The following is a 72,089-nucleotide window of genomic DNA, read 5'->3' on the forward strand; positions in this document are numbered from 1 at the left end:
AGGACTTTTGAAGTCCGAAATAAACAGAGCTTGGCGGGATTTCACAGTGTTGCAACGTTTTCTGTGTAAAACAGAAAATAGTCATTATTAGCATTTAAAAGGATTACAAAGGCTCGAAGACCCATTCCATCACATAACAAAGGCCGGAAGTGGAAAGGCAACAGCACGACGTAGCCAAGACCAATAGAAGTGATCATGGAGCATCGCTGGCACGATCAAGCTCCCTGAAAACACAACAAACTACTAGAATGCAGTTACTCTGTTGTTAGAAGAAGAAACCTCTGAGATCATGCGTGCCTAGTCATGGCATCAAACAGTTAAAAAGACAGAGGGGATAGATTAAGACCTCTCAAGCCTCACAAGGATCGGGAGCATTGTAAAGGCCTATAAATATTTGAAAGTTCAAAGTAACAAGGGTTCAACTTTTGGAGACTGTGGAGACTCTACTCCTCTAAGCGTCTCATATTCATTCTAGTAATATAAGCTTCTTTTGTTGTTACATGTTCAATTCTCATTTTCTCCTCTATTTTAAGCTTGCACTTGAATAGGTTATTCACATTTTCTTATGTATCTAATGCCAGATAACTGTCATCTTATCTCTATGTTTATAAATTAGATTTTGCAAGATTCTTTTACTTCCTGTAGCTAGCCATTCATATGTGTTTATGTATGCATCTACTAGTACAGTCAGTATTCTCCATCTATCCATTGAATCTATAAACTATTGAGCATTAGTGGTCTAAATCATTGTAAATATGAGGGTTTTCATGCATGTCTTGAGTGAAAAAAAATTTGAAACAATCATCTGACTTGATCCAAACCATCATCCATTCCAATAGTTCAGAGAACAATATTAAAGATTTATATGTTACTAGGCATCTCCGAGCTACAACCTAGGAGAGTTTCCTGGAGTGATAACAAGACCTACACCCCATCAAGCATAAATAATTTTAACATATACCTACTTTTGAAGTAACATAAATAATCCTATGGCTATCCTCAAAAGAATTATCACCCATAGACCTAGTCATAGTGTAAGGTTCATGTCAATGTGGTATGAGCTTTTAATAGGAGTTTGTCAACTTCCCTTTATGCAAGTCCAACCATAACTCGTCACCAACTTGAAACTTATGTCGAACCCAATGGGTTGTATATCTACTTGTACTTGGAGTTGGCAATTTTCTACAAAATATCATGAATTCATTGTTTAATCTATCAGATAAGTTCCTCAAAATTGTTTTCTTTACTTATCTCATTCTAAGTATAAGAGGTATCTTCATGTGTTATACCATGAATATAGCTACATAGATTTGTGCCAATTGTTGGGACCCCAAGTACACTTGAAAAGGCTTGTGGCAATAGAAATATGAAGAGTTATTTCGAATTTATTTTGAAAATATGGAAGGCTTTCAACACATGTATGTGGATGCTCGGAATTATATACTCTAAAGACATATATAATAATCCTATTGACTACTACTTTCTATTTATCAATCTAGGGATGGAATGTAGTGGATTTGGTCAAGCTAGATGTCCGTCATGGACCAAAGGTTAAACCAAAAAATACTAAGGAACTTATTATACCTATCAAGAAATATGGTATTTGGAAACCCAAAGTGAACCAAAATATGCTCGAAGAAGAACTTATGAGTGGATTTTGTTGTGAAAATCTTCTTACGAGGTGCCAAAAATCCCATACTAAGGAAGCAATCAACAACAACAAAAACACATTTATTACCATGCTCGGTTGAGGGAAACCATGACATAAAATCTAGGGGAACTAACTCCCGGGGATTATCTAGATTAGGCAAAGGCCTAAAATTGGTGTGGATGGTCATTTACTTTGGTAGAATATAATTCTTCCACTACTTATAGGCTTTGGCAATAGAATGTAGCTTGTTGTCATAGGTTGGGTATCTTTGAAACCCATCATAGAGTGTTTGGCTATGATAGACCATTAAATGTTTGTGTCGTGTGGGCACTACATCGACAACATGAATGATTGGCTCATAGGGTCCCTGTTGTGTAACCATTCATCGAATAATGACGTTGGAGATAATATTGTTTCCATAAATAAGAGAACTAGAAATAGGCTCATGAACGCCATCAATATCTATTGGAGGGGTTGCAATTAAATAAATAATGAATACAAAATTTGTGTTCAATAGGATACGAATCATCAAGATGTTGAGCCATCCAATGTAAAGATGGTTTTTAGTGCTAGTGATCTAGTCACATAAAAGACCCCGTAAATTTGTGCTTTGGGATACCCCCAAGATTCAATAAGTAATCCAAAGTGAGAGGATTCGTTGATAATGTGACAATGCCAACAACCCTGAGTTGACCCAAAGTGACACCTTGTGAGTCTTTCACAATTAGGGTGCCAATTTGAGCATCAAAAGGAGGCACAATTTCACAGGTGGAAACATCTCACATTTAGGGAAATTGGCCACAAATCCTTATGTGTTTTTCCATTGAGAGTACCTTTAACATTTCCTAAGGCACAAATCACATATTTGGAGGAATTTTGGATGACTTTTTGCATTCCACTAGATTCATGCATGAAGAGGTGCTCCAATCCTTTAAGAATATTTTGGATAATTTCATGGCATAGTCAAGGGTCACATGTATAAAAGAAGAACTCCATAATCAAGAATATGAAAATTGGCATTTGTATCACATGGCGTAAAGGATAAGAACATAGGTGAAGAGTACTCCATTTATAAACATATAAAAGCTTATTTATGTCCTCTTTCCAAAGAAGAGAAGATACCTGGTGACAAAAGGTCCAAATTGCCAACGGGGGAAGACTAGTGTAAGGGTTACTTTTTCTTTCATATGTTGAGAGACATTATGTATTTTAAGGAGTGTTTTCTTGTTGAGTTCAAATATTTGGAAGCACAATTGCACAAGTGGAAACATATCACATTTAGGGTACTTGGCTACAAATTTGTATGCATGTTTTCTATTAAGGGTATCTTTTACATTCCCTAAGGCACAAAATCAAATATTTCACTGGCTTCACACATGAAGACGAGTTCCCATCATTTAAGAATGTTTTGAGGGGTGTGTCTAGTCAATTTAATGTCTTAAATTGCTCTACATAAATTATCAATCCGGATATCGTAAACTGATGAAGTGTGGTGCACCATATGTGCTTAGTTAACCTTTCTCTTACTTCGTTGTTTTATAGTTTATGTTGTTTTTGGGGTTTTGTTCTTGTTGGTTTTAAGTGTTTAATGCAAATGGAAATCCTATTCTAAGGTCTTAAGAATACTTTTAAAGGACAAGTATGGATAAAGATTTCAAGACAAGGCCTATGTCCCTAATAGTAATTTCCAAAACTTAGCACTTCAAAAGAACTTAAAACATGTTATTGATGGAGTTAGTATTTAAACAAAAGTGTAAATATACAACTAGTTCAATCAAAATAAAATGCAGTAACCAAATAATGAGCTAATGACTATGAGACCCAGTATCCTTGTTGCTTCAGCAAAAGGACAAGATGATTCTATCACGTCATTAGTTCATTAAAAGGCTATGTGCATCACTAATCTACAATCAACTTGAAAGCAATTTATGTACAGCTAATATACATGAGAAAAATGTAAAACAACAGTAATCAAAACAACTTGTTATGTACAGCTAATATACATGGTGAAATAAAATGCAAAATTAAATGACAACTATACAAGGCAGGGGCCCTCTGCCACCTATGAAATCAAAGCAAAATTGAACACTCTTGCATGAATTAAAATTGCATGAATGAAAAATCTAATCTATCAAACTTGAAAGCAATTAAATAACATAATGAAATCAAAGCAATATTTACAAAATGAAATCTACTCTACCTTACATTCTAATATGCTCCATGACATCTACTTCACATCTCCTTCCATGTTGAGAACATCAAAGCTTTATTCAATTTCTTCAAAAGTACAAAGTACAGCAAAGTTCTCCAAAGCTTTCAAAAGCCATCAAGGAAGAACTACAAACTTAAGAACTAGGGACAAAAAGACTAACAAATGAAGGAGAGAGATCTCCTATTTATACAAAAAGATGAGAGCCATCTCATTAATGATAGTCCATGAATCTCTCCCTCTACCTCTAGAGTCCTAATCAAAATAGGAACTGATAAGACACATGTCTTTTTAGAGTTACAATACAATTAGGAGATGTGACACATATCCTCATGATCCCATGATTCTTTCCAACCAAATTCGAATTTGGCCTTAGAGTGCCACATAAGGGTCTTCTAGAAGTCTCCTTTCAACCTACACATGTCAACAACCTCAACCCATTTGTTAGGTATAAGCATATGCACATTATTTTCTAATTTTTAACCACAAATTCACTTAAAAGGCTTAGAATTAATAAAGATTGGAAAAACATAATTGTGGCCCAATGATAATGAAAGTGGGATGAATGTGGTGACATAGTAGTAAAATGGAGGTGAAATGGAGGTAATATAATGGACATAATAGTGAAAGTGTAATGGAAATGAATGACATTTTCAAGACTCAACAGGGTGTTCATGGCATAGTCAAGGGTCACATTTACAAAAGAAGAACTCCCAAGTTGAGAAGATGTAAACTATGTTTCCAAGGGATTGTTAGACGTGGCAGGTGTTATGGCATGTCAAGATGTAAACTATGTTTCTTAGTTGTTTTATGGCCATGGTTAGATGTGAGCCTTGACTTGGTAACTTGTAGCTTGTTAAGTGGGATAAGTTGAAGTTGTACATGAGTAGCCTAAGATGATTTATATTTAGTTATTAGATGAACAAGGCACAATATAGTTATAGTAACTGTAATTTGGTAAAGTTGTTGTAGTCGAGGAAAGACTTGGTTGGGTTCCCAAGTCCCAAAAAAAGTAAGGGCATTTGTGTGGGCACGATAATTAAGGACTTTCAGGGCATGCCAAGGAATGAAAAGCATGCTAACGCATGCCAGACAGCTTCAATGCATGTTGAGGAGTGTTAGGGAGTGAAAAAACATCAGAAGGGAGAACCAAGTCAAAATGCATGGAAATGGACAAATATGAGCATGTGCCAAGGAATGTCAATTGATTCCAAGTGTCTCAAGGATAAAGTGTTTTAGGAGAAGGTCATAATAATACTTGTAGGAGGAAATCCTATGGTTATAATAAGGGGTTGGACAAATAAGCTTTCGACAAAGGGAGACTTTGGGTTGGGCACAACATTTTTTTTTCCAATGACTTGGTTGGGTTCCCAAGTCACAAAAAAAGTAAGGCTATCTATGAGTGAATGGAAGTTAGGGAGTACAAAGGTGTGTCGAGGAATATCAGGAAGTAATAGCACATGCTAGAGGGTTCCAAGGTATTATAGGCATGCCAAGATGTGTCAGGTGCTAGGGTGTGGCGTGAACATGTGTTAGGGAGTGTGAGGACAAAGCGCTAGGGAAACACAAGGGAGCACCAATTTCACATGCATGGAAATGAATTGTTAGTGAGTTCCCAGTGTGCTAAGGAGGGAGTGAAAATGTATGATAGGTAGTTCTAATGCATGCTATAATGCCAGGTAAGCATACCAAGATGTGTTAAGTGCCAAGGTGTGCCAATGCGTGCTAAGGAGTCTTAGGGAGTACCAGGGAAACACAAGGGATCACTTGGTAAAAATGCATGGAAATGAATAAATAAGAGTGTGTGATAGAGAGTGTCAGCGAGTTCCAGGTGTGTTAAGGAGGGAGTGACATGGTATGATAGGCAGCAGTAAGTCATGCTAAACATGCGTCCAAGATGTGCCAGGTGTCAGGGTGTGCAAAATGGGTATTGGCACCAACACTGGGTGCCAATAGGTGCCAAGTGCCAAATATTCCTCTGTTTCTTCTCATCTAGCTTCCAATAATTTATCTCAAACAACTTTAATATTAAACCATGCCAAAACATACCGAGTCATCTCAACACATGCCCAACATGCTAAGACTTTCCAAGTGCCAACACGTGCCAAGTACGAATGTGCATCAGGGAGTGTGATGCATGCTAATAAGTGGAAGAACATATCGAAGAGTGCTAAGGTGTGCTAGAGAGTGCCAATGCATGCTGAGGAGTGTTAGGGAGTACTAGGACAACACAAGGGAGCACTATGTCAAAATGCATGGAATTGAATGAATATGAGGGTGTGTTGGGGAGTGTCAATGAGTGCTAGATGTCATGCGAAGGAGGGAGTGACAAGGTATGATAAGCATTGGTAAGGCATCCCAAGGAATATCATGGAATTTAAAGAAGTGCTAGAGCGTGATAGGTAGTTTCGGGGTGTGCTAACATGTGCCAAATAGTGCCAAGGCATTCCAGGTGCTAAGACATGCTAGGATGTGCAGGGTGCCATAGTATGCCAATATGTGTCGAGTTTCAGGGCAACAAAAGGAATAACCAAGCTAAAATGCAAGGAAATGAATGCATAAGAGGGTTAATAAGTTGGGACTTTATCTTTTTTAAAAAGGGTATGCTAGGCACACTAATAATATGTTCCAATACATGCCAAGTGCCAAGGTGTGCCAAGGTGTGCCAAGTTCTAATGTTTGTCAATGCATTATTATGCCAAGGTGTTCCAAGACATGCCAACACATGATAGGGGAGTGCTATGCTATGCTAGGGCATGCCAACATGTGCCTTGGGATCCTACTCATGGCAAGATGTTATAGGTACAAAGATGTTCCAGGTAAGAGGATGTTCCAAGACATGCGAGGTGTCAAGGAACGTTAGTGTACTATTCCAAAGCATGTTAAGATGTTCCATGAGTTTTGAGGAGTGTCAGGTCTCTCTCATTAATAGAATTGACAGAGCTTGATTATGTATTAAATAATATAGTTCCTACACACACTAGTGGAACTTTATTTATAGGAAATTTGCTAGATAAAAAACCTAATAGAGATGATTCATGTGTTGACTCATAAGAAAACTATATTCTTATGACTTGAGGGAAATGATACACACTAATTACCTCTTAAAAATTTGATCTTGGGCACATAATGAAAAATACTCCACAACAATGGTGTTAAATCGTTATATTTTGACAAAAAATATAGTAACAGGTACATAGCGTCATCAAAAACTCATTGGAATGATCAATGATGACAAACATTTCTTGACTCTCACCAAAAGTAACTAAAAATAGCATTGGTGAAGGTCAATAAAAGATCGTCACTAGAAGTGTCACCAAAGAGAGAATTAGTGATGGGCCTTTAACGACCCTCAACAAAAGTGTCACCAAAGAGAGAATTAGTGACGGGCCTTTAACGACCCTCACCAAAAGTTTCATTGAAAATGGCTTTGGTGACAAACCTTAAAGGTCCATCACTATATACAGTTACAACAATGATTTTTTAAATACTGTCACCATATGTGAAATTGGTGATGGACCTTAAAGGTTCGTCACAAGCATGAAGCGTCTTCAAAAACTCATTGGAATGATCAATGATGATGAACATTTATTGACTATCACCAAAAGTAACCAAAATATCATTGGTGACAGTCAATAAAAGATCATCACTAGAAGTGTCACCAAAGAGAGAATCACTGATGGGCCTTTAACGACCCTCACCAAAAGTGTCACCAAAGAGAGAATTAGTGATGGGCCTTTAACGACCTTCACTAAAAGTGTCATTGAAAATGGCTTTGGTGACAAACCTTAAAGGACCATCACTATATACACTTACAACAACGCTTTTTTAAAGACCGTCACCATATGCGACATTGGTGACGGACCTTAAAGGTCTGTCACAGGCATGACCCTCACCAATGACTTTTTTTCTTATAGTGATATGAGTACCAAACCATATACAGCTCATTCTAGCTAGAGTCCAGTCATCAATGCATGGCCATATCGACTTCACAAACCATAACCTTATGCATGAAAACAAAAACCATTACGTCATTGTACACATTTCCACATGAAACCATCAACATGCATAATCAACTACACATACGCATGAATGCATGTAGTTGAGCATAAGCGATCAATTCTTGTAACCAACCTACAATATTGATACATGTAATGAAGCATACAAGAATGCAACCTACCATACAAGGATGTAAACAAGCGACGTATAACAATATGTAACTAGTCATATACTCATGACAATGCATTCCACAAAATTAATCATGAAGTTCCTCATGACAACCTTACTACCATTACGATCAACATCAAGCAAATGCAACAAGCACATGAAATGCAAGTGTAAGAGACACACATGAAACTGACATGCATACATGACCAACACACACCACCCATTTAGTCTGAGGGGTGAACCATGCTCTGATACCAATATTTGGTATCATATATGACCCAAAGAGAGCACAGCCCACTCCGATACTAATCTATAACACACCCTCCTCCCAGATCTACCCAGGAAACCGACTAGCCGGGGTAAACATGCAACGAGAGAGGTCACTATAAGAGATTCAACTTTCTTGGAGACCTTAAGGAAATGGAATCGACGAAACATATTAAACAACTCATCCACATCAACAACAACACCCTCAGGAGACATGTCAGTCACCCATACATCATGTCCTTGAATCCCACTGATGTTTTAATCCTTTTAACCCTTGGCCGCTCTCATGCTATAGGCATGACAGCATCCAAAACTCAAAGTCACTCTCACATGCCTATGTGCTAGTACCCTTGGACTCTTTTCAGTAGACCTATGCTAGCATCCCTGAGATTTGAGCCACTTTTCTAGCCCAGAATCCTAGCCTCTGCCCAAAAATTATTACAACCTCTATAATCCATCAAATACATTATGACAAGTTAAAAAAATCAAAAATCAACCTTAGGACTAGGTCGGAGCATCCCCAGCTGGGATTGACATTATTTCAAACACTTGGCATCAATGCAACACATAGGTCTAGGATACAAGACAGAGCATGAATGATTGAAAGGACTATGGAACATAATCAAAAGGATCACCACCTTCTCCATTGAACTGTTATAGCATCAACTAGGTCTTGCATCCATCCATTTAACAATTACAAGTAAATACATGAAATAACCATGACATGAACCAGTCATATAACCATGCTTATAACCAACATAAAACCATATAAATATCAGAGATATGACAACCATTAAATCCACATATAAACAACTTCAAAATTAAGAGAACTTATCTTTTATTAATCATAGCCAAATCCGACCAGTTCGGGACTTCCACGTACCACCCAACCGTAGACATGGCTAAACCAAATCTTTCTTTCATCCATTCACCCCCATACCATATTCCAAGCATGAATGTGGGATCTCATATAACAACTAATCCAATAAGAACCAAGTAAATCCATAGGTTAAACCACCTCCACCCTCATCAAACCATGATCACACCAAAACTGGTGCTTCGATCAAAACAAATCGAACTTAGAAATCCATCCAGAATCCATCACTATCCTTGAGGAATTTTATGTCTCCTTGTCTCTCAAGCTTTATCATAATCCAATCTTGGATCCCTGGGCCCTAAACCAAGACCAGTCTCTTAGGCTTGACCGCAATCCAAACTCGGATAACTAGGCCCTAAACCGAGACTCCTCCCTCAGGCTTTATTGTGTATCCCACCAAAACCGGTCAAGGGATTCTTAAGCCTTTGGGAATGAAAATTGAGACCACCTCCACCTTAGATTTTGAAATCCATCCAGCAAACCAGAGCTCAAAATTGAGATAAACATCCCAACATACCATGGAATCCAGAAAAAGGCAAGGCTAGGCTGAAAACCATTGTCATAACTTGGCAAAACCATGCCACCGATAGCAAGAGAACCATACACCAACATGCAAAGCCATGAATGTCCAAACCAGCTAGGAAATCACACATGCAAAAGGTTACCTGCAAGTGTTCCTACTGAACCTGCTTGATCCTACTTTCCTTCCTTTTCTTTTGCTTGCTTTTCCTTCCTTGCTCCAGAACTAGAGTTCTCCAAGGAAACTCTAAGTTACCAAGAGTGAGAGAGAGAGAGAGAGAGAGAACAATGAGAGAGTTCCAAACTTGAACTGGCTAAGAGTTTAACATTGACTAAGATTGAGCCAAGAGCTTACACTGACAAAGAGCTTTCCAACTGATCCTCAAAATCCTTTTTATTAATGAGGCCTCTATTTTCTTCATTTTCCATTATTTTCCTTCAATTTCCTCCTCACATGCAACATGTGACCTTTCACCTTCCTTTTCTCCTATTTTCCTTTATTTTCATAAATAAATATGCCAAAAATTCATTTTGCCTCTTAATGCCTTTGCCTTAGCCTTTGCCAATTTTCCTTAGCCAAAAAACACATCCAATGATGCCCACTAGGATATCTTTTCCCAACATTCATATTGGAATTAAGTGTCCCGTACCCGTGGTCTTATTTTTTCCTTTATTTACACTATTACATATAATTTTCACCAAGGCTATTACATAAACGAAAAATAAAATTCAAAATTGTAAAAGCAATTTTAATTCATTGTAAGCCTAGTTGAGACTTAGACTAGTGGGCATGTTTGAGTGATGATTGAATCAATTTCTATTGTAATCCTAGCAAACATAGTTGGGTCATGTTGAGTCATGATTGAGTTATGTTGAGTCATACGATCGTAATCAAGGGAGAGCGTTGGAAATTGTAATTACTCGTGCGCATGTGATGCATGAAGTGGGCGGTTGAGTTGAGTTGAGTTAAGTTGAGTCCAATATTAGAGGTTCAAGTTCATTCTATATTTGGAAAGGTTAAATTTAGTGAGTGTTTGCATGTTGAAGTTAGCATTAGTTGATCCATGAGTATTTAGCTATCTATGTGAGGTGTGGGTATTTAGATAGCATACACATATCTCGTACGTATACTAACAATACTTATTGGAATCAAGCACAAAAATTCAATCACTTAGTCGGTAGGCTAATAAGATAACATAAGATAATAGGGTCAAGTAGGGCATTACACTAACCAACCCCTCGAATCTCACTAGGGTGGGTGATATAGTGGGACAAATTTTCACTAAGTTTTATGCCCTTAGTGGTGACTGTATTTAAAAGAATTTACAAATTTGCAGTGACTTGGGAAGATTATATTAAAAAAATTAAAACAAAAAATCAAAATCAATATATACAAACTAATGCCTAGATATTTTATAAGAATTTTGAAATATAAATGTGCACATTCAAAATTAGAAAAATTAAATCGAAAACAAGACATCCTGAGCAACAAACTAATGAGTGTTCTAATGTCTTTTTTTTGCCTTAAAGAGTTATAGATCCTTAGTTGTGTTAAACTTACAAATTAAAGAAAATAAACTACTAATAAGGTATGAAATTTTGCGAGAAGTATACACATAAAATATAGAGAAAAAATGTTGATTTTATTAATAAAAAATATGTGAGCATAACAAAATAAAAAGGGAATCTTCTTGCAAAGAAACATTGACTCAATCATATTCTAGACATATGAAATGTAAAAAGTCATATACAGAAGTCCAGGAAAGAAAAATAAATGATGAGACACCCTTTAAAACACCTTCAAATGCTCTGATATAATGGTATACAATCTGTTTCTCTGCAAAATGACGCTTGTTAGCATTAGTTAAATAAAAACTAAACCTTCAAACAACAAATAAAATGATAGAAAATCAAGTTACCTAAAATAATGTGTCCAAAGATGAGTGAAGTTTCTCATTTAACAGTACCTTCCCTATGAAAAATATTTGTTGTCACATTTTTATTCAACTTCTTATAACTCACAGAATATCGAAATTAGAAGGAACGAATGACAACTTAAATGTAGTGCATACCTCTCATTGAAGTATTATCTCTTCCTTCATAGCTTTCTCTCCCTTTTATGCCCCCAAATTGATTAGGCAGTTGAACCACTTAGGTAATTAATTAAAATATATTCTCTAATCACGTTCTTATTAGAGGTTGAGGGTGGGGGTTCTAAAGGGAAAACTAAAAAACAACTATAATTTTATAAATTATTACATTTAAGTTTCCTGGTAGATGGGACCCCTCTATTCCATAATTCATTCAATATGACTCTTTGACATAAATTTTTTAACTCATATGATGGCCGTAAAATACATGTGCCATACAACTCAAAAATAAATTAACTAATGCTATCATAAAATATGCACGAACAAACATAATATTTTGTTTTTCTACAAAAAAAATCATCATCTCGGTGGATGTGTGCCGAAATAAATATTATCACACAATAAACAATACTTTCATTGTGACTCCCAAAATACCCTTTTTTCCCCACTATCATGATGATTATTGTATAAATGAATCCTCCAAAATGTATATGCATCTTCATAAATATCAATAACAGATACATCATCAAAAACCTCAAAAATTCCATCCATAAATAAGTATTCTGCACCGTCCAAATAAATATATAAAATTGAAGTAAGCTTGTGTAAACTAGTGTTGATAAAGTAAATTAATCATTAAAAGAAAATAAATATAATCCATTATATACAAAACTCAATCTAAAAATTCCCATAAATAATCATTTTGGCCTGTGAGAGGGAGCACTTTCAGCCCACTGCTCCTGCTAGTGAGGATTGGATGTGATAGATTGAGAAGAATTGTGGGAGGAATCTTATCTAGTAACCTGACCCCTTTGTCTTCTATATCTAGAAACAGGTTGAGATGACTTAGTGTCATGCTTAGGGCACTAATTAGCATGTTGAGCAAAGATGGTAGTATGTCTAGAAAGTCAGGGAGTAGATATAGGAGGTTGATCATCAAGCCTAGAGGATTGGGCCAACCATTGAGGCATGGAGACAATGCAGGAAGAAGTTGATTGCAATTGGTGTGAAATATGAGGTTCACGAGGAGGAGGAGGTGGTGGTAGTGAAGTTGTTGGACATTAATGAACTAAATGTAAATGTTGTGGTTGGATTATGTTTATCCAACCATCATTAGCAAGTACTACAAGTGGTGTAGAGGTGTGAGTTGGCACAAGGATACCAATGCTTGGCCTATTATGGATGGGAGGTTGTTGAGGCTAAGTAATGGGCTGAGTAACATGCTGACCAGTTACATTTACAATTTCAATTTGGAGTAGCTACCTTAGTTCCTCTGAATCTCTATCAAAATGAACAAAAAACCTAGGCTTCTTTCTCTCCTTATTCCCAAATTTATATCCCTATTATTTATTCCTCTACCTCTGCTTCAGTTATAAAAACTCATAATATAATATAAACATTAAGTTACTTACCAATAATGACAAAATTAGGCATTCAAATATCAGTAAATTTAATATTATATGAGCCTTGTGAATAACAAACAATCAAGAAAATAATTTGCAGGTAAAAAGATAGTTTCTTGACATATCAACAAAACTTATCTAGCATCAAAAATATGCATAATGTTATAAAGAGAAGACACATGAAAACAATTGAGGAATTCATATTTCCAGAGGAGATATATATATATATATATATATATATATATATATATATATATATATATATATATATATATATATATATATAACAATAGATTGTGAGGGTACAAAGGCTCAAAAGAATAGATCTTTTCATTTAACAAATAATTGTACATGATTATGCAAATATGAGATAATGAAACACTTTGACATAAGTAACAGGGTTTCATACATTTTTTTAGCAAGTAGATATGAGGAATTACCTATGTGGATAATTGAATTCTTTCCCTATAGTGGAAGAAAACAATGGTAACTTGAGGCCCGAAAGTAATACACATACTTACATGAATATGAAAGGCAATCAATTTTTTTTTCCAAGGGTGGAAAATTTTAATTTTATATTAATTTTTGGATAACATTCTTTATACAAGGGTCATTCCCTTGGAAAATTTATAATTTTGAATGGTTTATAAAGGGATGAGTTGATTGGTTTGTCAAAAGATCAGATCGAAGGAAATTATTCCCCCCCATTTTTTTATTGAATAGGCAAAAACATGAGACTTGATAGAATTTGTCATTCAATAGACATGTTCAAGAAGATTTGTATGTTCAAATGAACGAGAGTTATAAAAATATTGTTATTTCCCCAATCATATAGAATGAATAGAAATTTTGCACACTAGTAATGTTGCCATGGTTGTGTGCCAAAGACCTTAGAGTCTCAAGGGATCCCATTGACATGTGGCCTGTATATAAGAAAGATAACCAAATTCCTTGTATGTTTAAATGAATGGTATGTTAAGATTAAACTAATATGTTATTTTACCACAACCATTAAATTATGAGTTAAAATAATGACCATAGCTACATGTCAAAACTTTCAAATGATTTCCATAGAAAGGGCATGATCTACACTCTTTGTTGCAATAAATGTATATTTAATTTTTCTTTTGAAATGAATTTCCAAAAAATATAAGACATATTAAATATGATACAACTCAACACTTTGAATAAGAAAAAATAGACATAGAGGACACATTCGATTTGATAAAAGATCACATAAAGCAAGCCAGGTATTCTATAGCTTATTGAAATGCTAAAGAATAGGTGAATCTCGAAATATGGAAAAATAGAAAAAAAAATACCAAGTGCTTTTGTGCCCAAGGTATCAGCCTCAAGGGCTCACACTATGTAATGCAAGAAAGACGAAATAGAGAGACCATGGGCAAAAAGAAAATTTACAAAATCTCATGGGGACCCTTTTCATCTTTCATGTAAGTAGACCTTGGCTTTGTCTAGGCATGCATGGTGAGAGATTTAAAAAATAATAATGACCCTAATGAACTTGTGAATGTTTTCAAATAACAAGGAGGAGATATGATTGCAAAGGAGCTTTGTGACACTTTCAAGCAACTAGTAAACAAACACGAGGATAAACCAATATAGGGCATAAAGAACTCAGTGTAACCATAGATCTATTAATAAATGGAGTAGATTAATCATCCTTGATAGACTTGATAACTTAGCATGCTAGGGAAACAATCCCAATGTATACCAATTATCATATTCCCCCCTTGGCCTCCAATAGAAATTCCACAAAATTTGCAAAATGATAACTGAAAAATACAGAGCCAAACATTACGAATACCCCCTCAAAACCCACAAACAAGTGAAAATGGGTACGTTGTGATCGAGATTAGGAGCATAGTAGTGAGTAAATGTCATAATAAAGGCAATTGTAAGGATTAATGAGTTGGATGATTATGTAGTGAGAGAGAGATCAAAATATAGGAATTATGTAAGGATTCATATCAATGTCGGTCCCCATTATCGCAAATGTGAATGCACCACAAAAACTAAGTTTGAGTGACTAGGATGACGAGTTAGCATCGTTCTTGGATGGAGGGTGATAGGAAATTAATTGAGTTTCATGTTGCATTGGAAAAGGGTGAGAGACAAGATACAATATTAATGAACAAAGATTACAGTATTAGTGAACAAAGATTATGGTGAGTTTCAAGACAGTTAGACATCACATATGGAATGTTTCTGCAATGAGTTCATTCAATGAGAAACATAGCTTCTTGTGAGTGATTTCATTGCCAATGTGCAATAGATATCACATTAAAATGCCACCTCATATGAAGAATTTAAACATAGCCATATAATGATAACTTATTTGGTCATGTTATCTAGTACCATTCTCACAAGTTGCAAATATTTTTAATCCAAACTTCTAAAACATAATCATTAACAAAATAATATTTTAACCACTGAATAGTTGAAAACGTCAACCTCATACTTAAGAATTACACTAATAAAACATTGTTATCCTCACATACATATGTAATATAAATTCATAATTATAAATATAAAACACTCCAACCTTTTAGTAAAAACCATACATTATAAAAATCACACTAATAAAACATTGTTATCCTCATATGCCTATGTAATATGAATTCATAATTATAAACATAAAACACTCAAGCCTTTGAGAAAAGACCATATATATGAATTCATAATTATAAACATAGAACACTCAAGCCTTTGAGCAAAGACCATATATTATAATATGTGTTGTGCATTGAGGAAACTTTGTTCCATAGTTTGAAAATATAAACTATATTTTTTACTTTATAAACATAAATAATGCTAATAACAATTTGAGCAAAGACATATATTATAATATGTGTTACGCATGGTGAAAACTTTGTTCCATAATTTGAAAATATAAACCATATTTTTTACTTTATAAGCATAAATATCACATAGATGTTTCCAACTTTTCTCTCCATAGGAGGCACCCACAGATATATATATAACCCACATTTTGTATCCATCCAAAACCTCCCGAGCCACCTTTTAAATATACTATACTTTGTCCATAGCGAGGATACAACATAGTATAGTTTGTAAATTAGTAATGTGATTTCAACCTTAACATTGAGACTTTAGTGTTTTGAGTATAAATGTGTACTCACATTTTTTATCACTTGCACTTTTACTTGTCATAAGAAGAAGTCTCACCTTAATCCAAAGCATAATTGAAAAACTTAGGGCTGTCTCCCCAAAAGGACTCAGCCATTATGAGATCTCTCCCCGAGAAGCACACGTCCACAAAACAATCCTCTCACACAGCACAACACAACAATGAAGCTTGTTTTACAACTTGTCAAACATTACAAATTTATAACATCTATGTTTATAAAGATTCCATGAATGTTATAAACTAGACTGAAGACCAAACACTTCTATTGGTATATCAAATCATTTTGAACAGAATGAGGAATTTTTGTATATATCTTTCTAACATGTATATAGGGAACAAAACCAGGTAACTGATGACCTTTCGAAAAGAGGAGGATTGATGTTAATTCAAGATCATTGGAAAACCTAAGAGGAGAAAGAAGGTGTGCTCAACCTTATCCAATTAAGCCCATGGCAATAACTAAGAAACATACGGTTTGCATTTTCATGATGAAAATCAATACTTATTTTTTGAGACTCTTTGAAACAGAATAGACCTATACATTACATCAACAAAGCCTGCTTGTCCAAAAAAGCCACAGATTATACAAAAACTAGAAGGGATTACCCTTCCCAGATTACCTAACAGATATACACATAGGAAAAAAAGGAGCAGATCGCTCTGCCATGAAACAGAGATCCAAAGGACTGGTACCAGCATGCCGGAGCAGGACAAAAATACCCAAAATCATGTAGCAAGGACATTAGGCGAAGAGGCGTTTTGATGAAGAGATTCATGACAAGCCAGGATTCGCTGAATAATGGCATGAAGGGGTTCCTTTGAACCCTGGAAAATTTGAGCATTTCGCCAGGTCCACAAGAACCAACAGGAGATGATAAACAGCGACCTCCAAGATGAGGATTGCCTACTCCACCATATAAATGCATCCTGTACAGAAGAAAAGTTGATGTAAGGAAAACCAAAATGTAAGGACAGATCATACCAGATATTAAGGGACGAGGCACATTGAAAGAACATGTGCAGATTTGATTCCGCTTCATTGAGGCACATGGCGCATCTACTCGGCCCCTGCCATTTCTTCCTTTGAAGGACCTCCCATGTAAGGTTTTTGTTCCAGAATAATAGCCAGGAGAAAATAATCATTTTGAGAGGAAATGCAGACTTCTAGAGACGGGGAGGGAACAGCGGTTGAGGACTCCTTCCCATATCAGAGATCATATCAGCATAAATAAGCTTAACGCTCACAGAGAGATTTGATCTTTTGAGAGCCCAAACCAGAAGATCTTTTGTACCCGATCGAACGATTCCCATGCAACCAAGGCTCGCTTTTACCGAATTCCAGAGAGAGAACATCGAATGGGGCAGGTGCAAATCCTCTCCTTCTTTCCAGACCGGGGAGGAACCAGACCAATCTTTTATCAGCTTATCCCAAGTGAAGCATCCCTGCCTGTGTAAAAAGAGGACCAACGGCAAAGGAAAAGAGAACTCCCGGGCGCAAGAAATATGATCATAACCAATGAGCATGCAGGAACCCGAGCAGAGATTCCAGCAAAAACACTGCATGAAGACATGATGAACTTTCCTGAGACTCTGCCAAATCGACGATCCACTCTTGATACCAATGGACTGCCTCCTGTACCAATATTCAATACTCTTGCCTCTTAGATATTTTGCCTTAATAATCTTACTCCATGGTCCATCACCAAAAATACCTCGATGGAGAGATTTACAGAGGAGGGCATTTCCAAAAGTGCGCAAATCTAAAAGGCCCCATCCACCAGCGCTTTTTGGTTTTGAAATAGAAGCCAACTTGACAAGATGAATTTTGTTTTGGAATGCAAATCCTCCCCAAAGGAAATTTGCAATCAATCTGTTCATATGGGTTATAGTGCTAGCTGGGAGATAAAAAATATGAGCCCAATAGACTGAAAGTTGAGAGAGGACGGCCTGTACAAGGATGAATCTGCCAGCCAGTGAAAGGAATTTAAACTCCCATCCTGAAATCTTCTTATAAAACCGTTCCAGAAGCCATTGCCAGTCCCTTTTTGAGTTTCCTTTTGCCTTTAAGGTAAAACCCAGGTATTTGAAACCTTGCTTAATTGAAAAAGGAGCAATACTCAGCAGATCAGATATCCAGAGAACAATTTCCATATTTGAATCATTGTGAAACAAAGAAGATTTTTCCTTATTGATAACCAGACCGGTAGCTTTCTGAAATTTAGAAAGAATATCATTTATGCATATCCATGAGACCTTACAAAGCATAGCAAAGATAAGGACATCGTCCACAAAGAGATTATGAGAGAGGGAGACGTCCTTACAAATCTTTACTGGCCGACATCTCTTTTCTTCGACTGCTTTGTTTATCTGCAAACTGAGGGAATTCATTACCAGAATGAAGAGCAGAGGGGAAAGGGGACATCCCTGTCGGAGTCCCCTCTCCGCTTGGAAGAAAGGCGACGAAGATCCATTAACAATCACTGAATATCTGACATTCTCAACATAGCACATGACCCAGTTGATACTATGAGACTTCAGTCCAATTTTTGCCAGCGGGATTCTTAAAAAACCCCAATCCACACAATCATAAGCTTTTTGTAAATCGATATTTAGGATGGCCGCATCCATATTATTTGACAGCATTGTGTACAGACTTTCCTGAGTCATGGCCACCGCATCCAAGATAAAACGGCCTGTTGGTCCCCAGTAATAAAGGAATTTAGAATAGGCTTCATTCTTTCCGCGATGATTTTAGAGGATAGTTTGAACATGATGTTGCAAAGCGAAATAGGCCTAAAGTCGTGGAAAGACTCAGACCTGCGCTTTTTTGGAATTAGAGCAATAAAAGTAGAAGAGGTGGCCCAATGAATGCTTCCAGACATCCGAGATGCGTCAACCATCCACAACAAGTCTGTTTTAAGAAGGTCAAAAAAATGGGAGAAAAATTCAATAGGCCAACCGTCTAGTCTCGGACTTTTATCCTTTTTAAAAGATTTGATAGCACTGAGGAGTTCATCTTCCGAAATTGGCTTAAAGAACTCTTCATTTGCAGCATCATCGAACATTTCCAGAACCAGCTATATGCCCCACATAGCATCTTGAAAGAGAACCTCCCTTCTTTTATATTGGTTTTGAAAAAAATTCACGGCCTCCATCATGATCTCCTGTTGAGATGTGAGGACATTCCCCTTTTCATCTTTTATGCTCCAGATAGAGTTCCTCTCCCTCCTTGCGTTTGCGTGCTTATGGAAGAATCTCGTATTTCTGTCTCCCTCCTTGAGCCAAATGGCAATATACAATACGGAAATATGAGTTTTCTTTTTTCTGGTTTGTATGACTATCACATAATGTGAAACCACAATTTCTGAATTGGACACCACTACAAATATTCAGTGTTTTTTACAGCACAATTAAAGAACTTTTTAGCGATATATTCAGATTTTTTTATAGTTATGCTTCAGTGATCGCTTCATATTTAGATTTTTACAGCAAAACGATGAACTATTATATATATACTGGCCAAAATCTTTGGAAACTATAAAGTAACTAAATGCTACACACAACTCAGAATATATTTTATTTTAAATAAAAATGAAATAACATCTTTTTCCTGATTAAAAAAATATATATTTATCATAATTTATATTATAATTTATTATTAAATATTTACAAATATATAAAATAAAATCTTAATGTTAAATTTTTTTAATAATATAACCCTAAATTATTATATATTAAAAAAAAATACAAATCTACTCAACAAGTTAATAAATGATAAACTAATTGATGTTTTATTTTATCATAAATATATATTATTTAAAAGGAATTTAATAATTTTTAAAATTTATTTTAAAGAAATAGCGCTTATTAATAAAATATATAATAAAGTTGTAGTTTAATTTAGAGATGAAATAGTTTTTTGCAGGAAGTCATCAAAATCTAGCAATACAATTTTAAAAAATTTTGTTATTTAAAATACATTTTTGAATGCATAAATAAATTCAAATTTTCAACACATGGAAAGTCTTTTAAGACACCCAAATTATAAAGATTAAACAATTTAAATTCAAATTTTTAAAAATCGTAATAAAAATATATATATATATATATATATATATATATATATATATATATATATATATATATTAATTTATAAATTATTCTAAACCTATAAATCTATTTTAAAAAATATTTATCACACTTAATATAGAAATCTTTACCTTTTCTTAATTTAAAAAACGATATATACACATTCCCTTTTCAAGCTTAATAAATTCTAATTTAAAAATGTTACCCTAGAAAACTATAAAATAATATAAATTTGAATATGGCTATCGAACTTCAATGTGAAAATGATAACACACAATATCACAAACATTTACACTTTTTATAAAAAAAAAAAAAATACTATTAAGAATGTCTTTAAATAAAACTTGCACTCAAAATACGGTTAAACGTAAACCACGGGAACACCTAAGGAACAGGGTTCTCTCTCATGAGAGTTATGGTCGGAATGCCATGGATATACTCCTCCTCATTATTATTATGTAATATTCACTACAACTCTTCACCATCCTTCCCCTTGATTATGAAGGGAAAAAAATTAATGAAATTATTAGTAAAAAATAAATTTGTAGAAATTATTATTTATATTATTTATATATTATTATTTAATGAAAGATTTATTTTATAGTTCAATATAATGTATAATTTAAAGATTCATTTTATAGCTCAATATGATGTGTAATTTTGTCTTTCAGTAAAGTTGAATTTTATACCAATTTTTTTTTTTTTTTTTTTTTAAATTAAATAATTATACAAATTATTTAAATAATAACCAATGATAATTTTTTTAATATAAAAATAAAATAAATAACTATACTCTCCATTTAAATAATGTCTAATCATAGAAAAAAAATTGCTAAAAAAAAAAATTAAATCCTTCTAAGCTCATATTAAATATGTATTTAAAATAAATCTATACTAATATAAGCCCCAAGAGTTAGCTCAATCGGTCAAATCAAGTGCCTTGCCAATGGGAGGTCACAGAGTCGAATCCCGAAAGCTCTTGGGATCAGGGCAGTGAATAAGTTGAGGGGTGTTGATTCCCTTTGGTGTGGCGTCTTCTCAGTGTTAAACAACCCAGGTATCACTGAACCAAAAAGTGAAAAAAAAAAAAAAAAAAAAATTATATATATATATATATATATATATATATATATATATATATATATATATATATATATATATATATATTAAAATGCTCTATACAGTCTGCCAATCCATTCTACAAGCTCATGGATCTTGGATGGAGAGTGTATCAGCGCCTAACGTCCTGAATGACGTCAGGTATAAGTTGCCCCCATTAACAGAAGCACATACAAATTTAATACACATTCGATTTTCCATTCTTACGTAATCTTCAAACGTAGGGACAGTTCGAGCCGCCATCCATTCTGCCTCTTCATATAAGCTTCAATGTCTAGTTCCCACTGAGCATCCAATCAATTAAATACGAATAAAATAAGAATATTACAAATGGTTTAAGAATATTAACCAAGATTTCTCTGCAAAACGTTTTAGTTGTTTTTTATATATTCTTAAACACGTACGCATGTTTTCCTTATGTACGCTATCATATCCCGTAGATTTCTAGAAACTAATTGCAGTAATTTCTGAAAACCAACTGTAGTTATTTCCTTAAATTATAGAAATCAACTACAGTTAAATTAATTTCTTGTTGGGAGCTCTTGGAGTGGTCCATTACGCCCTCTGCAGTTCTCTACCATGATCTGTGGAACACTTGACACATAGCCAAAAGAAGTTTGATGGAAGCTTGGCTATAAATACTTATGTTTGGTCCCCAAGCTTACTAACTCAATCCCCTTCCGCCTTACACCATTAAATGAAAGTGAGCAAAGCTTGGAAGTGCCAAATATATGTCATCACTGCATTAATCTCCACAAGGCATTTTGATCCAGGTGGATATTGGTGGCCACCTGCCAAGTCCACCTGGATCCCCACCATTGTTTTTCTCAGCATTTTCAGTTTCCTTAATTGTAGCACAACTTACTATTTTTAGCAGTTTTTCGGGTCCTGAACTTCCGGAGCCGTTTTGAGGCCCTAAACGACGTTTTTTGGGGAATCCGAGGGCAACAGGGATCCATGGAATGGACCCATGTTGCCTGTTCCAACAATGGTAGTGCTCGGATAGATCTTTCTAACGAGCTATTGTATGCGTCAAACGGAGATCATATGCCAAAGTTACGACCCCGGGAAGTTGATGTACCAATTTACCCCAAAACTGGGCCCACAGTTTGGCGTTTCATCTCCTAGGGTTAGGTTTTGGAATGTTAAGGGTTTTCCATTGTTTCTCAACAATAAATAGACCTTCGAGCCTCATTGTAACACAGTTCAGAGGCATGTAGCCATCACATCTCTTCTCAGAGATAAGCTACCATCGCCCTAGCTGGTTTATTTCCATTTCTGGTTGTAAGCATATTTCAGTATTTTCCATTAATGAAATGAATTATTATTTCCGCTGCATCTTTGTGTATATGGTTATCTCTGTAATTTGTTGCGTTCCTGTTTAAATCCGGATCAATGGTATCAGAGGGGTCTGCTTTTTCTCTATTTTTCTTTGCATGTCCCCAACAAGGTCGGGATATAAGGAGTTAGGGCTTGCACTAGTTGAACCTTTGCAAGACCAGCCTCGCAAATCCCGACGGCCTTCCATGGCGGATGAGAAGAAAGACGAGGGGGCAGGAGATCCCATCAAAATCTTGCTCGAAGAAGCCCTCGAGCGACAACGGAACGCGATGATGGACAGCTTTGCCCAGATCCTTCAGCGGCTACCCAGAAGCGACGCATCGGCTTCCAGCAGCTACTCTGGAAACGCCACACCCTTTAAGGTACAAGTTAATTTTGAAATCCCCATATTCGAGGGTCAGATAGACGCAGATGTCGTAAATAAATGGTTAAATCTGCTAAAGGGTTATTTTTCTATTCATGAATTTTCGAGTCGGGAAAAGATTGTTTTTGCTCTTCTCAAAGCAGCCCCCCACGTCAAGGACTGGTGGGAAACCTACTGCGAGCCGAAGGATGAAAGTACTGGCTCACTATTTTCAGCCGCACCCACCTGGGATTCGTTCCGGGATGCCATCAAGGAGCAGTACTACCCTGTTGGAAGCTATGAGGATGAATACATAAAGTGGACCACGCTGCGGCAGGGAAGGGACCAAGACGTGCCAGAGTTCACCAATCTTTTCCATACCCTTCGCACAAAGTTGGGAATCAAGGATTCAGAGCAACATTTGATACTCAAATACCGTGGTTGCCTGCACAAGTACATCCAGGAAGAAATACAATTCCTAAACATCTCCTCGCTCGGCACAGCATACCGATATGCCGTCAAGGTCGAGCAGAAGTTTAAACAAAAGAAGCGAGACTTTGGATCTGCAAATCCAAAGCAGGGGAAAGGTGCCCCTAAACCACAGAACAAAGGACAAAGCCAAGGCGGGACAGCCCAAGACAACCAGCTGAAGCTGCAAGCAAAGAACAGCGCCGCGAAGCCGAGAAAGGACACTGGAAAATGGTGCGAGTTCCATAAGAGCTCCACACACAACACAAGTGAGTGTCGGGCCAAGCAGTCACTGGTGGCTGAGCTAAAGGTTTCAGAATCAGATGCATGTTCCGACTCTGAGTCAGAACCCGATAAGGGGAATGAAAAAGGGAAGCAGATCATTGATGCGGATCCCAGCGCCACTGTTGCTACCGCAAAGATCCAGAAAAATGAACCCGAAGATCCAGAGGAGGAGGAGCGTCTCTTCCACTCCCAGATGTGGGTAAAGGGCTCCCCGATACAGTTCGTTGTTGATAGCGGGAGTCAAAAGAACCTCATCTCGGCAGAGGTCGTGAAGTGGTTGGGCTTACCGACCACAGCACATCCACAACCATACACCATTGGGTGGCTTCACCAAGGACGAGATCTTCGCGTGAGCCGGCAGTGTCGCCTTCCATACAACATCAAGCCCTTCACGGATGAGGTATTGTGTGACATTGCTCCCCTTGAAGTTTGTGATGTATTACTAGGACAACCATACTTGTGGAAGCGACATGCTGTGTATGAATCAAGGCCCCGTGCTATTATTATTACATTGGGAAATAAGTTGTACAGGATACCAGAGGTAGCACCACCTACCGCCATCTCTTTGATTACTGCAAAACAATGCAGTAAGATCATTTCCAAAACCAGGAAATTTGTTTTCTTGATGATACGCCCTCAAGGAAAGAAGAAGAAAGTGGCTGCGGCCTCCAGACGGGGTCCCTCTGCACGACAACTACAGATGGACAAGGTTGTGGAGGAGTACGAGGACATCTTCACCTCCCCGGCAGGGGTTCCTCTACACTGTCAAGTCAAGCACTCCATCGATCTGACCCCAGGTGCGCCGCTACCCAATGGACCAATTTATTGACGCTCCGTTCTGGAGAACAATGAAATCAAGAGGCAGATTTAGGAGCTCCTGCAGAAAGGTCACATCCGTCCGAGTTCATCGCCCTGTGGGAGCCCGATCGTGTTGGTACAGAAGAAGGATGGGACGTGGAGACTCTGATTGACTATCGGGCGCTGAACAAGATCACTGTCCGTAATAGGTACCCGATCCCGCGGATTGATGACCTCCTAGACCAACTAAAGGGGGCGAAATATTTCAGCAAGATCGATCTGAAGTCAGGATATCACCAGGTACCAATCGAACCCTCTGATGTGTGGAAGACTGCCTTCAAATCCAAGGAGGGCCTCTTCGAATGGTTGGTTATGCCTTTCGGATTGACGAATGCTCCTGCAACCTTCATGAGGCTAATGGATGACATCTTGCGGCCATTCACCAACTCCTCTATAGTAGTATACTTGGATGACATTCTGATCTTCAGCCAGAGTTGGGAAGAGCACCTCCACCACATCCGACAGGTTCTCCAAACACTGCGGCAACATAAGCTATGTGCCAATTTGGAGAAATGCACTTTTGGCATGACCCAGGTTCAGTATCTGGGATACATCATTGATGAACAGGGGGTGCATGTCGATCCAGCCAAGATCCAAGTCATTCGGGATTGGCCCTCTCCAACCACTCTAACAGAGCTCCGCAGCTTTCTAGGTCTTGCCAACTTCTACCGCAGGTTTGTGTTGGGGTTTTCTCATATTTCTTGGCCCTTGAGTCAAGTCACCAAGGGAGGGGTGAAAGAAAAATTCTTTTGGTCTGAATCTCAACAGAAGGCATTCATGGAGTTGAAGGATCGCCTCTGCACGGCACCAGTGCTCGCGTTACCAGATTTACAACAACCATTTGAGGTCGAGACAGATGCCTCTGACTATGCTATTGGGGCAGTCCTTACTCAACATGGACATCCAGTGGCATATCACAGTGAAACACTTTCAGACACAGTCCGGAAGTACCCCACTTATGATAAAGAGATGTATTCCATTGTACAGGCCTGCCGACAATGGAAGCATTACATTTTGGGGAAGGAAACGGTCATCCACACAGACCACCGACCCTGCAGTTCATACAGACCCAAGGGAAATTGCAGAATGATCGCCATCAGAAGTGGTCTACATACCTGCAACAATTCCACTTGAATATCAAGTATAAGAAGGGCAGCACCAATAATGTTGCAAATTGCCTCAGTCGACCACCGATCATGGCGTTAACCACCGTGCTCAACTCTTGTGGGCACGAGACTTCTGATTGGCCACTTCTCTACAAAAGCGACCCAGAATTCGGCCACACATACCAGACACTCTTGGAGGGTCGGCATGTTCCAGATTTTCACCTCCAGGATGCCCTATTATGCCACCTCGGTCACCTTTGTGTTCCTTCAAGCGAGCGTGCCAAGATGATTTTGGAAGCACACTACAGTCGGGCTGCTGGGCATTTTGGGGTTGAGAAAACAGTGGCAGTACTCCAACATTATTTCTATTGGCTGAATCTTCAACAGGATGTTGGGAAGTACATCAGATCATGTACTGCCTGTGCCATTGCCAAACCGACCATTAGAAAGCACGGCCTCTATACCCCGTTGCCTACCCCTAGTCGACCTTGGGAATCCATCTCCATGGATTACATGTCAGGCCTTCCTTCCACTAAGCATGGAAATGACTGTGTTTTTGTGGTTGTCGATAGGTTCTCGAAGATGGCCATTATGGTGGCCTGCAAGAAGAATATCACAGCAGAAGCCACTGCTAAACTCTTCTTTGAACGAGTGTGGGTGCACTTTGGGATCCCACAGTCTATCATCTCAGATCGGGACAGTCGGTTTCTCAGCACATTTTGGTCGAGTCTCTGGTCAATGCTGGACACCAAACTCACGAAGTCCACAGCCTTCCATCCTCAAACTGATGGCCAGACAGAGGTTGTCAATAGGATGATTGTGCACATTCTGCGCATGTATAACTCAAAGCATCCACGCACATGGGACGAGAGCCTCCCCTATGTTCAGCACAACTACAACCGAGCGCTTCACAGCTCCACTGGCCATAGCCCTTTTCAGGTGGGTTTGGGATTCCAGCCACTATGCCCCATTGATGTGGCCATGCCACTTGCAGCTACTCACATAAATCCAGGTCATGTCCAGTCCGAAACAGATAAGGCCACCAGCTTCATTGAGCGCATCCAACATATTCGCCAGCAGGTCCATGACATTCTTGAGAAATCAAATGCCAAGTACAAGTAGCGACATGATCAACATCGGGTGCCACACAAGTTTCAGGTGGGCGACAAAGTCTGGTTGCATTTGCAAAAGGAACGCCTTACTGGAGCCTATCAGAAATTGAGACCACTCCGATATGGTCCTTACACCATTACTAAGGCTATGGGAGACAATGCATTTGAGCTCAGCATTCCCCCATTCCTTGGCCTGCACCCAGTGTTCAATGTGGACCGCCTTCGGCCATACTTTCCACCATTGCTAGACACATCCGACATTGCAGAACAGCTCAAACCCACAGAATTAAATCCAGATTGCATGGGACAAGCTGCAACTGATCGGATCATGGACACACAGATCAAGAACACTCGCCAACAGAATATCCAACTGTATCGAGTTGTCAAAGCAGGCCAACTACTTCAGCAGGGCAAGTGGCTCACCAGGGAACAAGTTCAGCAAAAGTTTTCTCATCTCATGGAGGAGCTCAACGCAATGGGGACCATTGCTTCCTAAGGAGGGAGGAATGATCCAGGTGGATATTGGTGGCCACCTACCAAGTCCACCTAGATCCCCACCATTGTTTTTCTCAGCATTTTCAGTTTCCTTAATTGTAGCACAACTTACTATTTTTAGCAGTTTTTCGGGTCCTGAACTTCCGGAGCCGTTTTGAGGCCCTAAACGACGTTTTTTGGGGAATCTGAGGGCAACATGGGTCCATGGAATGGACCCACCCGTTCCAACAATGGTAGTGCTCGGATAGATCTTTCTAACGAGCTATTGTATGCATCAAACGGAGATCATATGCCAAAGTTACGACCCCGGGAAGTTGATGTACCAATTTACCCCAAAATGGGGCCCACAGTTTGGCGTTTCATCTCCTAGGGTTAGGTTTTGGAATGTTAAGGGTTTTCCATTGTTTCTCAACAATAAATAGGCCTTCGAGCCTCATTGTAACACAGTTCTGAGGCATGTAGCCATCACATCTCTTCTCAGAGATAAGCTACCATCGCCCTAGCTGGTTTATTTCCATTTCTGGTTGTAAGCATATTTCAGTATTTTCCATTAATGAAATGAAGTATTATTTCCGCTGCATCTTTGTGTATATGGTTATCTCTGTAATTTGTTGCGTTCCTGTTTAAATCCAGATCACATTTCTAATTATGGAGTTCGATTCGTGGGCAATTTCCCTTCCAAATATATCTTCTTCCTAATGGCCACTACGATCGCAGTTGAAAATTTTATTTACAGATTTTCCATTCAAACCATTCTCTTGACTCAAATATCTCTCGGTCTTAGCACAAAAGAACAAGTTGTTTGCTTTTAGACTTTCCACTGGTGTTCTCCCGTCCTCTACGACATCAGATGAAACGCTGAAGTACTCCCAAGATCCTTGCCATTAGTGAAAGTCGTCGAAAGATATTAGAGGCCTCTCACAGAGTCGGCGCTGTTAACAACAAATATCTAGTTATGGCAATTGCAGCAATTTCTTTTCTTTCATAAAACAAATAAGGGAAGTGGACTGCCTCAAGCATAGCAGAAAGATTTGGTATTGGAGTGTGAGTAGCATCAATGGCCAGAGATATGATCTATTTTAGGTATCAAAGTTTTCGCTTCTTTTAAGTATTTATTCCGCATTAAAGAATCGTTATTATGCTTTCATTTGGTATCAGAGCTATTTTTTATCTCTGCCTTGGTGTTTATAGACATGCTCTATTATGCTAATGTTATATTTTGAGAATTTTTTGAATTAAGGCATTTATGTGGAAATATGTCTAATTTTTGCTCAATTTTTATGCTTATAATATTTATTTAATTATATTCATTTTGGATAATTGTTCTGCAAAATTTATTAACTATGCTTGTATTTAATTTGCATGAATTGATTATTTCTATTTTTAAATTAACACATTCTATTTTGGATGAGTATACGAGACCCATCGTTGAAAGTTATGCATGAATACTATAATTTTATTTATGCAAATTATCATTAAATAATGTCTAGTGATCCATATAATTGTAATTGATTAGAGAATAGCCACAACATCTCTAATTAAATACTAGCAATTGTCCCAAAAGGTACAAAGAGAGGCCGATAGGATTATTAAATTGGAATTGTTGAATTTTTCTAGAAGAGTTAATTCGTTTGTGGAAAACCTTGTTTTCTTGGACTGGGTCATTGTGCAATTACTTTTCTTTAGATGTTTTGTTTATATCTATATTACAAGGAACACATTGAATGTCTTATTTCATTTTAGAGTAAGTTAATTACCCAAAATCAAGAGGTTAAGTTAATTACCAAAAATCAAGAAACCTCTATAGATGGCCAAGCATATACGAAGAATACATCTCATTCATATGCAATACCAAATCCATTTTTTCTTTTCTCTGAATAAAATTTCAAAAGCATGAACACATGCCATTTCATATGCACAATAAACCCAAACCCAACTTCTGAAATTAAAATGCTTGGATGCATCCCATTCATATGCTACACTAAACCCATATTTTCCTTAAATTTCAATCCATAAACACATCCATTCATGAGCCATAACAGAACCACAAAAAACAAAACCCCCTGACTCGTTAATACATTATCTACTCAGAGAGAGGTAAGACGAAAGGACAACACTGTCTATGGATCCTCCATGTCTCCGAAGGAGATGAGGACTGTGACCCATTAATGCATTGTTTTCTCAAGAGTGCGAGGTAAGACTAAAGAAAATCACTAGCTACGGATGTTTCATGTCTCCATAAGGCCTTGATAAATCTTCGTTTATTTTGTAAATACATTAATTTGATTGCATTTTAACACTGTAAATACTAAAAATGAGCCCATAAAGAGCAGATAATCAAGAAGGAAACGCTTCAATCACAGATTGGAAATCAAGAATGGTGATTTCCAAAAGCTGATAGGATTATTAAATTAGCATAAACAAAAACGAGAAACTTGCATGATGATTTGATGTCTGAAACATCAAACAAGGCCGCACAGCCTTGTGATTTTAAATATGACAAAAAAAAATTAAGTTTGGTTGAAAAACCCAAGATCCCTGGCATGTTTGATTTTCACCATCCTTTTAAATTGCAAATTTATAATTATATTTAAACTAAATATCAATTACTAACTACTATTTAACACTTATTTCCTCTCATCTTTTATATCCATACTCAAATCTTCTACTCATAATTTTCTCAATGTTATAGTTAAACTAATTTTTTATTTTTTCATGGTTTTTGTATTAAATAAATAATATGTTTGTAATACCTATTTATCACCGATAATAAAAAGATAAAAGCTAACAATGCAAAGATAGAACTCAAAGAAATGCTGGTAACGCATACCAGTTTAGATGTTAAATGCGGAAAGGTGCAAAGTGTTTAATTCACAATTAAAGTCAACAACTCTAAGCTTAGATTATTGCCATTTCATATTTACCTCGTGTTTTATTTATTTAATTTAAAATCATTTAAGCCAGGCTTTTCGGAAGATATAGTAGAAATTCATTACAATTGCTGATAGTAACTTAATAGCAATATTTGCATTTAAGCAAATAACGAGAATATCTTATGCGGACTAAAAAGCAGGAAGGAGTTCTGGTTACACATATATTATCATAGAAATCTCAAGTTGTTTAAGTGTTCATGTATGAGTTTACCATGCCCTGTTCTTAATAAATTGAATCAGATATCCACCCTTTCTGAGTAAATGCGAGATATATGAAACTGCATTTAGGCTTTTCAGTTGTATTAAATACTATGGAAACATATTAATTAATTTAACAGTTTCCACTGTGTGATGGTATATGAACGACAAGGTAATTCCATCATAGAATATAAGACATAGGATCTTCCAAACAAATTTAAAAAGGTCAGTAATACCATTTATGAACCAGTTGATAACTTGTGTTTTTTACAATTACCTTAACCAATGGTCTGTCAATGGTCACAATTACAAAATATTCAAGTTAGTATCATTCCCTTTGTTAAGATCACTTTCTTTCTCAGATAGTACTCCCTTTGTGAGGATACAGTCTCCATCTTCATTCTAAACCATTACTAATTTTCTGTAAGTAAGATAGGTATCAGATTCAGTTGCAAATCAAAAACTTTCTGGGTAGATTACATGATGCTCACAATTTTAGGAGTATGGGAGTAAAATATATACAGGATGGATGAAAGATAGATTTTGGAATGATAGGGCTTGGAATAAGTGAGAAGGAATCCTTCCAAGGGCTTCATCGCGATGATGGGAAGACGGTTTATAAACGTACATTTCCCTTTTCTTGACATAACATCTGTAAAGGATGTGACAGGAAACTTCTCCCTCATTCCCCTATGTCAACATAGTTGCAAGCAGCGAAATATGTCAACTCTGTTATGATGTTAACAAACATAGAGTAGTGCTACAAAAACTCAGCGGTTACAATGAATTCTTACACTAATGCCACTGCATAGCAATTTGCAGTACAACTGTTTTTCATGCCACATAGGCAGTGCTAAGGCAACCTTACAAGTGGTAAAGAGGGATACATGAATCTGAACATTTGAGAATATCAAAGATGAGATCTACATGAACTTGCAGAAGGACCTCCCCTGGTCTGCCGGGTGTTATAAGAGTTGCAACTTTGACACTTGTGTGCAACAATGTGAAAATTTACTTTAGAAGTTACTCCACAGTCATTGCATAAGATCCAAACCTGCTCAAATGACCGACGAGAAAGTGGTGAGGTATTTTCTCTCACGCTACCATCAGACAACTTACCATTTTGTTCTTGTAAGCTTCAGGCATTGGAGTCAAAGCAACCTACATGACAAAAAAAAATATCAGAATCCACTCAAGAAACTTAAAAAATCAATTGCCATTGGATGAAAGAAAATTTCAAATATGAGAAATCAAAATTAGCAAAAACACATATAATAAGCTACTCTTTATACAACCCATTGCAAGTTGACTTCAAGATGTTCATCTTGTCGAAAATATCTACCTCTCGGTCAAGTTTCTCCCACAATTTAGACATATCACAGACAGATTTGGAGCACACTGGACAAGCAAATCTGCAAAGGACAAACAAACATGTTAGAATGGCAAGACATTTGAAATAAAATTAAAGCTGCTACAAGCTGTGACCACAGATCGCTGAAGAAGGTACCATCAATGGGCATATCAGTGCAAGTATATCTAGTATTGTGTAATAGTATAGGTAGACTGGAAACAAGAGGTTGTGAGCCAGGGCACAAAACAGGCCACATATGAAACTTACTGAAGTGTACCTACAGGATAACGCTTTAGGACGGTATTGCATGTAAAGCCATAGGTGGATAAGAAGGGGATTATTGATCATGTGAATAAAATCTCAATACAGGGATATGACTATTCCAGAATTCTGATAGACATGAGCAAAGCTAACTGATCATTAAGCAAAGTCAACTGATTTTTGATAGACATGAACAAAGTCAACTGTTTGACTTTTATCATATCAAGCATATCAGGTATTCTACTATAACAAGATAGCTTGCCATCACATATATAACAACTACAAGGCAGGACACTGAAACCACTGATGTTGTTTGTATAAGAGCAAGAGAAAAATAACATAAATGCACCCGGTATAGCTAGGTAATCCGAAGCTAGCTTAGAAGTGGGTACTATTGGTCGGCTTTTTTCTTCCTCTGCTTCCCCTCTCTCCATTAGAAACAGTGAGCGTCCATACCGATGAAAATGAATCCATTACTATCTTTCTATGCTTTTGCGTTAGAATATAAAGGTCAGGTGCACTGGTTTCGTCATATCTCTCTACAGTTGGAAAGAGCCCGAGTGCTGAAGGCGGTCAATGGACTATGTGTGCATTGCGAGGCCGAATTCACAGGCATCAAGCGGTGGAAAGCCAGGAAACACGCCAGATTGACGTGGGACGTTGCCCCCCATGGCGAAGAAGAGGTTGGTCTGTGTGTTGTGGTGTCTTTGTGGTTTTCTCCAGATATTGGGTCAAGGGTTCGAGCTTCTTAGAGACCGGGAAACCCCCAGCTCAACTGAACTGCTCTCACTCACTCTGTGTATGTTGTTTGGATTGGATTGCTAGTGGGTCAAATTTGACTGTGGGAAACGGGTCGCTGGCTGTGTGTAGGTTTTCTTCCAGTTATTAGCTCTAGAAGAACTACTCCAAAGGATACACGTCCATCTTCTTATTAACCTGGCCATACATGAAATATTCTGGAGCCAGATACCTGAAATATGATAGCAGCTAGTTTTATGAAGCCTTGATTATAAATGACATTTATTTTCCTAAGGAAAGAGTTGGTGTAAAGAAAGAAATGGATATTTACCCAAATGTACCTACAATATCACTACCTATTGTTGTTTCTCACCCCCTCGAGAATAGATTCACTAATGGATTCCCACAGTCTGAAATAGAATCCAAGGCATCAGAAGGTAAACCTAGGATACCCACTTATTCAAGACATGTTCTCTAGAGACTATCACTTTGCATTTAAGTAATTTCATTCATCCTCTTATGCAGATCTCAACAATTTTCCTTCAACCGATCAGTTTGGGTAGCTGCTTGAGGTACCGGAGAATAACGAAGATAAGCCTAAGCAGGATAATGACGATCAAGAAAGGTAGAGACCATCATCCACAGTTTGCAGTTCTGTAAAATAAAGAACATGACAAAGATTTTACTTAGAAAACAAGCTGTCAATAATGGGTTCCTGGAAGTAGTTGAATAGAAGCTACTTTGTTTTGTTTTGGTGATTATTATAAAAAGGTAATGATCAGTGAGTTTCTTTCCTTGCAACAGCGATGGACATAGCCTTCCAGAGAGTCCATTTTCAAATCTTAATGGATCCAATGGTATCAAAATGGTATTATATACTTCAGAGAAAACAGTGGGGAACATGCCCACTATTTCCAAAGCTTTAACACAAGCATCATCAACATCTGTTATCGATAAGGAACTTACTTGTTCTATATGCCTGGGTACTTAGAATATTCGTTTTTTTTACATTGTTATTTCAATGATTTATCTGTATTCTAACAACAGACAACAAAATCCGAAACTTCTACCTATAAGTCTATGTGCAGATGCCGTTGTGGAGCCGAAGCAATTAGCGTGTAGCCACTTCTTTTGTTTGAAATGTGTGCCAAAGGTGAGATAAACAAAGCACTCATTTGCATTATTAAATCAATATATTTTAACATATATAATTGATTCAGGCTGCCATTTCTGTGAATTCTGCTGGTGCAGGTAATTAAATTGTCTGAGGAGTGCCCTATCTGTGTGCAACACAAGGGCAACCAGGTCTTTAAACTTTCTGGAAGGAGAGATTTATAATTTGATTATTACCCTTGGGAAAGAGAGCCAGTCCCACACCAAATGAGTGGTAGTTATACAAAATATACATCATGATACTCAGCTTGGTCCATTTCTCAGATGGCACCGGGTCTAAAATATAAAACAATTTGAAAATGGTGCAAATGCAATCCTTTGTACCTATATGAAGATACAGATAATGTACACAGTGCCCCGAGATGCATCAAGGTTCTGCCCTGGGGCCTGATTTATATTTTGTTTTTTTCGACTGAGATCTGCATCCCCACTGAATTGGGATTTTCAAACTGAGCAGGCAGCCAAGAAATTTGTCTACATATAACTATAGAAAATTCAGAAGATACCAAAAAAAGTATAGTTTACAGGAAAAGTGTTGGGTATTTTAACCTAGGGAATAATTATTACCTAGTCTAGTGAACTACTGCTGCTACTACTGCTATTACTTGCAGTTATAGAAAACAACTATAGCCGTGATCAAGTTGTAATTCTTCAGTATAGAAAAATGTGTATAGAAAACAAAAAAGCATAGAAGAATTATGGGCGAGCTCCCTTTCATTGTGGCTCAAAGTATCATTTGTTATAAAAAGTCTTTGAATAGTACAATGAATGACGAGAAGATTTTTCACATTATGTGTATACAGCTTTCATACATTTGGTGCTGATGGTGATTTTTATGTGGATGAATCATATTTGGTGATATATTATTTGTTTGATTGGACTTTGTGGGACACATATATATAGAAATTAGATTCTTCAATTCACAGACCAATTAACACACGTACAGTTATAACATGTTGGGCTGACCTGTAGGAGGCCCGCGGGAACCACAATTGTAGTGCAAGAAAAAGACATTGTTCTACATGGTTCTCTTTTGAAACTTTCCGTCGTTGGGTTTGCTGCAGAAACTGAATGCGTTAGTAGTTACAAGTATTGTCATGATATTTATCAACAAGTGAGTGTGTGGTGGAAAAGGCATAGTTGAGTTGAGACTTTAGACCTCCCTCTGGCTGTCACAAAACACCCCATGACTAATGCACATTGAGCACCTTTGTTACATGGTTAAAATGATTGGTAAATTAACTGTCATCCACTTTTTGTAGCCACTGAAGGGACAAAATGAATCTCAACATCTCTTCTGCGTACCATCTGGCCCACCTTCCACAAAGCATTCTTACCTTGATGATACCGCACACTGGCACTTCTGATAGAGTGGCCAACTTTGTCCTTGATGACAGACAGGCCCACTCTGGACAGGCATCTTAATGAGGGACCAAGGAGTCGGATGGATGGAGAAAGAGATGCTTGGAAAATAGTTAATCAAGGCGCCAATACTTTGTATTCATAAGTGTCACTCTAGTGAGGCGCTCACAGTATTTTGACAAAAATATGCAACAAATAATTACACACCATTCTGGCAATCCTTTGCTGTAACTTGGTGTAACAAATCTTTTGGCTTTATCAATTCAATCAATTTTGGATTTCCTTTTTAGGCCATAAATCTGTTCAGAGAATTAAAAAACCCCAAGACAATTGAAATCGGCCGGCAGGGAAGGTTTCCAATGCGATTTATCGTCAGATTCGAGGAGGTAAGTCGCTTTAAATGTGATGGAGAGAGTTCAATTGGTTGCATTTTTATCTAGTCCTTTTCAGTTTCTCGGTAATTAGAGCTGGGCATGGAAGGATAGTGTGGACTTGGCTAGCCATGGTGAGAAATGTGTACCTTTCTGGCTCAGGCGTAACAAACTCTTGTGTTTCTGATCAACGCAGTAGGTTTTGGATTTTTTCCAAGTTACAGATCGCTTCAGATACTCTCAAAATCCAGTATAGTTGTGTGTGAACGGGGAATGTTTTCAATGTGGAATGGGAAATTTATGGCCTACAAATCGGTATATAATGAAATATTGTGGAGTAGGTAACATAAATTTTTGGCCACAGATTTAGTTTGCAGGTTGAACAGGACAAAATATATGCAACAGAGCTTCATTTCAGAACATATTTCATGGAAAAACAAACTAAAAAATCAGCTTAAAATGTAGTTTTTCTATGGGTCTTCAAAACATGGGCTTCAACCCTTCATATTCTCTGCATCTAGGCTTGGATTAGCCAGGCGGATATTTCCTGTATCAATTACTGACAGCCAAAAACACGCAACCCAAATCTGAAGGGCCATCCCCCACATTTTCATCACATTTTATCTTAAACGGCCAATTTTCAATCAAAAAATACAAAAAGTAGGGAGATGATCCTCAAATTCCAAGCCTGTTTGGAGAGATTGAATTTGAAGGACAAGATATAGAAAGTTACGGCACATATTTCTCCTCAAACAGTGCGGAAGTCTCAGCTGAGTCTTTTCTGGCCTTCCGACCGTGCCCCAAAATAAGCCTTCACCATTTAGGTAAACTAAAATCGGTTCATGCACTAAATACAGTAAATTTTTGCACAAATATTTGATTCAAATAATAAGGATTTTAACAGCTTAAAGGTTGCAATCTTCCCCCTCCTATACTACATAGAGACAAAGGAAATTGTCAAATCCATCCAAGAAATACCTTCTTGGAGTTCCATTCACAGAATATTATAAATCAATAAGAGATTTCAACAGCCGATGTTTCTTCAGTGCTTCTATAAACAATAACCTGCCATGCCACAAGATGGTAAAAGCATTCCTAGTGTCAGTGCTTCTATAAACAATAACCTGCCATGCCACAAGATGGTAAAAGCATTCCTAGTGTCGTCTCAACGCACTGCCACTCGCAATAAAAGGATAGAGAAAAATTACTGCAGTCCTAAAATATGTTTGAAAATATCAAAGGTAAAGAATTTGGAGGGCTACGCTTGCAAGCACGAAAGAAAGAGTGTCAGAAACGCCTCAGGTTCGACCCTGGCGCAACTTACACATAATACCTTCAAATATTTCTAAACTACAACAAGTATACAAGATTTTAGAGGCTGAAAATTTTCCTTTAACAGTAGACATGCACATATTACAGATTACAAGGTTTCAGAGAATACGATTATAATGAGAGCCAGAAAACTGAAATGAAAACTTAAACTACACCGCCGCGCAAAGGATCGCCAGAAATTCCCATTCTTAACCAACTCTGAAGTAGGAAACAAAGTATCAAGGATCCGTCTGAACACAATAAAACAAAATAGTTAGACAAGTACCACCGCCAGAACAGAGTACCAAGCAATTCATTTAAATGGGTTGCCAATTAAGCTAACATTTTAACGAGAAAAGTGACACGTTACCTTGAAGTCCTGGGCAATTTCCCTCACAAGCCTTTGAAATGGCAGCTTTCGAATTAGCAATTCCGTGCTCTTCTGATACTTTCGAATTTCTCTGTTCAGTTGATTAAACAATTTGCAATAAGATACATATACTGTAAAGAAAACATTGTAAACATATCAATAGAATCCAAAGCAAATTTACACTGCGTGTACATAATGAAGAGCAGTTGTTCAAGGACGATATCTATGAGGCTTCTTCACACCTCCAGTTGTGGGAGCAGATTTATGAGCAGCCTAATTTAAAAAAGGAGCTTCAGAATAAAATGCCACAATAAAAACAGCACGCCTCAATTAACTCCACCAAAGATGCAACGGAAGAAATATAGGAAAGTCGTTACCTTTGTTGCGAGCTGCTTCCTCGGAGCCTTTCCTCCTGTAGATTTTCGTGTTGTCTGCTTCGTACCAGCCATGATTCATAGAAAAGAGCGATCTACAGCACAGAGAACAAGAACGAAAGCATAAGACCAAAGCCCAAACATCAAAACAGAAATTCCAAAACCACAACAAAAAATTACTATCAATCTCTTTCAAAAAAACCACTTTTAGGCAATGCAATCGCGATCACACCGCCTTAAATAAAATGGAGATTTTTACTGGAGTTTCCGCAGGGGCTTTGACTGGGGAAAAAATAAACATACATATATGTGATTTACATAGCCTTGCTTGTTATGAATTTCATGCAGTCCAATGTGGAAAAATGTCCACTGCTTGGAGTTTCTGTTGGGGATTTCACTGGGGAAAAAGTAAACATGCATATATGGGATTTACATAGCCTTGCTTGTTATGAATTTTATGGTCAGTAGACATATCGACTACCTCATAGCAAAAACAGTATAAGCAGAAGAGATCTGGAAAGAGCCATTCAAGTTCTGTAGGGCTTTGATGATCATATGTAAATCGTTGTTACTATCTCTTGTGTATTAATAAAAACAGACATTATATCTAATAAATCCAGGGGATGTTAGTGGGTCCATTGGGTCATGGTGCAGCAGCGAGTTGCACAAGGATGACCCAGATTCAAAACCATTCTATCCTAACACAATTTTGACATGAATTGTCCATAGAAAACTCTGACGGAATAATCATCCTTTCACGCCCTCTCTAATCAATAATAATACACTAACGAAGAAGAAAGTTCATGGAAATTTGTGCACTTACATCTTGGAGCCAAATTCTCTCCGAGCTCGAAGACGTAGTGTCCATCTTTATCATCTTCACGCCATGGAGGAGAAATACCGCGCTGAACCGCAGGTCCCTTCTCACCACCGAACACAGAAGGTGAAGGATGAGGAGGAGGGGCACGCTCTAACCCTAGCCCTGCCAAAGAGGAAAGGACTCGAACCTGGTGCTGGGCATCATGGGCGCCACCATTATAGAGTAGCATTGGCTGAGCCTACACATAGCCAGCGACCCGTTTCCCATAGTAAAATTTGACCGACTAGCAATCCAATCCAATCCAATCCAAACAACATACATAGAGTGAGTGAGAGCAATTCAGTTGAGTTGGGGGTTTCCCGGTCTCTAAGAGGCTCGAACCCTTGACCCAATATCCGGAGAAAACGACAAAGACACCACAACACACAGACCAACCTCTTCTTCGTCATGGGGGGCAACGTCCCACGTTAATCTGGCGCATTTCCTCGGCCATTTCTCCATTTCTGCAACACATTCCGTGGCCATCTACAAAACACCCACAAGATTAGCGCTGCCTCAAATGGGTAAAATAAATATACTTTGCGTAAACCCTCACTAAATTCTGAGGGAGAACGGCTATTTTTATGGGATTTTCAGAGCATAAAACTTCGAGCTACAAATTCAATACCAAGCCGCTCCGGAACTTCATGGTGGAGGTTGTTCAGTGGGAAATCAAGAACCGGCTAATGGTGGTGCTCAAGAGCGCATGCGAAGGGGGAGAGATCATAGACTTGCAGGACGTTTTGATGAGGTTTTCATTCAACAATATCTGCAAGGTGGCATTCGGTGTCGACCCCGGTTGCCTCCACCCTTCTCTGCCCAGGTCCCAATTTGCAGAGGCTTTTAACAATGCTCTTGATATTAGTGCTGGCATGTTTTTTTCCATTTTCCCCTTTCTGTGGAGAATCAAGCGAAAGCTTGACATCGGTTCTGAGAGGCGGTTAAGAGAAGCCATAAATGTAGTGAACGAATTTGCCATGGACATTATTCGTTCCAGGAGAAGTGAGATCTCTGAAGGGCATCTGAGGGAAGACTTGCTTTCAAGATTCATGGCGGCAGCTCTGTCTGATTGGGAGCTATTTGAGACAGAATGCGATCAGAAAGGTTCGCAGAAGATGGCAATGGCGGGCGAAAAATCGGAATTATTCATCGGAGATATGATGGTTAGTTTTATGAACGCTTCAGAAGAAAACGTCACGAATTTCTCAAACGCCAACTAAAAATTAAGTAGCCGTAGAACCGCCTTCATGAATATCCATGAATACACGACGAGTATGACCGCTCGCTTTTAGAACTCTGCGGTTATGCCCGCTCTATGCCCGACGCCAGGTGTCAGCTTGAGAAACAAAGGGACGACGAAAGTCCCTTTCAAAGGAAGGCCTATCGGCCTAAATATCATATATTATGATTGATTAGGATCACATAAAAAATATTTAGACATTAATTGTAATTAATTATACTAAATATAATAAATTTTATCCCACAGGAATTTTTATTATATTTATATAATTAATTAGGATAAAATATTCATAACTTACCTATAGGAATTATGAATTAACAGATTTATCATAAAGTTCAAATTTAAGATAGAATTTATATAGAATTATAAACATAATACCGTTTGGAATTATGAATTAAGTGAATAATTTGATAAATTCTATCATAAAGAATAATTGAATCTGCTTGAATTGAAAATTTATTCCACAGAGAATTTTTATGGCATTAAATTCAATTTTTAAGCATGATTTACATTGGTAAAGCATGAAATTTTATTTAGGCCTCAAATTTAACGTAAGCATGTGATCTTTAATTTTATGCAGTTGTACAACTTGCAAATTTCTCCGAAATTCGTTCTGATAGCCCTGAACTTAAGGGAGATAACTATAAGGTATGGAAGGAGAGAGTTCTCCTTAATTTAGGGTGGATGGACATAAACTATGCTATTAGGAAAGATGAACCACCGGCACTCACTAATACCAGCATTGCAGCAAACATCACGCTTTATGAACGATGAGAGCGATCTAATCGCCTAAGCATGATGTTCATTAAGACTAAAATTTCAGCTGGTATTCGTGGTTTCGTTGATCAGCATGAAAAGGTCCGAGACTTGCTGAAAGCCATTGATGATCAATTCGTCACTTCAGACAAGGCACTAGCAAGCACCCTAATCATGAAGTTCTCATCCCTAAGGCTCACCAGTGTGAAAGGTGTGCGCGAGCACATCATGCAAATGAGGGACACTGTGGCTCAATTGAAGAAACTTGAGGTTGAAATATCGGAGTCTTTCCTGGTGCACTACATTCTGAACACCCTTTCGCACCAATAAAAACCCTTCAAAATCTCATACAACACACATAAGGATAAATGGTCAATTAATGAACTCATGACCATGTGTGTTTAAGAGGAAGAGAGACTGGTGATGGAACTGGGAGAAAGTGCAATGTTGGCAATGCGTGGAAAGGGCAAATCTCAAGCCAATCAAAAAGGGAAATGTAAAGTACATCCCCAAGCTGATATCAAGAAGGATTCCAAATGTTTCTTTTGTAAAAAGAAGGGACACATGAAGAAGGAATGCGCCAAATTTCAGAAATGGCTTGTGGACAAAGGTAATCCAATCTCGTTTGTTTGTTATAAATCTAATATGGTTAATGTCAATATTAACACCTGGTGGATTGATTCTGGATCAAAAATTCACATTTCAAATTCCTTGCAGAGTTTGCAAAACCTAAGGAAGCCAGTGGGAAGTGAGCAAAGCATCTTATCAGGAAACAAGATGGGCTTGCATGTGGAAGTTATAGGAACATGCTATTTAACTTTAAGTAGTGGCTTTGTTTTAGAATTAGAAAAGACCTTTTATGTTCCAAGTTTTTCTAGAAACTTGATTTCAGTTTCAAGGCTTGTACCTTTTGGATATTCCTTTAACTTTTCAGAAACATCCTTCAGTTTATTTTATAAATCTGATTATGTTGGGAATGGTATTTTGTCTAATGGTCTTTACTGCATTAATTTACAAAACAATGTCACTTATGATTCAATGCATGTTCACAACTGGCACTAAAAGGTGTGTTATTAATGAACCTTCCTCTAAATTATGGCACCGGAGACTAGATCGTATCTCCATAGAAAGAATTAAAAGATTGGTAAATGAAGGGCTACTTAATACTCTGGATTTTACTGATTTTGAGACTTGTGTGGATTGCATAAAGGGAAAGCAGACCAACAAGTCAAAGAAAGGTGCCAATAGGAGTTCGGACATATTAGAGATCATACATACTGATATATGTAGTCCAGACATGGACTCACATGGTCAGAGATACTTCATCTCTTTTATAGATGATTACTCACGATATATGTATCTCTACATGCTTCATAAAAGGAACGAAGCATTAGATGCCTTTAAGATCTTTAAGGTTGAAGTAGAGAAACAATGCGGCAAGAAAACTAAGATCGTGAGATCAGATAGAGGTGGAGAATATTATGGTAGATACACAGAAGTTAGTCAAGCACCTGGGTCATTCACAAAATTTCTTCAAGAGCATGGGATTGTTGTCCAATACACCATGCCTGGTTCACTCGACCAGAATGGTGTAGTAAAAAGAAGAAACCGAACATTATTAGACATGGTGTGGAGTATGCTTAGCAACTCCAATCTTCCTAAATCCTTGTGGACTAAAGCACTTAAGACGTCAGTGTATATATTAAACCGAGTTCCAACCAAGGCTGTTCCTAAAATTCCATTTGAATTATGGAAAGGTTAAAAACCGAGTTTGCGACATATGCGCGTTTGGGGATGCCCGTCTGAAGTGAGAATTTGTAATCCACAAGAGAAGAAGCTAAACCCAAGAACCATTAGTGGGTATTTCATTGGATATGTTGAAAGGTCTAAAGGTTACAGAGTTTATTGTCCATCTCATAGCACTAGGATTATGGAATCAAGAAATGCAAAGTTTCTTGAAAATGACTTGATCAGTGAGAGCGATCAAACCAGGAACATAGTTTCTAAGAAGGATCATTCAGAATCTCAACCTTCCACCTCAAGTGATAGATTGGTTATTGTTCACAGCACCCCTCAAGTACAAACTGGTGTTGAACAACCAATTGTTGAAGTTCCACAAGCTGTTGACGACATTCCAGTAGATCAGGTAGTTCAAGAGTTTCCAAGAACTTTTGAACAACAAGTTGAACCACATACTTCTCAGGAAAATGGTGGTATAACATTAAGAAGATCTAATAGACCAAAGAGATCAACAATTCCAGATGATTATGTTGTGTATCTGCAAGAATCTGACTATAACATTGGAGCCGAAAATGATCCTGAATCCTTTTCACAAGCCATGAGTTGCAAAGAATCAGAATTATGGTACAATGCCATGAAGGAAGAGATGAATTCTATAAAGAGTAACGAAGTCTGGGATCTTGTTGAGTTGCCTAATGGTGCAAAAGCCATTGGATGTAAATGGGTCTTTAAGACAAAGAAAGACTCATTAGGAAACATTGGGAAATACAAGGCAAGACTCGTTGCTAAGGGATTCACTCAGAAAGAAGGAATTGATTACACGGAGACTTTCTCTCCTGTATCTAAGAAAGATTCCTTGTGCATTATTATGGCATTAGTAGCCCATTTTTGACTTGGAGTTGCAACAAATGGATGTGAAAATGACATTTCTCAATGGAGATCTAGAGGAGGAGGTTTACATGAAACAAACCTGAAGGATTCCCCTCTAGTGATGGTGAGCAATTGGTTTGCAAGCTCAAGAAATCATTATACAGTTTAAAACAAGCATCCCGCCAATGGTATTTGAAATTCCACACTGTAATTTCTTCATTCAGTTTTGTAGAAAACATTATGGATCAATGTATATACCTGAAAGTCAGTGGGAGTAAAATCTGTTTTCTTGTTTTATATGTGAATGACACTTTGCTAGCAACCAATGATAAGGGTTTGCTGCATGAGGTGAAACAATTCCTCTCTAAAAATTTTGATATGAAGGATATGGGTGAGGCATCTTATGTCATTGGCATTAAGATCCATAGAGACAGATTTCGAGGCATCTTGGGTCTGTCTCAGGAAACCTATATTAAAAAGTTTTAGAGAGATTTCGCATGAAGGATTATTCACCAAGTGTAGCTCCCATTGTGAAGGGTGATAGGTTCAATTTGAACCAATGTTTGAAGAATAACTTTGAAAGGGAACAAATGAAGAACATTCCATATGCTTCTACTGTCGGAAGCCTAATGTATGCTCAGGTTTGCACAAGACTTGACATTGCATTTGTTGTGGGAATGTTGGGACGATATCAGAGTGATCCAGGTTTAGACCGCTGGAGAGCTGCAAAGAAAGTAATGAGGTACCTTCAATGAACCAAAAACTACATGCTTATGTATAGACGAGCAGACAATTTGGAAGTAATTGGCTAGTCAGATTCTAACTTTGTTGGATTTGTTGATTCACGCAAATCAATATCATGATACATTTTTATGATGGCCGGTGGAGCTATATCATGGAGGAGTGCCAAGCAGACTTTGATGCCACTTCCACTATGGAAGCCGAGTTCATCTCTTGTTTTGAGGCTACTTTACATGGTGTATGGCTTAAGAGTTTCATTGGTGGGCTTAGAATTATGGATTCTATCTCTAAGCCATTGAGAATGTATTGCGACAATTCAGCTGCTGTTTTTATGGCTAAAAACAACAAAAGTGGGAGTCAAAATAAACACATCGACATTAAGTATTTAGCTATAAGAGAACATGTTAAAGAAAAGAAAGTGGTCATTGAGCACGTCAGCACTAAGTTGATGATCGCTAATCCTTTGAATAAGGGCATGCCACAGTTGAAATTCAAGGATCATGTAATGAATATGGGACTTGGTTCCATTATGTAGTTTCTCATTGTATGGACAATGTTATTTTAATGAAATTCTTAATTATTGTGATTTTTTTCTCATATTTATGTGCACCTTAATTTGATTTGAGAAAATTCATCTGTGTAGGACCAAGAATAAACATAGGGTTTATTCATTAAGAAATTGTTGCCACATAAATTTTAATAGAAATAAATACATAGTAATACATGGAAGATAATACTCGTCATTAGAGGACTTATCGCCATGATTCATGTATCTATTACTTAATACAGATTATCAATGGGTTTTAAGATGAGACATTAAGATTGGAAGTATGGACCAAGTGGGAGAATGTTAAGCTCCATCTCCCAATGGCCACCAATTTCTGGAAACCAACTGCAGTTATTTCCTTAAATTATGGAAATCAACTGCAGTTAAATTAATTTCTTATTGGGAGCTCTTAGAGTGGTCCATTACTCCCTTTGTAGTTCTCTACCATGATCTGTGGAACACTTGACACATAGCCAAAAGAAGCTTGATGGAAGCTTGGCTATAAATACTTTTGTTTGGTCCCCAAGCTTATTAACTCAATCCCCTTCAGCCTTACACCATCAAATGAGAGTGAGCAGAGCTTGGAAGTGCTAGATATATGTCATCATTGCATTGATCTCCATGAGGCATTTCTAATTACGGAGTTCGATTCGTGGGCAGTTTCCCTTCCAGATATATCTTCTTCCTGATGGCCACTGCGATCGCAGTTGAAAATTTTATTTACAAATTTGCCATTCAAACCATTCTCTTGACTCAAATATCTCTCGGTCTTAGTACAAAAGAACAAGTTGTTTGCTTTTAGACTTTCCACTGGTGTTCTCCCGTCCTCTACGACATCGCATGAAAGGCTGATTGAAGTACTCCCAAGATCCTCGCCATTAGTGAAAGTCGTCGAAAGATATTAGATGCCTCTCACAAAGTCGGAGCTATTAATAGCAAATGTCTAGTTATGGCAATTACGGCAATCTCTTTTCTTTCATAAAACAAATAAGGGAAGTGGACTGCCTCAAGCGTAGCAGAAAGATTTGGTATTGGAGTGTGAGTAGCATCAATGGACGGAGGTATGATATATTTTGGGTATTAAAGTTTTCGATTCTTTTAAGTATTTATTCCGCATTAAAGAATCGTTATTATGCTTTCATCCTTGACCAAATTATGTAATCGGGCAAACACAAGAAACAAAGTCAGCCATTGAATATGTTCACAAACTAAAATCCTTTATCATAATTACCAAATTCCACTGTACTGACGGGAAAATTTAGAAAATTTGGTCGTTCGATTTGGTTTGTGGAATAATAGGTTGATTCGTAGTAGTTTGGTAGTTTGGTAGTTTGGTACGGGATAATACAATTTCAATGTAAGTTTCAATGGAATTTTGCAAGGTAAATTATTTTACTAATTTTAATGGATCTTAACTAATATATCAAGATAGATTTATATTTTAAATATAGATTTAATATGAGTCAATTTTTTCACTTGTAATTTTTTTTTAGTGTAAAATATAATGTGTTTTTCTTTGTTTAAATTGTATTTTTGAATGCTAGATAAAATATATATATATATAACCAAAATAAATATGTAAAAACAATCAAATTTTCGAAAGAATGTTTTCACATATTTAATATATGATTTTATTTTAAACATAAATTATATAATAATATGGACTTTTTATAATATATTGTTATATAAAATTCGTACAAAAATTATGTTTAAATTAAAAATTATATGATATAATCTATAATATAATTATATGAACAAAAAAATTCTCACAATTTATTATTTTAAATATTAAATTATGAAATTTAAAAAATATACCCTTGAATTATTTCCAATCAAATTTGAATTCAAACTCCAACTTGATAACTAACTATGGATTTTATATAAGATTTGAATACGAATAAATGGATTGCCTCTTTCTCCAAGAGTGTTTCTATAATTTAAACATGAACTCACCGTTTCACTTTCTCTGAAGATTTTGAGTTGTTCCAACGTTCCGTGAGTATCATAGAGATCATCTAGAATAGTAATCAGCCTGACAAGTTTTGCGAAGACTATTCTGCTGCTTGAAAACTCCGGCTCGAACGTGCCTATAACCATCCAAAAGTAAAATTCCAGGTGACGCTTCGGGTAGAAATTGTGTTGCGCTATATCCAATTGTGACCACCACCTGTACACATAATAGACGTATGAATGCAGCACTAGGGCATATCAAATTATTTGAAGGAATCTCAATATACCAGAATGTCTAACTACCACCTTGAGAGAAGCTGTAGCTCTCTCTGATGTGCGCATTGCAGAATATTGAAGTCCAATTTAGCCAACTCTAAAACTTTTTTGTTCATAGTTGACCTAAAGAAATAGGTGAAAAAGAGATTAGAGCATTCATAGCAATTATTGATTAAGTTGAGGATTAAGTAAAGAAATATTAACAAGGTAATTACTTGAGCCATGAATCGTTTTGTCCAAATATTTCGATGAAGCTCCTAGCCTCCCATCTCGGCACACTGCAGTGCCAAGGAAAATCCAGGGCATACCTCACCTGGATAACAGTAATCATATCAAATCAAGGTTTCGAGTATGCCCACTGTAAATTCAATAATGCAGTACATGATCACGTGACGAGACTCAAAACTGCTTACCTCTCTTAAAAGGGTTTGACTGAAGTCCATTACATCCACTTTTGTTAAAACTTGGTTTAGATATTCTCTTGATATTCTGTTGCGAATGCCTTTGCCTCTTCCATCACCTTTTCTCCGGGAAATGAAATTTCTGAAGCTCGAAGTAATGTTAACGTGCATCTCACTTCTTCTTCTTCAACAGTATCTCACTTCTTCTTTTTCAATAGTTGAACTATGGAAGTGTTAGCTGTATCCTATTCTCACGAAACCGTCTCGCGGGATTCCTTTCCTTGTTAGGAGCTCCCGGAGTGGTCCATTACTCCTTCTACAGTACTCTACCATGTTCTGTGGAAAACTTGACACGTGGCCACAACAAGCTTGATGGAAGCTTGGCTATAAAGACTGTTGTTTGGTCCCCAAGCTCACCGCTCAATCCTCTTCAGCCTTACACCATCATATCAGAGTGAGCAGAGTTTGGAAGTGCCAAATGAGTGAAAGAAACAGTGACAGATCTTTCTAATTTATGTTCTTGTTGCAGATCTTTCTGTGCCATTTTCTGCAGGATCAACCTTTGAAACTCTATTACTTTAGCATCAGGAAGGTCTCCGGTTCAAGTCTAGGCAGCTCTATTTCATCTCCTTCAGTTTGAAACTTTGTTGCTTCAGCATTGGGAACGATCTTCTTATGTAATTGTTGTTTTCATTCAGAGTTGAAGCTAAGAATAAACAATCTCAGAGTGTGAGCAAGTATCAATGGCCGGAGGTATGATTTCTTGGGTATTCAAGTTTACGATTCTTTTAAGTGTTTATTCCGCATTATAGAATTGTTATTCAGCTAACAGTTGGTATCAGAGCAGTTTTATCTCTGCCTTGGTGTTTATGAACGACGTTTTGTCTCTGTTTGTCTCCGAGTTATTATGCTCTGTTTCATTAAGTTTTGAATTAGAAATCATGTAGAAACTATTTTCGGAGGTTTTATGCATGCGGCCCAACCCTCTTTCTTTCCCTTGCATTTTCCTGCTGGTAATGTTGAGAAAGAGAGAAGATTGATGGCTTTCTGTGTGTAGTTGATGCATTGCTATAGAAAACCAAAGCCATTAGAGAAACCAGAAGAGGAAAGTGCTGTAAAACCTCCAGAGACTTTCAATAATCCAAAGCAAGTGCTGACTGAATTCTGAGAAATAACACCAACATGTAAAAACAATAGTGAAAGTATTATATTGGCAGTCCACACACTTTTCCAATGGGAAACTAAGAATCCAGCCATCCATAAGCTCATGTTCACCATTGTATTCTACTTTCCCAAACCAGAGAAGAAAGCCCCATAAGATCAGGATATGAAGGCAAGCCATTGAGCCATCGGTTTGGCTCAATGCCATATTTTGAGAATTTTCTAAATTAAGGCATTTATTTGGAAATATGTCTAATTTTTGTCTCAATTTTTATGCTTATAATATTTATTTGGTTTAATTATATGCAATTTGGATAATTGTTGTGCAAATTTATAACTATGATCATATTTAATTTGCATGAATTGATTATTTCTTCTCTAATTAATACATACTATTTTGGATGAGTATACGAGACCCATCGTTGAATGTTATGCATGAATATTATAGTTTTATTTACGCAATTTATAATTATTCTCATATCAAGTTAATTTTTTATGCATAAAAGAAATAATGTGTAGTGATCCATATAATTTTTAATTGATTAGAGAATAGCCACAACATCTCTTATTAAATAATATTATATATTAGGATTAATTAGGATTAATTAGGATCACATAAAGAATATTTAGACATTAATTGTAATTAATTATACTAAATATAATAAATTTTATCCCACAGGAATTATGAATTAATAGTTTTATCATAGAGTTCAAATCTAAGATACAATTTATATCAAATTATAATCATAATATACCCTTTAGAGTTATGAATTAAGTGAATAATTTGATAAATTCTATCATAAAGAATAATTGAATCTGCTTGAATTGAAAATTTAGTCCACAGAAAATTTTTATGTCATTAGATTCAATTTTAAGCATGATTTACATTGGTAAAGCATGAAATTTTATTTAGGCCTCAAATTTAACATAAGCATGTGATCTTTAATTTTATGCAGTTGTACAACCTGCAAATTTCTCTGAAATTCGTTGTGATATCCCTGAACTTAAGGGAGATAACTATAAGGTCTAGAAGGAGAGAGTTCTCCTTCATTTAGGGTGGATGGACATAGACTATGCTATTAGGAAAGATGAACCACCGACACTCATTGATACCAACACTGCAGCGGGCATCACACTTTATAAATGAAGGGAGCAATCTAATTGCCTAAGAATGATGTTCATTAAGACTAAAATTTCAACTGGTATTCGTGGTTCCATTGATCAGCATGAAAAGGTCTGAGATTTGTTGAAAGCCATTGATGATAAATTCGTCACTTCAGACAAGACACTAGTAAGCACCCTAATCATGAAGTTCTCATCCCTAAGGCTCACTAGTGTGAAAGGTGTACATGAGCACATCATGCAAATGAGGGACATTGTGGCTCAATTGAAGAAACTCGAGGTTGAAATATCAAAATCCTTCCTGGTGCACTACATCTTGAACACCCTTCCGCACCAATACGGACCCTTCAAAATATCATACAACACACATAAGGATAAATGATCAATTAATGAACTCATGACCATGTGTGTTCAAGAGGAAGGGAGACTGGTGATGGAACTAGGAGAAAGTGAAATGCTGGCAACGCGTGGAAAGGGAAAATTCCAAGCCAATCATAAAGGGAAAGGTAAAGTACCTCCCCAAGCCGATATCAAGAAGGATTCCAAGTGTTTCTTCTGTAAAAAGAATGGAGACATGAAGAAGGAATGCGCCAAATTTCAGAAATGGCTTGCGGACAAAGGTAATCCAATCTCATTTGTTTGTTATGAATCTAATATGGTTAATGTCAATATTAACACCTGGTGGATTGATTCAGGATCAACAATTCACATTTCGAATTCCTTGCAGGGTTTGCAAAACCTAAGGAAGCCAGTGGGAAGTGAGCAAAGAATCTTATCAGGAAACAAGATGGGCTCGCATGTGGAAGCTATAGGAACATGCTATTTAACTTTAAGTAGTGCCTTTATTTTAGAATTAGAAAAGACCTTTTATGTTCCAAGTTTTTCTAGAAACTTGATTTCAGTTTCAAGGCTTGTACATTTTGGATATTCCTTTAACTTTTCAAAAACATCTTTCAGTTTGTTTTATAAATCTGATTGTGTTGGGAATGGTACTTTATCTGATGGTCTTTACTGCATTAATTTACAAAACAATGTCACTTATTATTCAATGCATGTTCACACTGGCACTAAAAGATGTGTTATTAATGAGGATTCCTCTAAATTATGGCACCAGAGATTAGGTCATATCTCCATAGAAAAAATTAAAAGATTAGTAAATGAAGGGGTACTTAATACCCTGGATTTTACTGATTTTGAGACTTGTGTGGACTGCATAAAGGGAAAGCAGACCAACAAGTCAAAGAAAGGTGCAAATAGGAGTTCAGACATATTAGAGATCATACATATTGATATCTGTAATCTAGACATGGACTCACATGGTCAGAGATACTTCATCTCTTCTATAAATGATTACTCACGATATATGTATCTCTACATGCTTCATAAAAAGAACGAAGCATTAGATGCCTTTAAAATCTTTAAGGTTGAAGTAGAGAAACAATGCAGCAAGCAAATTAAGATCATGAGATCAGATAGAGGTGGAGAATATTATGGTAGATACACAGAAGATGGACAAGCACCTGGGCCATTCACAAATTTCTTCAAGAGCATGGGATTGTTGCCCAATACACCATGCCTAGTTCTCCCGGCCAGAATGGTGTAGCAGAAATAAGAAACCGCACATTATTGGACATGGTGCGGAGTATGCTTAGCAGCTCCAATCTTCCTAAATCCTTATGGACTGAAGCACTTAAGACTGCAGTGTATATATTAAACTGAGTTCCAACCAAGGTTGTTCCTAAAATTCCATTTGAATTATGGAAAGGTTGGAAACCGAGTTTGCGACATATGCGCGTTTGGGGACGCCCGTCTGAAGTGAGAATATATAATCCACAAGAGAAGAAGCTAGACCCAAGGACCATTAGTGGGTATTCATTGGATATGTTGAAAGGTCTAAAGGTTACAAATTTTATTGTCCATCTCACAGTACTAGGATTGTGGAGTCAAGAAATGCAAAGTTTCTTGAAAATGACTTAATCAGTGGGAGAAATCAAACCAGGAACATAGTTTCTTAGAAGGATCATTCAAAATCTCAATCTTCCACCTCAAGTGATAGATTGTTTATTATTCACATCACCCCTCAAGTACAAATTGGTGTTGAACAACCAATTGTTGAAGTTCCACAAGCTGCTGACAACATTCCAGTAGATCAGGTAGTTCAAGAGTTGCCAAGAACTTTTTGAACAACGAGTTGAACCACATACTTCTCAAGAAGATGATGGTACAACATTAAGAAGATCTATTAGACCAAAGAGATTAGCAATTCCTGATGATTAAGTTGTGTATCTGCAAGAATCTGACTACAACATTAGAGATGAAAATGATCCCAAGTCCTTTTCACAAGCCATAAGTTGCAAAGAATCAGAATTATGGTATGATGCCATGAAGGAAGAGATGAATTCTATAAAGAGTAACGAAGTCTAGAATCTTCTTGAGTTGCCTAATGGTGCAAAATCCATTGGATGTAAATGGGTCTTTAGGACAAAGAAAGACTCATTGGGAGACATTGAGAGATACAAGGCAAGACTCGTTGCTAAGGGATTCACTCAGAAAGAAGGAATCGATTACACGAAGACTTTATCTCATGTATCTAAGAAAGATTCCTTGCGCGTTATTTTGGCATTTGTAGCCCATTTTAACTTGGAGTTGCAACAAATGTATGTGAAAACGACATTTCTCAATGGAGATCTAGATGAGGAGGTTTACATGAAACAACCTGAAGGATTCCCCTCTAGTGATTGTGAGCAATTGGTTTGCAAGCTAAAGAAATCCTTATACGGTTTAAAACAAGCATCCCGCCAATGGTATTTAAAATTCCATAATGTAATTTCTTCATTCGGTTTTTTATAAAACATTATGGATCAATGTATATACTTGAAAGTCAGTGGGAGTAAAATCTGTTTTCTTGTTTTATATGTGGATGACATTTTTCTAGCAACCAATGATAAGGGTTTGCTACATGAGGTGAAACAATTCCTCTCTAAAAATTTCAATATGAAGGATATGGGTGAGGCATCTTATGTCATTGGCATTAAGATCCATAGAGACAGGTTCCGAGGCATCTTGGGTCTGTCTCAGGAAACCTATATTAATAAAATTTTAGAGAGATTTCATATGAAGGATTGTTCACCAAGTGTAGCTTCCATTGTGAAGGTTGATAGGTTAAATTTGAACCAATGCCCAAGGAACGACTTTGAAAGGGAACGAATGAAGAACATTCCATATTCTTCTGTTATCAGAAGCCTAATTTATGCTCAGGTCTGCACAAGACCTAACATTGCATTTGTTGTGAGAATGTTGGGACAATATCAGAGTAATCTAGGTTTAGACCATTGGAGAGCTGCAAAGAAAGTAATGAGGTACCTTCAAGGAACCAAAGACTACATGCTTATGTATAGATGGACGGACAATTTGGAAGTAATTGGCTACTCAGATTCTAACTTTGTTGGATGTGTTGATTCACTCAAATCAACATCAGGATACATTTTTATGATGGTCAATGGAGCTGTATCATGGAGTAGTGCTAAGCAGACCTTAACTACCAATTCCACTATGGAAGTCAAGTCTGTCTCCTGTTTTGAGGCTACTTTACATGTTGTATGGCTTAAGAGTTTCATTTCTGGGCTTAGAATTATGGATTCTATCTCTAAGCCATTGAGAATGTATTGCAACAATTCAGGTGTTGTTTTTATGGCTAAAAACAAAAAAAGTGGGAGTTGAAGTAAACACATCGACATTAAGTATTTAGCTATAAGGGACCATGTTAAAGAAAAGAAAGTGGTCATTGAGCATGTCAGAACTGAGTTGATGATCGCCAATCCTTTGACTAAGGGCATGCCACCGTTAAAATTCAAGGATCATGTAATGAATATGGGACTTGGTTCCATTATGTAGTTTCTCATTGTATGGACAATGTTATTTTTATGAAATACTTAATTATTGTGATGTTTTCCTCATATTTATATGCACCTTAATTTGATTTGAGAGAATTCATCTGTGTAGGACCAAGAATAAAACATAAGTTTTATTCATTAAGAAATTGTTGCCACATAAATTATAATAGAAATAAATACATAGTAATACTTGGAAGATAATACTCATCATTAGAGGACTTATCGCCATGATTCATGTATCTATTACTTAATACAGATTATCAATGGGTTTTAAGATGAGACGTTAGGTTAGCAGTATGGACCAAGTGGGAGAATAGTAGCTCCTTGTATCTGGTTCTCACGGGATTCCTTTTCTTGTTGGGAGCTCCCGGAGTGGTCCATTACTCCTTCTACAGTTCTCTACTATGTTCTGTGGAAAACTTGACACGTGGCCACAGCAAGCTTGATGGAAGCTTGCTATAAAGACTGTTGTTTGGTCCCCAAGCTCACTGGTCAATCCCCTTCAGCTTTACACCATCAAATTAGAGCGACCAGAGTTTGGAAGTGCCAAACGGGTGAAAGAAACAGTGACAGATCTTTCCTATTTATGTTCTTGTTGCAGATCTTTCTGTGTCATTTTCTGTAGGATCGGCCTTTGAAATTTTGTTGCTTCAGCATCGAGAAGGTCTCTTGTTCAAGTCTAGGCGGCTCTATTTCATTTCCTTTAGTTTGAAACTCTGTTGCTTCAGCATTGGGAACGATCTTCTTATGTAATTATTGTTTTCATTCAGAGTTGAAGCTAAGAACAAACAGTCTCAGAGTGTGAACAAGTATCAATGGCTGGAGGTATGATTTCTTGGGTATTCATGTTTACGATTCTTTTAAGTGTTTATTCCGCATTACAGAATTGTTATTAAGCTAACAGGAAGAACAACCCATTTTCATTCGTGAAATTCTTCTAGACAGCTTTTATATGCCAGACATAATAAAACGTGTGTTAAAAATAGTCATCTCACTTCACTATACTTTTAAAAAATATTACAACTCCCCAGTAAGAAATCAACAGCTGCAAGTATCACCTGAGGATATGTTATATCGATGGAGTGGGAGAACCCGAAATCCCAAAGCTGTAGCATTGAGATCTTTGGTGAGGGAATCTCTTGATCGAACACCGATGCCTTCCAGCTCGTTCCAAAATCTGCTCACAATAGCGTATGACAATTCGCCAAAAGGTGGTATCTTTATGTCGATTGCTTATTTCTTGAATGCCTAGTCAAATAACCGCGCTCATGTCAGTCTGATTCTGGAATAATTGACCGGGTTCGTCCATTCCCGAATATTCGAATACCAGAATAATTGACCGGGTCCATGTTAGTCTGGGTCTATGTTAGTCCAATTCAATTCAAGGGCCAAAAGGTATGCAGAATTAGGTTGTTGAGGCTAGAGGTTCATTCTACAATCTAGTATCATGTTTGAGTCTAGAGGTTCATAATACAGTCCAATATGATATGCAGAATTAGGTTGTTGAGGCGATAGTATCATGTTTGAGTCTAGAGACTCATTTTATAGTCCAGTATAATGTGTAACCCTATTAGTCTGTCATTAAAATTATTAAACCAACTCATGTTAGATTTCACTCTACAATCTAGTATCATGTTTAAGTTTAGAAACTGATTTTACAATCCAATATTATATGTAACCCTATTAGTCCTTCAGCAAAATTATTAAATCAACTCATATTAAATCTATATTTAAAATAAATCTATATTAATTAGAAATCAAATAATTCATAGACATCACATAATTTAACATGAACATGAAGGTAAACATTTAACCTATACACATAATCTAGAAAAACTTGTATTTCATGGTGAAAGTGTCGTTCAATTCTGAGACATTAAAAAATGTCAACCATCTGGAGACGTTTGATTAAATCATCGTTGCCATCTTTCATCTCACTAAAAAATAAATGCTTCACTTCTTCAATCACCTTATACACATAATCTAGAAAAACTTGTATTTCATGGTGAAAGTGCCTTTCAATTCCTAGACATTAAAAAATGTCAACCCTCTGGAGCCGTTTGATTAAATCATCGTTGCCATCTTTCATCTCACTAAAAAATAAATGCTTCACTTCTTCAATCACCTTTTCACAGTGTTCATGATATTCAAGTGCCTGATTACCATGCAAATCAATAGATTATTAATATTTTGAAATCCAAATTACACAAAATAAAGAAGAGATTATAAAAAGAGAGAGATTTTCTGCCCCTGATTTAGTTACCTCATAAGGAGACTTAATCGTCGTCCCACAGATTTCCATGATGATGAGTGATGTTGGAGGATCCGTTCACCTCGGCGGACAGTGGCGCACATACAGAAATCTGAGCCATTACTTCAGCGGATTCAGCTTCTATCTGTTTAATATAAGTCCCGGCACTTCGATTCAAGCAATAAAAGAACACACGCTTCTATTTTCGATTCAGCTGATAAAAAACCAACTCTTTTATAGGCGTAGATTACCAGGTTGGTGAGAGTGAACGAAACAAAAGGCACTTTCTTTAATGTAATTTTATAAAAATATTTCTTAAATTAAGTAAATGAGGGTATCTTATGATAGGGATAGCAAAATTAAGGGTCGGGTATGCTCTAAAATTGTTGTTTGTCTAAGAGTTAATTTTTTCGCTTAATGAAACAAGTTAATTCGCCAAGACTCAGAGACATCTGGTAGGAGTGAAAGCCTGCTTTTTTATAGACCACCAGCCGGTTATTCCAGTAGCTTGATTTTCTTTGAATAAAAATGATGAGTCAACTTGTATTAACTATTAACAACCAAAAATAATTACCCTCGCTACTGATTTGACAACTAAATTAAAATAAAATTTCTCATGATATAAAAAATAATAATAAATATTAATATTAAATATAAAATAAATCAATTATTACTATTACTGTTTTGTTTTTCCACTAATGCACCCTATGTAAAATACCATCCAATTAATAATGTCCACAAAATAGACCATATATAAGATATGGTCGGATTAATCACAATATTAGTGTACCATCCAATTAATAATGTGGAGAAAATTACACAAAACAAAATCTGCAAAATCTGTGTGAGGGGATTACAATTGATAAATCAAGCACGCTTTACGGAACGGAGTAGGTAAGTGATACCATCAGAAGGAACTCTCGGGCATACATGCGCAGATGTAATGTTCCGTATAGAAGGCTTGGGCTAATGCACCCTATGTCGTATCCTTCTCAAGTGTTGTACCTTTCCTATAAAACAAAATTGTGTAGGAGGTATTTTAAAGGTTTTTTCAACCTCTTAGTCAATTTTTTTTCGTGACATTGTGTATCACAATAAAAACAAACTTTTATGAATGTTGGGAAATTTTGCTTATCGTATTAAAATTATTTTGAGTGGACATGTTACTTTTTTTTAGTCAATTTAGTTGTTTTGTAGTTGTTTTTGAGTCAAATATAGTTGTTGGAGGTTTTGCTCTATCTATTTAACATGCACCTAGGATCTGGTTCTTCAACTTGTCCTAACGATGAACCACACTCGTTGGTTCGAAATGCGTCGACAAATGTATTCTAATGTGATTTACGCCGAAAAATCTTCTCAAAAAACATTGTTTATCTCATTTAAATTATTTTGAGTGGACATGTTACTTTTTTTTTTAAATAGTATTGTATCTTTCTTATTAAAACAATTGGATATCAAATATTTCAAAGGTTTTGTTTGATATCATGCATCACAATTTAAAAAAAAATTGATATATATTTGTAAACCTTGCTAATTGCATTAAAATTAATTTGAGTGTGACATGAAACTTTCTTTTTAAAATGATGCGATGCAAAATTATAAAATGTTTAAGTTCACATTTTATCGCACATCATGGCTAGCTAAAGAAAAACTATGTGAACACTTGAACACTGAATGTAAATTTAATAATCAACTTGAACGAAGGGAGGTAGATCCAAAGCTTTAGGGGAGGGAATTTGTGTGCCATGATCCCATACTAGCCTGCGTTGATCTCTTGAGGCCATAATAAGATGCATTAAATTCCAACCACGTACAGACCAACCACCCACTTGCATTGACATGGAATTGATGAGATGAGATTGGGGATGTGGGCAAAGGCTAGTTCCCATCCCTATTTCCCACCCAGAGATCGAGGTGGGATAATGGTTCCAAAAGAATGACAATGAAGTCATCAAAGGGAAAAGATTGGCAAAAAAAAAAAAAAAAAAGAAGAGGTGTATGCTGCAAAGGCAAAGAAAAACATTAGCTGCAAGAGAGAATTCCCTAGAGACTTGGCTTGCAGTGCATAGAGAAGAGTTGGAGTTTGTGACTGAGCCCTGTGTTCACAAACTTGGGATGTTATCCCCCTGAGGAAGTTGGACTTTGTGTCTAAGCTTGAATGGTATGTGGATGGCCAAGTTGATGACCAAATCACTATGGTGCTAGTTGTGTAGTTGTTAAACCACTTGGACATGGTAATTTAAGCCACTATGGTACTTTCTAGAGAGTTCTTAAACCGCGTAGATAGTGAATTGCAAACCCCTAAGGTGCTTCCTATGAAACAACAACGGTTAAATCACTTGAATATTGGATTCATTAGAAGGAACTCTCGGTCATACATGCGCAATTGTAATGTTTTGTCTAGAAGGCTTGGACTAATGCCCCCTATGTTGCATCCTCCTCAAGTTGTGTACCTTTCCTATAAAAAAAATTGGTTACAAGGTATTTTAAAGGTGTTTTTTTTTAATATTCTGTATGGCAATAAAAACAACTTTTTGTACATGTTGGGAAATTTTTCTTATCGCATTAAAATTATTTTCACTGTGACAGGTCAACTTTTTTTGTTATATTTTTTTATTAAAAAAAATTGTGCATGAAGTATTTTAAAAAAAAATTGACATTGTGCATCACGATAAAAACAAATTTGATGTATATTTGGAAACATTGTTTATCTCATTAAACTTATTTTGAGTGTGACATGTGACTCCTTTTTTTTTTAAATAGTATTGTATATTTATTATAAAAAAATTGGGTTTAAAGTATTTTAAATGTTTTTTTAACATTATGTATCACATTAAAAAAGTTGATGCATATTTGGAAACTTTGCTAGTTGCATTAAAATTAATTTGAGTGTGACATGTCACTTCTTTTTAAAAATGATGTGAAGCAAAAATAGAAAATGTTTAAATTCACATTTTATCACAGTAAAAAATTGTTTTCATGTAAGAATTGTAGTATGTAATTGTATTTTTTATTTCACCCCTCCACTCTTGTAAATATAACAACATATTGATAGCCTGGGAATCATGGTTAGGTAAAGAAAACTATGTGATCCTGAGAGTCATGGCTAACTAAAGAAAAACCATGTGAACACTTGAAGAGTGAATGTAAATTTAATAATTGGCTTGAACAAAGGGACATAGATCCAAAGCTTGAGGGGAGGGCAGTTGTGTGTTGTGATCCCATAGTATCCCACATTGATCTCTTGATGCCATAACAAGACACATTATATTCCAACTAGATACGGACCAACCACCCACTTGCACTAACATGGAATTGATGAGATGGGATTGGGGATGTGGGCGTGGGCCAGTTCCCATCCCCATTTCCCCTTCACAGATCGAGGTGGGACAGTGCTTCTAGAAGAATGACAACGAAATCATCAAAGGGGGGAAATTGGCAAAAAAAGAGAGAACAAAGAGTAGTGGAGGTGTATGTAGCAAAAGCAGAGGAAAACATTGGCTACAGGAGATAATTCCCTAGAGACTTGGGTTGCAGTGCATATAGCGGAGTTCGAGTTTGTGACTGAGCCCTATGCTAAAAAACATGGGATGTTATCCCTACTAATGTGGTGCTTGAGGCCATTAGACTATGTGTCTAAGCCTGAATGGTACGTGGAAGGCCTAGTTGATGACCAAATCATTATGGTGCTCGTTGTATAGTTGTTAGACCACTTGGACAAGCCAATCTAAGCCATCATGGTGCTTGCTAGAGAGATGTTAAACCACCTAGATAGTGGATTGCAAACCCTTTTAGTTCTTGATAAAAGATCATATTTAAAACATCAAAATAGTGGATAGCAGTAACCCATATAGATTTTTGGTAAAGCCCTGTGATTAAACTCAAAGAAGTAAGTGAGTAATTGTGGTGTTCACTGCCAAAGGGAAGTTGATAAACCACCAAGACAATGAACTCCATCTTGTGGGGTGTCTACCAATATTTTGTGTGAACATCCCTAAGCAAACATCACCTAAGAATTTGGATCCAGCTTGGGGCTGGTCAGTTGCAAGAAAGTTACAGTGTAGTTGGCCTATGGTTGGTGGAGAGTGGAAGTCCCTCCTTCAATTTCTAACCATCTTAACATAATCAGATAATTTTAATTCTATCTTGTGTTAAGTTATGAATTGAAATGTTTTATGAATGCACATGTTTGGTATGGGCTCATGAATCTGCATGAATGTTATTGGTTGTGTCACTAGTACATGCCCTTATTATGCTCATACTCATAATGATGTTTTGTATGTTAGGAAATTATAAATGACTAGATAGTGTTGATTCAATTTTTGATTATGATGAATGTATTATATTGTGTGTAATGTTTTCTCCCACCTTATCAGATAGTAATGGTTATGAATCAATGGGTCTATAACTGTTGGTCTCATTGAGCATTTGGGTGAGCTAATGTGTTCCATACTAGATAATGGGACAATTAAATTCCATGGTTATGCTTAATTAGCTCGCATCAATGCTATAAAGCTATATTGCAAATGTTAGACTTAGACATTGACACTTGGTATGTATTCGATCGAGAGTGATTTCCTCCCTTCCATTTGCAATTACATTTTTTTTCTTGGTGGAAGTTTTGTCCTTCATCAAGCTAGGGTTTGTTATGTCTACTCACAAGCAAAACCTTAAACCTTAAATCCATGCTAAAAGTCATGTCAATAAGGAGTGGGTTGATGTTACCAAAGTTGTAGAGTGGAACCTTATCGTTGGCTACCACCCACCACTAGGAACTATTGCATGTAGTATCTTTTTCCACAGAGAAACAAAGGAGGATGGGCTAGTCCAACTATGGTTCCCATTGTGGAATATTATTACTGAGGGACCACCCAACACTGTGATTCTTCAAACCTTGTAACTTTTAATGGGCACATTGATTGTAATAGGTCATATTGGTTATGGTTCTAGGCGTGGAACCCTATCACCTCCCATTGCTCATTGCTAAGACCTCCTCTGCACCCTAACTCTACCAACGAGAAAGTGATATTAGTAATTGGTTTATTTGGCTAAGGTTTTGGTTAGTGGAACTATGAGGTCAACTATCACCCACACCCATGAAACCTTGTTCCTTTGATATCTAGTGAATAAGCGACAATAAGAAGTTGGTCAATTTAGCCAATGTTTTGGTTCATGGAACCATGGGGTTGGTTATTTCCACCACTGTCTAGATTCACCCATTGGATAATTCATAAACATGATAGTCAGTGAAGACTAATCCAATCTAGCCATGGTTTTTATATGGTAAACTTTCCCACTAAGAGACTACCCATCTCTAGGTTTTGGATTTTTCTACTTTGCAGTGGGTGAGAATGTGATGAAGTGACTACTCCATTGTGACATGGAAAGAAATTGTAGGCCCCTCAATGATGACATCTCTAGGTCACACAAGCTTAGAGTTGAATCCACATGGGGCGTCAAATGGGTAATGTGATGACATTACCTCCTTTAATAGGCCAAAACTTTTAACGGGTATAACTTTTAATCTGAGACATGGTTTGAGAGGAATTTAAATCATTGAAAATCTCTTGATGAGTTGAACACTATAGTGGTATTAGAATTAAATTTTGTAGAATCACAAAAATGAAGTTCTTTCCAACCCCATCTTCATAACATAACTTAAAGATTGGGTCAAACAAATAACACTCACATATCCTGGGATGGCCACGAGGTGGGAGGTGTTATAGATTGGTGTGAGAACCAAGGTTCAACCCTATTATTTAAGAGGCTCATGCACAAATGATAAAATTTAATACGATAGTGTAATTATTGTATATGTTGATTTTTGGTTTATACTTGATGGTTTTTCTCACCTTAGTAGATTAATGATATGTCTTTTTCTCAAGTATGAATAACTGACATGGGTTTTGATTTTTTGAATAACTTCAGAGCAACATATTTAGAGTACATAGGCCAAAGGGATAAATTTCTATATTCATACTAGATCTAACTAACAACTCTATTTGTGACGAGACATAAGAAGGCACAGATTACAACAATAAATAAAGGAATGAGTAGCAGAATTGTATAGTACAACATGCCTGGGTCCCATCATAATCAAGATGAGGACTCAGTTGAGAAAAAATCAAAGGAAAAATCCCCTAAATGGATGGTTACCCTCAAGAGCTTGATAATTGGATTGAGAATTCACAAGGAAGACAATGAAAATATTATCAAAGCACAAGAAAGGGAGGAAAAGGTGAATGCAATAATTTTGCAGAGCTTATTAGATTTGCAAAGGAAAAAGAAGTATGATCTTGGTGCCAACTATATAGGCAAGTAAATATCCAATAAAATCCCATCTAATATCTGAAAGCAGGGATTAGAAAATAATAGGGAAGAAGGTAGCAAGCTAAAGAAAAGGCATAGGAAATCATGTGAAGATACTATGAGGGAGAACCCTCACTCAACACTCCACAAAGAAAGTCAAGGATCCAAGACCAGTTGTATAGTATTGCAATCAAAACACACGATCAACAAAGGAGAAGTGAGAAGACATCAATGCCAAAAGAGTTCAAGAAAGAAAATCCCCCTACCTTTGATGGAGAAATTAAAAAGGCATAAGAGGAAGAATCTTGGCTATTAGGATTAAAGAAATACTTCAAAATCCATGACTACTCTAAAAACATGAAGGTTGTTGTGTCCATTTTAGCCTAAAGGAAAAAGTTGATATATGGTAGGAAGATTTGAGAAATGTTAAGGGCATTAGAGAAAAGGAACTATCATGGAGAAATTTTGAAAAATATTTCCAGGAGAAGTACCTATCTAAGAGGTACAAAGATAACAAAATTAGAGAGTTCCACGAACATAAGCTAGGGAATCTTACCTTGGATTCTTGTACCAACATATTTTTAGATTTGTTGAGCTATGTACCATATATCAAGGATGAGAAGGTAAAGATGTAATGATACCTCATTGGGCTATTGTTGTCCTACCAAAATAGGATTGAGTTTGATGAGCCAAGGCTGTTGGAGGACACCACTTGAAAGGTTATGTATTGATATGATTAGTCTAATAATAGCGTTGAATTTTGAATTGATGAGAAGAAGAGGGACAAATGTAGTTTCAAAGGAAAAAGACCAAAATACTTAGGACAAAATTAAGGAGAGAAATTTTTTTATTTCGCTACTCCTGCCAGGGGTGAATTCCAATGAACTTTCCTCACTATCAATAAAGATTAGCCTATCGAAATAGCAAGAGAAGAGACCAAGGATCCCATAAGAAGGTTGTTCCTGTGTTGGAGATGTGGAGAGAACCACTTGTGGAAGGATTGTCCTCACCAATAGAAAAATAGAACTAGGTTGTATGTTTTCCAAGAGGAAGTGGCAGTGAAATTGTATGCTTTCCAAGAGAAAGTGACAGTGAACGATATGGCACAAATTATACCATGGATTTATGTGACATTAGAAAATAAGCAAGAAGATCATCAAGCCTTAGTGATCAGAATGGAAGGTATGGTCACAAACCAACCTATTTCAATTTTAATCGATCCAGATTAAAATTTTAGCTCATTAGTCAAAAATTTGTAGATGTGTGCAACTTGGAAATCAAGCCCAATGCAAAGTTGTGGCTATTTTAACTTGCCACGAAAATAAAAAATAAAGTGGTTGATTCGGTGGAATCGTGCCATTTAGAGATAGGTAGTCTGCCAACAATAATGACTCTTTATTTGTTATCACTAGGTTGATATGATATGTTGATGGGAATGAATTGGTTATAAGTGCATCAAGCAAAGGTGGATTTCTATAAAAACTCACTAGAAATGATCTATAAACTGCCAAGGATATTTTTTATGCAATGAGCTCAGAAAATAGAAGAAAATATATATCTACGACTTAAAAATTATCCTCTTTGAGGGGTAGACCTCCTTTACATTAGATAAATGAACAATTCTTGGATGATACAAATGATACGACCTCCTTGGTATATATGGAAGTCTAAGGGGTCACAATACAATTAGATCCTACATAACAATAATAATGTAAGGGCACAAAAATAACAATAGTGGGCTTCTATGGGGCACAACAATAACAACATGGCGAATGCATGGACACAACAGTAACAATATGGGGCTACACTTAGAATAACAATAAGGGAGGTACACTAGTATTATAGGGACCTCACATGCCCCTCTCCTTCAAAAACATGTTGTCGTCAATGCTTGAGTATGCTTCTGTATAAAATTCTCATCCTTCCATGTTGAATCTTCATCAGGTAAATTCTTCCACTTATTGAGATACTCTAAAATTAATCAATTTTGTAGTTGTCAAGCTCTTGTTTCTATGACTAATTCAGCCTCAAATATGATTTTTACTTCTTCTTAAAGTTCTGGAAACATTATTTTAATAGGAAGCTTGTCACTAATAACGCTTTTTAAGCATGAAACATGGAAAACTGGGTGTAGTCTGGAAGATCTAGGCAGCTCCAGTTTGTATGCCATAGTACCAATCGTTTGCAACACCTTGTAAGAACTATAGTACTTGGGTGATAATCTATTATCCTTCTTAGCTTGCCTGAGGGACATTTTTTTGTATGGTTGTAGCCGTAAAAATACCCAATCACCTACATCAAAAGTTCTTTCACTGCGATGTTGATATGCATGTTGTTTTATTTGATTTTGTGTCAGAGTGAGGATATCCTTTAAGAGTTGGATAACTTGTTGTTGATGCTCAATGTGATATTCCACTACTAGAATATTAGAATGTTCTCTTAAATATGATGTAATGGATGGTGTATGATCTCCATAAAGTGCCATAAATGGGGTCATTTTTTTTGCAGTATGGAAGTGTTATACCACCATTCAGCTAGAGGTAACCACTTTACCCATTTTGTTTTTAACAAATATATCCTTCCAAACATTTTTTTCACTATCTCAGTTTTCCCATCAGCTTGAGGATGATAAGATGAACTATGAGCTAATTAAGTATCAAGACAAGAAAATAATTATGTCTAAAATTTTCCAGTGAAAATGGGATACTTGTCACTTACAATAATCTTTGGGTTTCCATGTAGCTTTTGAATTGTTTCCATAAATTCATATAATTGTTTCACCTCAAATAGTTTGAGAACCCTGTCAACCTCTTTAACATGTTCCTTCCAAGACTTTTTGTAGATTAGTATATCATCAAAAAATACGAAGACAAATTTTCTAAGGAAGGGATTGAAAATGGAATTCATCAAACCTTGAAATGTGGAAGGTGCATTTGAAAGGCCAAAAGGCATGACAAAAAAATTCTTAATGACCCTCATGAGTTCTGAATGTTTTTTTTATAATGTCTTGAGTATTGATTCTATTTGATGATATCCTGAATGAGGATCCAACTTGGTGAAGTAAATTGCTCCATGTATTTCATTCAACAATTCATCAATGACCGGAATGGGAAATTTATCTTTAATAGTGATTTTGTTGAGCTCCCTATAATCCAGACACATACCATGATCCATCCTTCTTATGCACCAATACTACTGGAGGAGAGAAAGAAATTTGACTAGGTTGAATTATACAAGCCTCTAGCATTTCTGTAACCATACATTCAACTTCACTCTTTTGGGCATAGGGATATCTGTAAGGTGTGATGTTTGTAGGAACACTTCCCGGAATTGAATGAATAGCATGATCATTATCACGTATAGGTGGGAGGCCTTTGGGAGTCTCAAATACCTTGGAATTATTTTCCAAGGTTTTTTGGAGATTTGGAGAAATAAATGATTTCGATGTTTGAACCTCTAGTAAACATAATTGTGTAATTACACCTCGTTGTTCTTTTCTCATAATATTTTTCATGCCATTATATTTGATTATCTTTCCTAGTTTCCCTATGATACCCCTTAATTCAACTTCCTTTCCTTCCCAAAAAAAATTCAAGAAAAGTTCTTGAAAATTAAAAGCTATCTTCTCCAAAGATCATAACCATTGGACTCCTAGTACAACAGCAGCATCACCGCTTGGAATGTAAATCATTGGGATATTCAATACATATTCCCCCGTGGTTATCTTGATATTATTGAAATTTCCAGAGTAGTTTATAGCTCCTCCATTTGTAACCATCACTTGACACACTGGTGCTGGATATAGGAAGCAATTCAATTCCTTGGTTATCTTAAAATGAATAAAATTATGGGTACTACTTAAATCAATCAACACTATTACCTTTTTCTTCTTTATATTTCCTTATATCTTGAGAGTTTTACGAGTGGTAATTCCTGCCAATGCATTACAATATATGGTTGGATTCATTTCTTCTTTCTCTAGGGTTGGTTCCTAGAGTATATCCTCCTCCTTTTATGTTTCTTGTTACTTTTCTTCCTTCTCTTCACAATATATGTAGAATAATTTTTTCTCGGCACACTTATGACCTTTAGTGTATTTGTTATCACAACTGTAAAAAATCCCTTTCACTCCTCTTTCTTCCAATTTTTGTGGTGTCAAACTTGTAGGTTGTGGAAGCCTAGGAGCAGCAACACTCCCATCCTTATAGTTGTGAGTGGTAGACTTCCTTATTGCCATAATTTTTCTTTCAACTTTTCTTGCCACCCTAAATGCCTTCTCCAATGAATCGAGTTCCCAAAGGAGAAACTCATGTTGGATGTTATCCTTTAAATTCCTTATGAAGAAATCAATTTTATGCTCCTTTGGAATATCATTTACCCTAACATTCAATTTTTGGAAGTCCTCAATGTGCTCTTCCATTGAACCCTTTTGTTTGATATTTATCAATTCGCTAAAGAAGGTGTTGCTCTTTGTATCCTCATAATGTGCTATGATTTCCTCCGTCAAAATTGACCATGTGACAAGTGGCTTACGAGAACAAAGCCATCAATACCATATAAACAGATTGGGTTCTAAATATAAAGATGCAATGAATACCTTTTGTGTGTGTTGCAAATTATGGAGATAAAAATATTTCTCCATTTGTAGTATCCATGTCACTGGATCCTTACCATCAAACTTCCTCATATCGATATTTAGAATATGGTGGGTCTTCAATTCAAAGTTAGAGTCTCTAAAACAATGATTAAAATCCCTTTTGTTCTCATCATGAGTTTCATTGAATAACTTTTTTCCATTAGGAAGCATTTCTTGTAGCCACTTTGTAGAACCTTCCTTCAAACCTTCCATCTTATCTTCCATGTCTAATTTTAATCCATCCTTCAAACCTTCCATTTGTACTGTTAATCCATATTTCAAGCCTTCCTTGTCTTATTTCAAACCCTCCATTTCCCCTTTTAAGCCATTCATGTCCCCTTTTAGTTTATCTTTGGTTTCTCTTTGTGAGAGTGATATTTGTTGCACTTGGTACCGTAATTTTGATATATCATGTTGCAATTCTTCCTCTTCATGTGTCATAGTAGAGATTTTTGAGGGATTAACTATTAATGATTTATTTTGTTTAGGAGGAATTTTAGAACCTAATACTGCTATCTATGCTTCAATATTCCATTAGAATCACTTCAAACTAATTTTGCAAACAAAAGTTATGTAAAAATTTAAAAAATTACACACATTTTTCTTTCTTTTTAGGAGCTTGATATTGAAGCTTTTGTATCTACGCAGTTTCAAATTTATAAGGTCCAAAATTTCACCTTGTGTTATCCCTCTAAGCCTTCTTTCCAACCCCACAAGTCAAACTGAGATTGGATTCTCTAAGAAAGGGTTATGCCCAATCTCCCATGATGACCTGATTATAGACTAGTTCAATAGAGTGAACTTGTATGGAGTGACACGTGTCACTATTGCAACCTTCTCCCATGAAAATGATGCAAGCTAAAATAGAGTTTTTTCACTTTCAGTAACTTTTTACAATATTCAAATATGATGCTCGAAGAGAAATTTATGAGAATTTTACCTAGGTCACATGTTTCAGATTGAATTCTAGAGCCCGCAAAAACCCTAACTTCCTCAAATCATATCTCCGAAAATATAGCAAACCAAGATATGAAATTTTTACAAGATGTTGACCATGATTTCTGCTCCACGTGGTCTAAATTTCTTCTTTTGAAGCTTTGTATAAAAAACCATATATGAACATACCAAGATAACCTGTTTGAACTAGTGAAACCCTAAAATCCAAAGCTTTAATACCAAATGTTATGCAACTAGCTCAGAAAATATAAGAAAAGGTAGATCAACGACTTAAAAATTATCCTCTTCTAGGGGGAAACATCCTTTACATTACATAAATGAACAATTATTGGATTATACACATGATAAGACCTACTTGGTATATATAGGAGTTTAAGGGGTCACAATATAATTAGAGCCTACATAACAATAATAATGTAAGGACACAACAATAAAAATAGTGGGATTCTATGGGGCAGAACAATAACAACATGGGGGATACATGGGCACAACAATAAAAATATGGGGTTGTTACACATCATTTTATCACCATTAAGAAAATGACGGTCAATCTGGATCTTTCGCTATCCATCAAAGTGTTCCAAACCATTCTCCTAGAATACTAGAAGCTAAACGATCCCAAAGAGAATGAGAAATTTTTATTACATGGTCTAAAAACCTATTTCTAAGTGACTAAGAAATTCCCTAGCCAATTTATGTGCATACGCAGACTTTACCATTAAGTTCCGTGCAAAAGTGTGCTTTGTCTTACACTGTGGATTGCACACATGACTCAACGGCAGTAAAAATAAAAAAGTAAATTCCAAAAGCTTTGTTGGACGAATATTTCCCAAATAAAACCTTCGAGTTGATGCTTAATCAATCTTGATCCCTCTCTTCATGGATCTAATTCCCTCTCTTTGTGGATCCTTAATCCCACCTTTTGAGGATCTCATCCCTTAGGAAGATGATCTCAAACCTCCTCCTATTGGCCTATAAATCAAACGCAAGCTAGAGGGTTAGGGGGAACACTAAAAGTAAACCTATGTTGTTGAAATTGGGCTAGAATGCTTGTTATCCAAGGAGAATATCGGAGACCATGAGAAGAGGTTTGTGACAACAAGGAAACCAAGTTGTAAGCTTGTTCTCCTTTGAATTCAATACAACGAAATTTTTATTTCCTAATTGCGTCTATTTTGATGTTATTTTTTATATTCCTTGATCATTCACATGGTTTGTAATTGATTACCGATTCAACTATATGTTGTATGTTAAGTTAATAACTTCATTTACCTTTGATTTTAGATGCGAGATGCTTTGATCCCTTAGAATGTTTTTGTCTATGCAGATCTCTTTTGGAGCATCATGGAGAAGATTTCAAAAGCATTGGGAAAGCCTCTAAGGCATTGTAGGAAAGTTGGCTAAAGAAAGCACTGAAAGGACTTCAATAAGCACTTCACTAAATAGTTAAGTGATTCTTTGCATACTACATGTTTCATGTTTTAGTTATAAGCTAAGGAAAGGTAACAATTCTTTTGATGTTTGTTAAGTTTTGTTGGAAATATAGGGAGATCTTCTTGTCCACGAGAAGAGATTTGTCCACCTAACAAATTGGCGTCCATACTGGGGAACGTCTCGTTCTTCAAAATCTCCTTGTTTTGAATTTTGAACCTTTTCTCATAGCATTATCTAAGCATATGCAAGATATTAAAAGTTTGGATTTTGTGAATTCTTTGGTTCTATTTTTATTTTTTCTAAAATTTTCTCAGACTGCACATTTTATCTTTACCAACAGGGTGCACATTTGTGCACTTGGTCCTTAGCACCATTCCGTATGCGCATTGAATCACACTGATTACCTATGCGCATGCTAGAAATTTTTAAAAAAATAAGTTTTCTAATTGTTGAGTCCATGAACTTTTGATTGTTGTGTTTAGTTAGACCTGTTTACATTCTAGAAATGTCATCTCTATTTTGATTTGATTTTTTGAGTTGCCTTCTTGAATAATTATTTATATTTGAAAATTAGGGCTCAAGGTTTTATCTCGTGAATTGTTGATTAATTAAAAGAAGGATTGATTATTATTGAGATAGCTTGAGTTTGTTGTTTTTCTGTCAAAAGATCAGATTAAGTACTTTGTTTTCATAATTGCAAAGAATCATTTGTGTTAGCAAAAAGTTAGGGTTTTTCAAGGCAACACTTGTGATTTTGAGTTTTTTGTTGTTTTCAAAGTGAATACTGATTATTTCTCTCTATAAGACAACATAATATTTTTATTACATTGATTTGTAATTCATTACATGAAGTTGAAATTATGGCTTGTGTTTGTTGAAGGAAGAATTCATTGTTTGTTTTTGGGTTTGCAAAAAGCTGTTAAGATTAAAAATTTTCTTTTTATAACTTAGATTTTGAGGAAATTAGGTTGCATTTTTCAAAAAAGGGACAAGAATCATGTATTATGCATTCTCTCTGATTTGTAGCTTGAAAATGATCCACTGATTCTTGTATTGTTGAGAAGTAAATGAAATTGATTTCCTTACTTTAGTTAGAATTCATTGAAGGCAAAAGATTACATTATCATGCTTAGTTGCATTTAACTTTTAGTCAGGTTATAACACCACCGGTTTCACATCCATCAACCTACTGAGTAAACAACAGCTTAAAAACAACGCTAATAAAATAAATTAGAATTTTTATTATTTTAGGGCTCTTTCCACCTACATTAGATCAGGTTGTAGGGCTTTGGAATAGGGAAGTGAGTTAACTTTCCAAAGATGCAAACAAACACTAGAATCTTGCGATAGGGAGTAAATCCATTTATTACAATTTGGCTCTGGGAAGCTCCCCTAACAAAGGAGTTAAGCACGACATCATATTGGACCTAGTGGAGTGATCAACCCCACTTCATTAGTACGGTAGAGTGATTTAAATGTATTACAAATGGTGTTGAAAGGTGCTTGGGAGTGACTTGAAGGTAAACATCAGATTAACCATGTTGAGGAACTTTCAAGGGGATTGAGCTTTGTTACTCTACCCTTGCGTGTACATCTGATCTATGGTTGTCCCCTAGGGTTAAATTGTCTTAAGTGGTAACCTTAGAGACCAAAATCTTAGGGCTATTACCCAAGGTGGTGGCAGAGGGTAAGTCTTTGTTGTACTTGGAACAGACATTGGCTAGACTCACTTGGACCTTTTTGGAGTGTATTATTCACTTGAGATGGCATAAGTGAAGTTACTTGCACCAGAATATGTTCATTAAGTAGGCTGTCAGCGTAACTGATTCCACCAGCTCTATCTTTATTCATTTTACACATTTATCTCAACAACGTTGGATTTCATCACCAACTAGTGATTTTGCTGTGAAAAGGTTGTTTGTATGGATTAATTCCTTAGATTTATTAGCAAATGTTCTTTGCTTGTTTTTACTTTTTACAAGACTTTAGGCGTGGATTGTGATTTTGAATTGTTAATATTGGTAAAATTTATCTGAGTTGAATATAATAGCAACAATATTGAAAGTTACCAATAAAGAAACCCCTTTTAATGGGAATCCTAGTCCTTTTCCTAACATTGCAAATGTCAGTCCTCCTTATATGGCTACGTTGTCACTTATCAAATCCGCGATAGGTTACCAGTGTGGTTGTTTTCAACTTCTTTAATTCTAGATACCCAAATTGTTCCACCTCAACCAAGTTCTTCACCTCAACTAAGTTCACCATCTCAACATCACCAACCTCATGTTCACCCTTTACCATCTTCACCCAACATGTCCTCCTCTCTTTCTTCTTCTGCGCTTGGTAAAAGCCTTGATGCTACTTTCCAGGTGACTAAGAAGAAGAAGAAAGGGAAGAGGAAGAAGAAGCAAGGTAAGAAAGAAGTCAATCAACCAACCATGGTTGTAAGTATTGGTAATGTTGAGGAAACTTCAAACATGTATCGCAAGCCCAGATACCCTTGCAATATTTTTAAGGGTTACCACTTCCTTATCAATTGTCCTAGTATTCCTAAGGTCTTGGAAGTATAGTCAAAAAATTATTATCAACTTATTGTTGATCCATCAACCAGTGATTGTCAACTTTCACGAAAAAAGCGTAAAGTTAGGTTTCCTTGTAGGTTATGTAAATGGATTCATCATAGTCACATTTTCCCTCATATGGATGAAGCCTCAAAATTGTTGGAAAAACTTACTATTTCACAGCAACAACTTCCAACTAGTTACCATAAAATTTCTCCCAACCTATCGTTAGTTGACAAAGTGATTGATCTAATTCCAAGAATATAAAATCACACTCTTCCATTGGAGAGTTAGATGAATATCGCTAGAGTTGATAAACCTTTGGTTGATCGAATGGTCAACTCAATTCCATATCGATTTGATCCCACTCTCTTT

General features: G+C 36.5%; 1 protein-coding gene, 1 long non-coding RNA gene and 1 pseudogene across 2 annotated transcripts; 2 read left to right on the forward strand and 1 right to left on the reverse strand.

The window, feature by feature from the left end:
- The first annotated feature begins 34,132 nt into the window (after positions 1–34,132).
- Positions 34,133–35,014, forward strand: LOC149167205 (uncharacterized). Its single transcript, XR_016260911.1, has 2 exons — positions 34,133–34,202; positions 34,301–35,014. It is a non-coding gene; the product is annotated as an uncharacterized LOC149167205 (long non-coding RNA).
- Positions 35,015–39,516: 4,502 nt separating this feature from the next.
- On the forward strand, positions 39,517–40,089 carry LOC149167206 (cytochrome P450 94A1-like). The gene has a single exon (XM_089430407.1). It carries the CDS (start codon positions 39,517–39,519, stop codon positions 40,087–40,089), a length of 573 nt encoding a protein of 190 aa, XP_089286533.1.
- Positions 40,090–40,092: 3 nt separating this feature from the next.
- On the reverse strand, positions 40,093–55,938 carry LOC149167207 (longifolene synthase-like; annotated as a pseudogene).
- Between the last annotated feature and the right edge of the window lie 16,151 nt (positions 55,939–72,089).

This window comes from Pinus tabuliformis, chromosome 5_1, assembly GCF_031772625.1.
Source record: "Pinus tabuliformis cultivar Carrire ecotype Pingquan chromosome 5_1, CPIR1, whole genome shotgun sequence".
Lineage (NCBI taxonomy): Eukaryota > Viridiplantae > Streptophyta > Pinopsida > Pinales > Pinaceae > Pinus > Pinus tabuliformis.

Bases quoted from the DNA above. Each gene is read 5' to 3' on its own strand.
- LOC149167206 (XM_089430407.1), top strand. From the start codon at position 39,517: ATGGTGGAGGTTGTTCAGTGGGAAATCAAGAACCGGCTAATGGTGGTG.